Below are 72,089 nucleotides of genomic sequence, written 5' to 3'. Positions count from 1 at the left end.
TTTTCTCATTTTGTTGTAATAACTGTTTACCACACTGAGGAGTAATTCTGAGGAGTAAACATATAGTTCTTATCAAATCAACAATTCAAAGCACTTACAAGCCTCCAAAATGCTGTTAAGGAACCAAAATGTAGTGTATGAGTGTAGAATGCTAATTTGACAAAGAGGAAAACAATTCCTTAAATACTAGAAACATTTATTAAACCCCCAAATGTCAAAGCCCTGCTGTGACTGAGTTACAGAGGATGCATGAATGAAGTCTAGGTTCAGTCAGCGTCTTACTAGAATGCTCTTTAGGATTCAAAACTCATTTATCCCCCTTCTCCCTTGTGAGTCTAACCTGGCTCTGAATCGAAGCTCTAAAAGTCACCATTGCCCCTATCATGTGGTGGTATCAGACTACCCACTCTAAATAGTCCCCTATAAACAAAATGCCTCCTTATCACAGGGCTCTCTCACCTGCAAATAGAGAAAAGCTAATTACCATCTTGCCTGAAGGTGAGAAAAGAAAGGAAACACTGGTGATTTTATGAAGTCTGTTAATGACCTTCTCCAGCAACCTCAGTCAGTAACACAGAATGTGCCTTGGTGCTGCAGTGAAAGCCACAGTCCCCAAATCTGTCAGAGTTTGATGTGAGCTCTGGGAGCTCTGACAGCTTTTAGAGCAATTGCAATGACCTTTAATTGCAATTAATACTGGAAATATTTGGGAGACTGAATGCAGCTTACCATTGCAATATTCAGCAATTTTCAGCAAATTATTTGCCTATCACAAAAGTTTGAAATAGCCCAAGTAGAAACAGAAGAATTAAAAATAGCACAACACAGCACTGACCATATTCCATCAAACCCAGAGGACTTTTAACACATCAGAGTAGAAAGCAAGTGAATAAATGCGACAGGCTCTTGATTCTTTGAAAAAAGACAAAACGACAACAACCCTAACAAAACTGAACAATGCCTGAATGAGCTAGGAAAGTTTTACTAAAAATAAAAGTCATCTGTGGTTGCCTGTGTTACTGACTTCTTCCCAGAAGAAGCGTGAAGTCTGATAATCTTCAAGACAGAAATAATGCTTAAAATCAATTGATGACAGAAGCACAAGGCTCCTCTTAGAAAGAATTATAGACATTGCAGGGGATAAATTGTCTAGCTACCCAAGTACTTCAATTTACTTGTCTGCCTATATTGAATAAAACTTCATAAGAAACATTTTGGGCCATCAAGAGCACTTTTGTATTCAGCTATGTGATCCTGCAAGGCCTCACTTTGCAGAAAATGTTTGTTCAGTGGGAACAAAGATGATGATGAGTGGATCCCTGGTTTGGGGAGCCAGTCAGCCTGAGGAATTTGCAGAAAGCAGGGCCAGCAAGCGAGTTGGAGGAACAGAAGCTCTGCAATGGATTGATGCAAAGTAGAACCCGGCAGCCGGTCTCCCCCTGCTTTGGATACCTCTGTTTAAAGCCTGTTGTACCATCCCACTATTAACAGCACCGACCCAGGAGTGGGAATGCTTGCACAGTGCTCCTCATCTAGAAAAGGCATCATGTGGCAGTTAAATTTTGGAAGAGTGAAGTTTTACTGGACATATATACCTGCCTCTCACAGACTTCTCACATTTTGCAGTCAGTCTCCCAGCATTCTTATGCATCAGCAGTAAAATACTTACTGAACATTAGCAACCTTGCATCTTATGTAGCTAAATAAATCACTATTTTTACAATTACTGAGTGTATCTTGGAACATTAAGACAGGGAGATGTTTAAGTGCAGATTATGTGACCAGGCACCCTGTAAACGCCAGCCATTCATACTATACATGTGTAAGGTGATTTTCTTTATCTCTCTGGGCCATGTGTCCATAGCTAGCCAAATTTTGCTCTAAGTATGCATTTGTTGAATATGTCCTTCTCAACCTCTTATTACTGCTTTTTCCAGCAAAATATTTAGCTATTCTATGCCATTAATCCGAATCTTTTTTAAAACTAAAGAAATTTTTTCTTCTTTTATTGACAAAACTTAATCTTCATATTCTTATACTGTGATAAATTTTCCATCTTTCAAACTATTGAATAATTAACTAAACTAAAAATATTAAGCAAATTATTTTATTCTGGAAGTCAATAAGCTAGTAGGGGTCCAAGACTATATTGATTGTTTTCTCTTAATGTAGCAAATGAGGGCCAAGTCCTTGTAATTAATATAGTACACTGGCATGCAGTAAGCACTGTAAGCAAAAGAAAAAGTTATTAATAAGACTACATGAATGGTCTGGTCTTTCATGGCATCACAGCGTAATACAGAACTCTGCTTTGCAAGATGCCATGCATGTAAATGTGTATATATATCTGTATGTGCTGTGTGTATATAAATATACATAAAGATGATTCTTCCTAGAAAGCATTAAAGACTTCAGTCCTTCTCCTACTTTTCAAACACCAATAAACCACTAACATCATATATATAAATGCCAAAATAATTTCTTTGGCATTAAGATAGATTTTTTTAAGAAAGATAGATTTTTTTTAAGAAATACAACAGAAACTGAGTCAAACTCAGCACTTTCCTTTTCAGTCGTTACAGGAGCAGTAGCAGACAGAGACAGTGACAGAGTTGTGCTAAGAGCCTGACATCCATAGCATATGCACTTCCCAGGATTTTACTTCCTAGCAGCTCTAGCCTGCTTTTGTCAATTGAGAAGCCATCAGCAGATGCAGCACCAAATGCGGCTCCAGACTGCACCTTCCAGTTCAGCCTCAGCTGAAAGGAAACAGTGCAGAGTGAGACAAAGCACAGCCACAGGGATGCTGCAGAGGCCACATCAAAAAAGTGCATTTCTGGTTCCAACTAAAATGGTACAACAGATGCACCTACAACTTCCATCTATGCCAAGCAGGCCGAGCACCTGCTGCTGACTCCAACCCGTTTATAAACTATTAGAGCTTCATCTTAATATGAATTGTTCTTTATCTTTTGATAGAGGGATAATCTGGAACTCAAATTTTATGATTTTTAAACTTCATATTTTTATTCAATGGCAATTTATGCACATTTTACTTGTGCTCTCCTTTTTCTTTCTAACTTTAAATGTGCTTTAGTACTTGTTTCTCAATTCACACAAAAATATTACATTCTTTTTATTCGCTGTTCTGATCTCCTTCTTTAATTGAGATTAAATTCTTTTTTTTTCCAATATGCAAGTGCACAGAATGACACACACAGTGTCCCAGATGAACCAGTGTGATATTCCCTGGCACTGCTAGCTCTCATGAAAATGGCTTGTCTAAAGTTTCTTTTTTTTTGCCTTTTTGATGGCATCATGGTGAGAACAGCTCCTAATTTCTCAGTGAGCAACTACTAGATGCACATCCTTATCCTCCTTAATAATTTCTGACCAAGGAGAGAGTGCCCATGATGAAGGATAAATTCTGCTTATACATTAATTACTTTTTAACCTTCACTTTTATGATTATCACCTAGGTCACCTGGTTATTCCTGAAAAATACCCACTTTCTTCCCTGTACTGATGTCTTTTGGACTGTGCCACCAGCAAACGTCTCACACTACCAGACCTTGCAAAGCCCTAACATTAGTTCTAGCAAATGTTCTATCAACTACATACCAGCATTAAACAGTACAACTCCATGATACATCCTTGAGAAATCAGACTAGATGAAGTCTACTGGCAAGCTTCCTCTCCCCTGTTGAGGGCATTTTAACCATTTTCTTTGTGGATGTATTCAATTTAGATTATTAGTACTAATCTGTATCTCCTCTGTTTAAAGTAATGTTTTCCAGACATTCTGGATTTTGGAAATCAAAATTACTTCCATTATGAAAATAATGACAGCACACCTGCATTTTTTAAATATGTCTGTCTCAACCTCTTATTTCTCATTTTTTCAGTAAAATATTTAGCTGTTCTGTACCATTAATTCAAATCTTTTGAAGCTAAACAACTTATTTTTTCTTCTTTTATTGACAAAATCTTCATGTTCTTATCCAGTGATGATAAATTTTCCACCTTTCAAACTATTGCAACTTACTCTTCAACAGAAGAATCTTGACTTACTGCCATTAAAAGAATAACTGAAATTATTATAGGATACAAAGAATTTGTTATGCTTTTACTGAAACCAATGAAATTTGCATTGCATTGTTATGTCAGTGTGACTTCTTAGATTTATTCCTTTATTACTGCCCACTATACATTTCTTCAGCACAGCAAGAAATGCCTTTGTTTTCCCTGCCACAGCTGACTAAAGCTATCAAGAGACATAACAATTTTCAGCAGAGCTTTATCTTGTACTCCCATGCTCCTGTGTTGTGACACTTCTGGGAACAACCATGACATTTTGCTCAGATTGAAATCATTTTGTTTCTTTAAAGCACTGTTGAACTGTACGGTGATTTTTTTCCCTTTTTCATCTCAGTACAGCTATGCCAGACAGCATCTTGTGTATTACAGAGCAGCATTCCCCTTCTAGGCTACTTCCTGGAGTGATAAGAAAACAGTTCTTCAAGTTAGCCATGGAAATATTGCATGATATTGAGAACAATTCAGATAATTGCTCAGAGACTTAGGATTTGGAATTGTATTTCAGCTTCTCCCGAGGCTGTGTAAAGAAAGGAAGGCCCTTTCACTCCAGGGATGTGAATGAAGCTGCTTGTACCTCAACAGACATCACTACTGTCATCAGCAGCAATAACAAAGGACAGAGAGAGACACACAGAGACAAATATTAGCAGATGCTCTGTTTTCATCAGCTTTGTCTCTGTTTGGCTTTGAACTCCCCATTTCACTCTGCAGAATTATATCTCAACCAAGGACAAAATTCCTACAGAGAGAGACACAGCACTCCAGAAGAATCCCTTGCATTTGAGCTCTTCAATGATCCCCATGTTTCTTTTCTGGCAAAACACATTTCTGGCAGAGATCTGCTGCTGTTGCTCTTTTACTTTACAAACTTTGAGATAAATTAAGTTAAATATATATTTTAGCAGATACAAACCATGACTCAGAGCTCTATTTTTGTTCTCAGTATTTCATGGTGTCTTTAACAACAATAAGAGTGTTTTAAAATGCTCTACAGTCCTGCTGCTGTAGTCACAATGGTCTAAGGATATAAGGAATAAAAGACTCTAGGCATAAGTAGCATATTTTCTCTGAAGAGTTGCTAAGAATTTAAAAATTACTGGAGAAGATTTTGGGCTCTTCATAAGTCTGAAAAATACAGACATAATATAGTGACTAAAAAACCCAATCCAAACCTGTTAAACCCTGATCCTGTAGTAAGTGCTGAAGGATAACAGTGGGAAATGCAAATACTGTTATGACACTAAAGAGCAGCCAACTAAAGTTACTGAAGATATAAGCAAAGAAAGAACAGGTATTTTAGAGGCCAGAAGCAAACAAGGACAAGGAAATAAAAGTAACTTTGATGGGTCAGAACGTGACTTAGCATAACACCAATCTGACACTGTAATACACTGTTACAAGATGTGATGAATCATTTCAAACGCCGTTGCCTGGAGGATTGGATTTTTTCTTTCTTCTTGATGGAAAGCAGCATGTAGACATAATTGGAAGATGTAGAGTGGTGCAGTGTAGAAAGATCAGTGGTTAGAGCAAGTCTATTTCAGTTAAGGCTGTTAATTCTAATTCTATTCTTTTCACACTTCAAGGTTTTGTGTTTTATTTTGGCACTTTTTTCTTAAGCTTCTTATGTTCATTTGTTTTCATGCTTCTTAACTTGCTAGCTATGTAAGCATTTTCTCTTGGGTTTCCAGAGGGATAAATGCAAGTTATTTGCAATATTTGCAAGTCCTCAGGTATCCAACAGGTAATTTAGCACATTGCAAGCAGCACCTGCATGTGAATTACCTCTTTCTCAATTTCTACTCTTCACCCTCCCCCACAACTAAATGTGGCATATATTTCCAAGAGAATCCAAATTATATGACTCAGATCAGTGTAATAATTTCCTCATAGGCTGCTTTCTTTTATAAGCAAATAGCACAGAGATAAAGGCAGTTTATACAAGCATAAGGAATTTGTTCCTTCTCACTAACATCCCATTTACTTCCATCTGCCCCAGATTCAAAATACCAAAGGTGATAAGAGATACCCAAGCTGGCCTCAGAGCTTCTTCTAAAGTTAAACACATGCAGTGTTGTCTGAAATCACACTGGCTTGTTAGGTGAGATCAGGTGAAATGGTGTAATACATCAGAGGGAGAAAGAAGAACTTTGAGACTGACTAACTGCTGGCAATATCAAAGACAACAATCCCATCACAAAACAACAGCACAGATAAAAGTGGAAAGGGCTGCTGTGCACTATACATTGGCTACCAAGCGATCTGTCTGCTCACAAGTTCTTCTGCAAACCTTCTATGAAAGGCTGGGAAATGGTTCAACAATTTCTCCTTCCATAAGCATTTGTTTAATCATTAATGACACAAAAAGTAAAAAGCTGTAAGTTCAGATAAGGAGAGAAATATCTAATGTGGCTATCTGCCAGGGTGACATAGAGATTCCTGGCACATGAAAGAAATATTGAATATTAACTTAAAGAACTCTCTTCTCTCTGAGTGCTGCTTAATAGCCATTTTTTACAGCAGTTCTACTCTCCAACATATTTATTTTTTTTAAATATGTTTTTATTGCTAGGCTTTGGTGATAAATAGGAGAGCTTAACAGGATCAATAATGAATTAGAAAACAGCTGTCTTGCTCTGCCTAAACTGAGCTGCATTATGGTTGTGCTCTTTCTCATTTTGGCTTCGGCTCGACAAGACAGTCAGTCTCAATTAAAGCAGTGGTTTGTGCCACTGGCTTAAGGACTCTGATGGTCAGGCATTTGTCCTGCGGCCCAGGTGCTCAGTTAGACACAGCCTTGCATACTCCAGTGAAAGGGAACATCCATGCAGATGGGAATGTCGTGGTGTATCATATCTGGAAGACACAGAGTGTTCTGGATCCAACTTAATCATTTTGATAGTTTTTAAATGGGTTTATACAGTGCTTAGCTAACAAGCATTTAATCCAGAGGTTAAAAAAGGCAGTAACCCTAGAGACTGGTGTTGTAAAGGGCTATAAAGATTTCTGAGGTAGAAAGTCATCTCTAGCCCTAGGGAGTGGACTCTAAAGGCTGAAGGGGATTTTATTAGCATCTTTAATTAAGCATTTATTTGACTCCTCGATTTGGCATTAAATCAATTTGTCATTAGTTGTTTTGTTATTTAATTAGTACACTTAATTACTGTAAATACTATTAGGGCTAAACCCTGCAAGTTGCTGAGAATTCTCACAACTCCTAGGGATGTCAGTTAAAACTCACATTTCCTAGGTCTAGGAAAGTACAGAGAGTTGCTTTTGAGGTACTTATGATAACCATAATATTACTGTAATTTTATTTTTTTTTTTTTTTTTGTTCCTGGAGTGATTTAAGAGCAAAGTCACAGAGGTTGTTTGATGTACAAGGAGCCATTGTGACTACATGAAGTTATGGAAATTTTAATTTTACTTCATTGGGGTAATCATTGTGTCCTTGGAAATGGAACACACAGAAAAAGTGCACAGAATTTGGCTTTCTTGTTGTGGGAGAATATGACAGAAAATTTAGTGAAATTTATTATGGATGTGACATGCTCCGCAGGAGGTCACACAGTGGTGGTCTCAAGGGCAATGGGGTGCAGGCAGCATTATTTGGAAAATGCAATAACAATTGTTCCAGTCCTGTATTACATTGAAGTACCAAGGGAATAAACACCCTGTATGAAAATAAAACAAAATTCAATGGTACAGCAACAGCAACACTGTCTTTTTTTTCTTTTTAGTTTTCACATCTACAAAAGAAATGGATGATTGGGAAGGATCTTAGCAAGAAAGGGGGTAGCTAGTGTTTTGGAATACAGAGAAAAACCATGAGAGGAAATAGCATCAAATAACTGAGTAATTAATTCACCACAAAAAAAAAAAAAAGTTTTGTGGTTATTAACATAACCAATGATCCAGGAAAAAAAAAATATAGAAAACTGCCTATGTTATTTCCTGAAAGACAAATATTTCACTATGATATTTCTGAAAGAGGGAGGCTTAACTTCAGTTTCGCCACGATTTTTCATTTTAATTAAAAACTAAAACCCAAGTGAAACAAAACATTGCACTTCCATTCCCATAATACTTAATGCAAGATTATATTCCCGTTTTATTTTCTGGCTAAGTGAGGGAAAAACTAGAGAAAATGTTTCAGAGTAATCCAAACCAAAAATTTTCCTTTTGAGCTACTGACCCAAGCAGTATCTGTTCCACACAGCTTTCCCCCATCCCTGCTCTGCTAAGACTCTTGGCAAAGTACAGAAGTGAGACGAGAGATGATGCACAGACAGGATCTGAACTGTTGAGAGATCGGAGCTGGAATTTGAGTCCAGGCATAGCTGAAGAGAGGGGAGATGGCAGGGGGCATGAGGCAAAGCCAAATAAAATCAGTGGGAGATTCTCCATTTACTTCAGCAGGTGTTGAATCCAAACCAAAGCGACAGAGAAGTGCGAAAAATGAACAATGGGGCATAAGGAAGGAAAGGACAGAGAATGATGTGAAGTGGGGGAAAATACCATCTGCTCTACTTGCTGCAGCCCTAGGAAAGCAGGTATTTTTTTTTTGGCTGTCAGCACAAGCTCAACATCCCCCTCTAACTTTTTTGAAGTGTAACACTGAGCACACAGGGGAGATGTAGGATTTTGCAGCGGATGCTACCATCATGCTTGCTCAAGCTGGGGAAGTTGTTCATATATAATACACTGCCATTTCCCCATGCATCTACTATAAAAAATGTAATCTAAAAGCTTTCACTGAGTTAAATAGATGAAGCAGATGGACAGGGAAATTAAAAGAAACTGGCAAGGTAGAAAAGATAAATGGTCAACTGAGATTTGAGATGAAGAAGAGAGTCAATGAGGCAGAGAGCCACAGTGAAGCTATTCCAGATGGTAGAGGCTGCAGAGAAGGTGGTTCTCAAAACACTTGAGAAATTCAGACCTAGAGAGAGGTCCAGTGGCAAGGAAGGCATGGAGATTCAGAACCCACCTAAACCTGTGATGATGTTTGGGCCAGAAAAGAGGTCATAGCCCAGGAGGAGGACTTCAGCAACTCAGCAGAGGCCAAAAGGCTTTAAAGTCTCAGCCTGTACATTACATTGGTCACTCTCTGCCTACTGTTAAGCTGCTTGCTAGAGCACCTTCTCATGAATCAATGGACAGTATGTTCCTATGTGGGAGAATCAGAAAAGGTCAGAAACGGCTGACTAAATGCAAACAACACTGAAAAATGAGAATGTTTAAAACTCAGACCTCTCATCCAGACCCAGCTTTGCAAGCTTTCTTTGCCTGGATCTGAATTCCTTTTCTTCAGAGTGGCTTTTTCTTCTGGCTAAACAGCAACATTTGCTGGCGTTGTTATTTCTTGTGTCCAGTGTGTTATCTAGACTGCTACACAGAACTATACCTAGGGATAACAACTGCTAAGTTACAAAAGATTTATTGAATGTGCATGGGTTTTAACAACTGCAGATTGGTTGTCTAAGAGCAGTCCACAGAAGCCATTGGTGTGAATATTTCAAGATGTTATCCCTGCCCTCTCCTGTGCAAAGGTGCCTGCTAACAACCTTTGAGCCCCTCAAAGCAGGAATTGTCACCTTAGAACTTCTTCAGTGGCCTGCTATATTTTGCAACAAAGTGCAGCACTCTGCTCCAAATCCTCTTCTTTTCATTACCTATACTGAAGTAATGCTGCAGGAATGAGAGACTGAGGTCTACTTCTAATTTTTACTACTGTTTTTGGGATCAATCTTAATAAGGTGAGGGGTTATATTGTCAAAGTCCGTTGCATCAACCGTACAATTTTACAGCTCCATGTTGCAGTAAGATCCACATAATTGAACCTTCAACATCAATTTACTTGATTATAAGTCTGTGCCACTGAGCAAATGGCCATCAAAAGCCTCTCCTCCTACTTCTGATTTCCTGAACTTCAAAATGGAATATTAAGTGCCATTTAGCCACTGACAGTTGCAATACCTCATTTATCAGCCTATTAGGTACAGCAAGTAACACTAATGGGGGTGAATGTAAAATAACAAAAGACTAGCACCCATGTTGCTTTTCCCCTGCTGAAAGGGATAATTCAGTAATTACTGAGCATGGCTCATTTAGTACCCTGGCCAGAGGACAGAAAATGGGTTGTTCTCAAGATTTCAGGTGGCTAAATCAAACAGCTGTTATTATATTTTTAACTTAATTGTATCTTTTTGTATACTCTAATAGCCAGATTTCACCGAAGAAAGATTTTTTTCATGAACTTCACATGGGAATCTCAGGATTTCTCATACACGCTAAAGTAAGAACAACATATCTAAGATACAACCTGTCATTCTCCATACTTTAAGGTGCTGTAAAACCTGTTGTTTCCAGTCAGTTTGATGAATTACTACTTTGCTGAAGTAAATAGTGCAATCCATACCAAAACACAGCTCTGAATAAGAGATCTTCCTTTTATGATTGCTTCCAAAGCAGGAAACCACAATAAATATTATGCACAGCATAACATTTTGAAATTAACAAGCAGATTGTCAGTTAATGTAAATAATTCTGTTTATTTGAGTAGAAAGCCTTTGGTAATTGATACCATAAATATATCTAAATATTTACATAAATATTTGAAAAAATAGATATGGTTTGTGTGTACTACACCCAAATACCAAATAATAAACAAAGTGATGGCAGTAAAGCAACAGAAAGCCAGGACAGAAAGGAGATTCACCATTTTCCAGAAAAATCTGACTGCAACAAATATGAAGGTTATACGATTAAGGGAAAAATTGGGCTTGGGTTAAAGAAAATAAATAAAAATATTTAAAGAATAAAGGAATTTGCTTGTGTAATCAGTATTATCACAGGACAGAAGATGTTGGTCACCAGCCTTTGATGCTGCATAATAGGGCATCAGAGCCTGGAGCTTGGAACTACAGCATAGCTTTCATCTCCAGTTCCCCAGATTAATTATACTGATTTCTAGAATATCAATTTCCTGCAGACAGAGTTTACAGATTCAAATCAACATGGTAATATTTATTTACAAAAACAATTAAGTTGCCTCTTTTTGGCTGAAAAAGGTAGAAATCAATTACAATAAAAAAAGGCCTGACTGAGCCGCATCCAGCCAGTACTATGACCAATAAGAAAACTCAGCTGAACTGTGGATAAGGCTGAATTTTAAACTTTTGACTTCAACATTGCTGGATTTTATAGCAAAAGAAATGTATGTCAGACTAATTTAATTCCCTTCTGTACAAACACACAGATGAGATATTGATGTTTTTGTGAGATTTAGCAATATTCTTATACAAAATTGCACTTTTTCACTTTTTTGTTTGTAGTACCACTGTAAAAAAAGAAAGCAAATGTATGCTTTTTCTCTCTTCTCTTTGAAATCTTTTTTTCAGAGTAAGCACACATAGGATATCATGCATGTCCCATCTTAAAAATTAAAAGGTAATTGAAGAACTATCAATGCAACAAAGCAGAACTGTGGCTGTAATATACTGCAGTGTTCTGCTAATAAACTTTTACCAAGTACGGATATTAAATGCAGAGAAGATCAGGCAGAGACAAGTAACAAGCAAAAAAAATTCTCAAGAACTGCAAAAGAAAGAATCCATCACTGAGATTCTGACTGACCGTTAGAAAACCTTGCCTTTAAAAGCAGTAAAGCTACAGGAGCAATACTTAGAGTAAAGAACATTTTCAACAAATAATTGCTATGAGGGTATGATGAGCATAACAAACCTCAACACTATACTGAAGTGGATAAAAGGAATGTTAGACAGATTGACAGACATTAGTAATCCATAGATAGCAGTTAATCTAAAGGGATTTTTGTAGCTTTGCTTTAGAATCACACAGCTCTCCTTAAGAAACATTAAGTTCTTCTAAGCTTTGCCCTTTCTCATCCAAATTTGGTAATTTTTCAAGGCTTTCTGAGTTTTGAAGAAACTATAATTTTTACTTAAGTCCCACACAGGAAACTCCTGACATGTAGCCATTAAGGCAGTTGGGATGTCATCTGGAGATGTTTACAAAATACAACTCTAGTTTCCCTAATTCCTTGCTTTACTCCTTCCACCCTTACCACCCCTTTCTAGAAAATGCTGAGAACTCCTGATAATTTCAATTTGCCCCAAAAACAATGATGATCCAACAAAATACTGAATGAAACACTGACATGGGTATTGTTCATAGTGTTCATTGTTCCCAGGAGCTGTCTTCTTCAGGAGGCTGTGAGGGCTGGATGACACGGCTGCTGTGCAAGGACTCACATCTGGGATGCTTGCACTAGAGGGTGGTAGGGAAAGTAGGGAGCTCCCTGAAATTATTTTCTTTCCCTAGCTCTTCCATTTCATCACCTGAACATCATAATTCTTCTCTTTTTTTTTTTTTTTCAAGGCCAAGATGAGAGAAAATAATTTTTTGAGAGATCAGACAAGTTAAAGATGTGCGTACAAGTAGGTTATAATGTAGCAAACTAACCTTCTACAACATAAAAATACATGTGTGAATTGGGGGTTCAGAGAGCAACTCCATACTTTTCCTCTTGGGTTGAAGGGAAGTCCACATTTATGGTAAGAGTCAATTTTGCTCTGAGTAACACAGGAAGTCTAAAGACTTAGACATCTGCAGAACTGTGGTTGGGCTATTTGACCTTGAGGATTCGCAGTCCAGTTAGAAAGAAAATTCAGTATTAGTTTCCCTGAGTCACCATGTTTGCAAACATGTTCAGAGACTTCCATGTATCCTTCCTGAAGGAGGTATTGCACAGCTACACACAGTATACAAACATGTACACAATGTAACTATTGTGTATTTATCTCACGTACACACTTTTTATTTTCCCATATTTTCCAGAAGAAATTGGGCAAGAATCTCTCACTTTTATCTTGCAGGCACATATTTTAGCTACTGCAGTCACATTCTTGGCTCCAAGGCATAGAATCTAACTAAGCAGAAGACTGCTTCTCATAAGGAATCACAAAGGAAGTGGCATATTAAACAGAGGTTTGTACATGGAAATTTCATTTTTAGAAAGAAAAGCTTACAAGATTTATGAAATGTTTTGTCTTCAGTTGGAAAAAGGGTTGGTAATTTCCTTTATATTCAATCCTGACGTGCTTAAATTTAATGATTATCATCTATAGAAATTCAAAGACCAGGGTAATCAATCATTCCATATTTTTGCAGAAGAAGCTATTGTAGTTGATGCTACAGTTCAGCTTGATGTAAATCACATTTTTTCCCCCTTTCATTTCTTGCTTCTTTATAGCAAGTTCCTACTGTGTTACATCACAGGCAAGCTTTCATGTTGTTTCTTAACTCCCTGTGGAACAAAGATTTCAGTCCAGATATCAAGAAGGTCAAGTGAATATAGAGTTAATTTTCACCTCTTTTTCTACAGAAATTAGACTTCTATTTTCTCCACTGCTAATTCAAAAATAGATATTTAAGAAATATGGAAGTTCACACTTAAACAGCAGTAAGTTGAGTAGCTGTTGACATTTTAATTAGAATACTTTTAGTGGGAGAAGTTTCAAGAACAAACTGAAATGAAAAAGAATCTACTTTTAATTAACTAAACCCAAATGAATAAAGCCATATTTCTTATTTGAGAACTGTCATTAGTTTGTTTATTTGGGGCCTTTATCCCCATTCTGAAAAAAGGTCAACACAGTTTATTAAATTTGATATTATCATACAATTATAAAAAGCTTCTCATAACATTTAATGAAAATGACTACACAAACACTAATTTATTTGCTCTTCCAGAGCAACTCCCAAGTCCCAGTTTCAAAACACTTAGCAAATATTACACTATAAACCTCACACCAATGCTGTTATCACACTGCATCCTATTAGCTCTTGCAACTGCCAGCAAAAGTGCCTGAGGCCGAGAGATGCAACAACTTAGCAGTGACAGGGCTCATCAGTACTTCTAAACTCTAAGCAGTATCGAATCTTCATTTGAAAAATAAACCGAGTTAATAAGTGGACTAAATTTATTTGGTCTCAGATGCCACAAACAGTATTCACAGTAAGGAGTCCGTCAAGATCTTAGCTGGGAGAGTGCAAGAAGGGGAAGCCTCACATATCAATGCATGAATACATCTCATTCCAGCTCATTCACAACATTACGCCTTATTCCAGGAATTCAAATATTGTTCTTCTTCCAGCAGCAGGTACAACAACTGCAATGAATGGGATCATTCACCCACATCAGAAAGAGAGCAGAATTTGCCTTGCAATAATGAAAGGAATTCTTTTCTTCCAGCCTATCACCACATGGTTCACTTGCAGCAAAGGGACAATTTAATGGTACCAGCTCTTCCCACATTCACTGGCAGAAACCCACTCATCTCAGGGGGACTGCGACTTGAAGGACTGACCTCTATTATCTGGAATGTCAAACTGTCATAAATTTGCCTGCTTGATTCTCTCCCTCCATAGCTGTGGCAGCTCCTGACCCAGCAGAGCTCTCGGGCATTTCCACATAATTTCTACAAAACAAAGTTCTGAAAAAAGATCAGTGAGAGATGGGGATAAACGTCTGGAAATGCACACAGTCTGTAGGGTCCAGAAGGAGACTTATTTTCAGACTTGAAAATTGAAAATAACATTTTGTATTTTACCTTTTAGCTGTTGAAAAAAAGAACAACAAAACCTCTGCTCTATTTCCTCCCCCCCCCACCCCAGTCTACATTTCCTGGGGATAAAACTGGATTTCAGCCAAAATACAAAGGAAGTACCTTTATCTTTCTGCCTCTCATATCCAGGCATGTGGGAACATGCTTATGTGCTGTCATCTGAGAAGAGGTAGAGGCAGCAGAAGAGCTTGACAATGTTTTAGCCAAACATACCTTAGTGTTTTTTTTAAGTAACACATGCCTGGTTAACTCCAGTTAAGTGACTTAAACAGCTAGTGAAATTTTATGCAGCTCTCTATGAAAATGGCACCCTAAATTGTAAAAACTGTTGTGTAACTTCAAATTCTTCAATCACAAAACAAAACTGTTTTGACAAACATTTACAAGAATGCACCTGAACATGAGGAAGCTGATAGAGTGCAAGTAAATGTTTTCTTAAGTAAATCCAGGAATACATAGGTGGTGCCATAAGGGACACCAACCTAGCTCATTCCATGACCTTATCAGCATGGATAAAGTCAATACCTCTGTTTTGTAGACCCATATCTTTACAGTCTCAGAAGTATTTTTGGTGTCAAATTCCCTTTCTTCCATCAGCAATCTCAAATGTTGTCCCATCCCCAATGACTGAGAAGATCCCCTATGCATAAAGTGCTGCAACATTGTGTTGTGATTTAGGAATGCCATTCCTCAATTTAGTATTCCTGCCAAAAACCTCCAAATCTCATGCCAGCCCCTGACTCCCCCACTCCCCTCCCCTGCACAAAAGGTAAAGATCATGGGTTAAAGAACGATTTACTGGAAACAGCAACAGAGCAATGAAATGAACAGTAGCAGCTGTGGTATCAGTAACAAAGGGTACGAGAGAGGCAAACAATTCACATGCAATTGCTCCTCCTGGAACTGGCACTACCCTGTTATGTGACTGGAATGGACCCCTTCCCCCACTACCCCCTGGCAAGGAGGAGAGATAGTACAGAATAACCTCTGTGTCCTAGCCATGCCCTTTCTGGCTACTGCAAAAATTAACCCTGTCCTGGCTGGAACCGAGACATTATGACATTCCTGGACATTATTACATTCTAGTTCCAGGCTGGAACATTATGACATTTCATATGCCAGTAACAGTAACCAGTACCAGGCAATGTGTGTGAGACATGCAGTGCATATGCAGGAAGAAACATGTATTGACACTGCTTAAAAGATAGAGAGGGAAATATTCCAGAGGGTCAGCCCAAACCCAACATGCTGAAAATAGGTTACACAAGTACAGAGGCTTGAGTTTGCCTTTTAGGAAAGAATAAATTTCAGTCCAAATGAATGACTCTTATAAAATAGCACTTCTGCCACTCTGCTGGCCTGGGGGTGGTATTGTTAACTCTGACAAAGGGAATACTCTTGGTAAGGAAATATTTTGCCATGGGTATGACTGTGGTAGTTCAAGAACAGTGAAGTGCAGCATATCATAACAGCATGCATAGAAAAGAAAGAGCAGAGATTTAAGTAAGTCAGGCTTCCTTAGATTGATCAAGATATGTCTGAGAATGGGAAGGGATATATAAAAGCTGCATAACTGAATCTAGGCTGAAATTACATCCCTAAAGACAAAATTAAGTTGAAACAGGCACTGTGTTCAAAAGCTCTCTTTAAGTCTACAAACTCTACTGTTAGATAATGCTTTGAAATCAGATATTGGTTTCAAGGAAGATTTCAAGAAGGTTGGTTATGTTTCATATTGATGCTCTTGAAGTATAATCCAGGAGATGTTAAATAAAAGGCATTTTACATAACCCACAGGCTTTGCTCCTTTTCAGTTAAAAGAAAAAATATCAGCTGATGAAAGAAAACTCAATTGAAAGCCCAGGTAGTAAAGTACTACATAGAACCAAATCCAAAGAGGAAGGCTGGAAGAAAGGGAATGCTTTATTTTGTAATTCTATGTGTTTCTGTCCCAGTTCTAGAATGAAGACTGTGTAGGTTTCTCATGAACTGGATGGTGTCAACTTCTGCAGTTTTGCTTTTGATTTAGTAGTGTTAATTTCCTAATCCATCCCTGCATTCATGTGCTACAACATTCTCATTAATCATTCTCATAGATTTCCTAGGCAACTGGTTCACTTAGTTTTGGAGTCATAGCAAACTTTACCTCTAGTCATTACCTCTTCTTTTCCACACAGGTGTCTTTCACTGCCTGTTTTAATTTCCTCCACAAGTTAGACCTAGAGCAGATCTCATTAGATGTGTGCTCTTCAAAAAACCATAGATTTCTTTCCCATTATTTTCTTTTTGTAAGCTTTCTGTTTTCATTTAATATCTCTCTAGGTTGTCACGTAGACTAGAGCCTCTTTATTTGCAACAGACTTTACAGGCTCCAGGAAATATCAACTCTTCTCCAAGTCATGCTAAATTTAGTTGATTTGTCTTTGTCACCTACATCATTTATGTCTCTAGAATTGTTAGAGTCAAACTTCTGTAATGCTCTCATCTCCTCCTTTCTACAAGCGATTTTGACCCAGATGGGTGGTATTGCTGACGATCTACTCCTGTATTAAGACACACCAGGATCTCCGCCTTTATTTTTCTCTTTCCTTTATATAATGTACCCAACAGTACATGTACTGTGAATCCATATTTCTGCTACCCTGTGACACTCAATTTCACATTTTCCACAAGCAAATATCTTTCTTCCACCTTTTTTCCCATTTGTCTTGCATCATTACAAAAACATTTCACTTGGTTTTGAAACCCAGTAAAGGAACAGCTCTTAATTTTCCTTCACTGTATCTACCTCATCGTGACACACAAGAACTACTGTTTTTTCCCTGATCTTCCTCCTACTCACCAGTATCTTTTGCCCTTTGTTATATACTTTTTATTTTGCCACCTCTGCTTGTTTAAGTATGTTTACCAGCCATACCTAGCTCACCCCCAGAAAGGTACTAGCCCAGCTACTCCAGTGCAGTCCATCATTCCAGAGGAACTCCTGTTCCATGAATGCTTCCTAATGGTCAGACACCCTCAGAGCATTTATCCTTGAGCCATCTGTCCATCTTTGCTGTCTTGCCATGCCTTTGCCTTCCTTTTCTGAGGACTGGAAAGATTCCACTGAATGTTATACACATGGAAATATCATTGACACCTGGCAGGATGAAAATGTCTTCCATGTTGTGGATATTGCACTGTTTTAAAATTAAACCATGTTTACAATGAAGACTATAGGCTTCCTACATTCAAATCTTCATTCCTCCAGTGGCTACTGGGACAGATAAGTGGGGCCACTTTCCCAGCTGCTTTTTACAATTCTATTAGACAGCAAGTCAGAGAAACAAAAAATGAAGAAAGATGCTGGCAGCAACACTACCAGAGGAGGAAAAGGCAGATATTCTAGAACAAGATGCAAATTTCCTGTAATAATTTACAGGTAATATGTATTAGGGGTTGGAAAAAGATACTTCTTACAGCTACTGTGACCCTGTTGGGCAGCATAGTGCTGTTCTTTTATAGCAGATCTTATAAATGGAAATATGGAAAAAGGTAATAAATATCCTCAGGTAAACCCCAGCCAAAGTCAAGTCAGTAAATACTTTTTCTTTTATTTAAACATGGGTGAGGTTTCATATCCGTTATTTAGGTATAGTGCCTTTACAACAGTAAAGAGAGAAACAGAGGGAGACAAAAAAGCCCCACTGCTTGGAATATTTTCCTATTAGATTCAACAGTCCTGTTTCAGGGGCCTAATAGTTTTCTGAGTTTAAGGACTTCTATCTCACTGCATTGAAACCACTTTCACATAGGAAAATGCCCCAGCATTATGTTGGCACCGTTTATCTGATGGCAGGTAACCTCAGTCTACAGCAACAAAAGGTGCTGCAGGCAGCTACAAGGGGAGAGCAGCTCTGTCCACATCCCACCCTGTCACTACAACGCAGTCTAACCTCAAGGGCTGGGTGATGACAGTAGCAGGGTGCTAAGGCTCAACAGCTTTGCTATCCTCAGCTAAGCTCAGCTCAGCACCCTGGCTGCTTGACTTCTGCTCACCTTGGACACCAGGCAAAGTACAGGCAGTTTAGACCAGAGATTGCTGCTCTAAACCAATATGGCAGCTCTTGAATTATGCAATTTCACACCTCCTTTATGCTTTTATACGTAAATGATACCAGTTCAGACTTCTTACACACTACTATTCTGGACATATTTAAGCTTTTAGAATATTTTCCACTGTTTTTACAAGGACAAAAATTAACACTGTGTTTTTGCAATGGGTGGCTTCCCCATCTAGCAGCACCATGCAGACAATAGGTTTCTATTTAGCTGAGCCATTTGTTTCTGAAAATGGGGCGCACATAAACACAGCCTGGTAATTTTCCTATCCCTCTCTATTTCAGTACTCAATAAACAATAACCATTTAACATGAAGTCTGCATTGCCCTTAAGAGCCACACAGCACAACTCAGGTGCAAGGGCCGCCTTTGTGATACAGTTCCATCACAGCACTAAAGCAAGCTGACCAACCTGACAACAGAGCAATCCCTGAGAAGCTGGACAGGGGTTTAAGAGCACAGAGCTAATCTCTGACTTAATAAATGAGCTGCAGTTTAATGTGCTGCATGGCCACACTTGTTTCAGTATTAGGAGATACAGACAGTGTTTGGATCTATGGAATTATGCCAGCTTAGATGAATGAGAACCTAAAGAAGTTTGTAATTTCATAAGTTCATGAAGAGTATATGGGAAGAAGCTACCCCAAACAGGAAAAAATAAAAGACTTTGCTCTAGCTAGTATTTCAAATGGCAAGCAGTTTTCTTTGTATTTACTTCTATCCCTGCAGCTATAATGAATTATTTAGGCAATGTCTATAGAGTACAAGATTTGTGCTTTTATTTTATTTATTTACCTATTTTATCACAGGCTACTTACAAGGGCAAGTGTACTGAGTCAACACAGGTGCAAATCACTGCACTTTTCCTTTAATCAGTGGAACTAGGCAAATTGACATGCATCACAAAGCTGACTCAATATATTTAGTGCAGAACAGTTTTTTACTGAGTTATTAATAATGAACTTATTTGTTACTATATCTCAAAAAACAGGGTTGGCAAGGTATACTTCTTCCCTCTCTCCCTTTTTTATTTTTACCCTCTCGTTTCTTTTTAATACCATTAAAAACCTGGAAACATCCAATGTATCTAACCAATCCCTAGTTTTAATCACAGTACACACCTTTGGGAAGGACTCTCCGGGTAAACCCATCACTGTGAAATGTGCTGCAACACAGAGATCTTCAATCTACTTCTGAATGACCTGGTAGTGTCACTTGGCAGAGCACTTCACTACAGAGAAGTGTCAGGCTGGTTTCTAAAAGCAGTGAAATTACATCAGTGCTGCCTTCTGCCAGGACTAACGGGGTCAGCAAAGCACCCCATGTGGTTTGTAGCTCTAGAGGTTGTTTCAGAGCTAGGTCATACCTCTGCACAGTCCTCACCCTCCCACCTTAAGGTCTAGATCCTCAGCTGATTACTCCATGCATAGTTGAACATTGAGTCCCACTCACAAGTTAACTCCATTTATATAAAAAGACCTCCTCACTCTGTATTTTTTATAGGATAATAAGAAGGTAGAGTAAGTTAAATGCTGCCAAACCCCATAATAGGAATGTGATAACTTTAGAAATTAGCTCCACGAGAGAACAAAAAATATAAATCCACACTTCCCACTGGCAAACCTGCCCTGCACAGGAACAAACCAGGGGAAAGGGTAAACAAATTATTTAAGTGGCTTGTTCCCAAGGCCTAAGGTAATCTGTGAAAGGCAATTCTGGCTCCTATCAATAGTTTCTTGGCACTAGGAGGCAAAAACTGTAGACAGGAGACAGGGCATAAGTCCAAAGAGTCACTCTGTTCCAGGTAATGTTGGCATGAAAACCCCTTGAAACTGTAACTGGCTATTATTGTTTATAGCAGCACTAAGAATAGAGAAGCCACAGACATACAAATCACAGCTGATAGTCTGGGCCCTTAAATTGTTCTGTGTTGTTTATAGAAATGTATTAAAGACTATTTGTATAAGCTACACAGTTATACAAGTGTTTTAAAATTTAAACTGCAATAAAACTGCTCTCTGTTACATTCTTTACTTGAATTAGTAATTCAAGGATCTGACCCTAGACCAGTGTGATATAAAATGCATAGAGCTCCAGGTATTGTCACTGAATGAGAGCACATTGTGTGACACTAGTTTATTAAATTGCCATAGCTGCCCTTCACTCCCTTGCTGTAACACATCCAGGGGGTCAATAGCCTGATTTTGGACATTGCACATGAAATGAATTGTAACTGTCTTGCTGATATTTCCAGGTATGTTGAGACATATTTCCTCATGAGTTTCTGGAGCTGGGAACCATACTGTCACTACTGTTGTCTGAGGTCCAAAAAGACCGTGATTCTTGTGTAAGTCCTGCAGAGTTTATCCTAAAATAAATCAGTTCAAGGATCCTTTGAGATATGAACTGTAAGGTATCTGCCTGTCTGTGCATACCTTTCGTAACAATGTGATACCCAAACTGATTAATGCAGGACTGCTAACAGATCCAGGATTGTTGGCCAGTAATATCAGCAACATATTGTAAGTTTGCAGGAGGTTTTAGCTTTGAGACGATGGAGCATGAATATGGAGGCAGTCAGAAAGGGAGACCTACCTTCATCCAGGTAAATAATCCTAATCTGAACAATCCTGGCTTAGATTTTTCCCTAATGTGAAGGTGGGATCCATTAAATTGCTGTTCATCAAAACAAACAAATGAAACTCAAACAGAAACATCCCCAAAAACCCTACACCAACAAACCTGCACATTTCAATTTAACATAGTCCAGGTTTTAAGGAAAGTTCCGGACAGCTGCCTAGTCATTTAACTGTAACAAGCAAAAGAAAGTACAAGTGAAAGGGCAGAAAAGCCAGTGTGCTTATTAATTCCACACTTTCAATTTGATGACATTTTGTAAAATGTAGAAAAAAGCTTTAATTCTAGTCATTCAGGACTCTGAGATCAGAAGCAGCTTTTGCCACCTGAAAAGCAAGTTCAGGTCATGTGCACTGTAAGACTCAAAGACAGAAAAGCAGAAAGATTAAAAAAACCTTGTTCCAGTCAACATCTTTCCAAACATTTTGAACTCAAATAAAGTAGCAGGGTTTTAGGCTACTGATATTAAGCCTATATCATATAGACTCCGAGTTTATACATAGATACACAGGTATCTAGTTGTTGCACAATATTGTTTTGACTAAGAAGTTGAGTGCTTCAAACTAAAATGCAAATTAATTCAAATTCAGTTATTCTGCAGCTCATGCAGCATTAGATTAAAACTAGATTTAGAACAAGATCCCAAAGGCTAAAAAAAAAAAAGACTTGTATGCTGCTGCTAAGACTAATATAGTCATAGTTTATTAATGTAGGCGGTAATGCATAATGAAATGTCATTATTGCTCACATGTAATATTGGTTTATAATTTAAGGAATTGTGTCCATTTATCTGTAGTTTGGTTATTTAAATTTATAACTTGGCAACTCTGAACAGGAAAGTGCTGAATTCTCTGTTACCTGGGAAGCCCAAAAACTAAATTACCTGCTTCTTATAAAGACAATCTGTATATTTCCCAAGTCTTTTTATTCTGGATTTATGATTCAGTTCTTCAAGAGGGTCAATGAAAAGCCCTTTGGTAACATTCACAGAATGCCTCATCCTAGATCTTTTCTCTCTATTAAGGCTTTTATCTGTAAAAGGGCATTTTATTTCAGCGCCATTTTTAGGGCTGACTGTTGTTTTGGTGCTCAAAGGAATCTCCATGAAAAATTTGTCAGGCTTTCTATCAGTTATGAAGGTCATCAAGATGATGTTCAGCATCTCAGGCCATGCCTTTATCAGGCAACTAAGGATGTATTAACATCAGCCAAGATAGTACTTCTAATAACCAAGGGTCATTTTTTAAAAAAAATGCCCACTGGCACTTCATTTATTCTGCTCCCTACCAGAATCCAGGGACACGCTGAAGTTCTTTGCTGAAATAGCTCAAGAATTGTATCCTTTCAACAAAAAAAATCTCACTCATTCCCCATAGAAAACACTGCTGATCTCTGCTGCAAGGCTTGCTCAGCCTGCTCAGCAGGGAAGCATGAAGATGTCAGGTAAACATAATCATGCTATTTGTGGAAAGTGTGAGATGAGAAAGAGGGAGGGTAATGAAGCATAGACAGAGCAATTCAGTTTCCCAGCCTATTTAGGTAGATTGTCTTTCTCTAATTGTTTTTCTCCCTGGAGGTACAAACACAGCAAATTTCAATACCATAAAGTTAAGCTTTATTATTGCAGCTTTCATTTCTTTCACAAAGAAATATGTACTGTATTATAGCAGCACCCTAGTAGCATACTATAGTTAAGGATGTCAGCAATTGTGCTACAAACCTCTATTTTTCCATGAGAAGTAAAAAGTAGTGTTAGGCTAAAATGATGCATGTAAGGTGGGTGTCTAGTTTCATATCAGTTCATAGGGAAAAAAAAAATCCTAGGCACATTCTCTGATAATTGCAGATGATAATCTTTCAAAAAGCCCCAAGTAAATAATCTCCCACACAAAAAAAATGAACCAACATTGACACAATATCTCCTATGTTACAAAAGGTTGGATAGATACAAGTTAAATGTATCATTTTGCAAATGTTTAAATACTGCCGCCAGTGACTTCAGTCATTATCTTCAGGATGAAAGAAATTTCATCTCACTGTGGCAAAAGACTGAAATTTTAATGTGTTTTGTCCAGCAGAAGCCAAGCAACAAAGCACATATTTATCTCATTAACACTCAAATACCTGAACAGTTCACTTGAAACTATTAGGACAAGATTGCTCATCACCTTGTAGGGCAAGTTCAGAAGAAAACAAAATGAAGACATGCTTTAAAATTCATGCAGACACTCAACATAATATTTCTGTGCTCAGTTTAATATTGAAAATTAGCATCTTTAGGAACTAAAGAGTTTATAGAAGTCATTAGACAGACAACAAATACTCGAAGAAAGATTATCCTAAAAAGGGCAGTAGGCATGTGTTTCCATTTAGACACTGGGTACTGATCTTAGACACTAAGATCCAAAGATATAGCTACAAAAATGCAAGACACCAGTAAAGTAATCAACTTCAGAGAAACAGAGAAAGTGAACCCCAAAGACACACGTAGTGACTGACAGGAAAGCAAATTCATGATGAATTAGGAAAACCTAACTCTTATATTGTCTACTTCTGACTAGATCTTAAGAGAGCTTTCCAAGCAATTTGATAGCATTACCCAGATATCACAGAGAGAGAAAGGAACATATATGGAGATTAAGAGATTTAGCCAAGGTCACCTGTTGGGCCCACGACAGGAGGAAGGAGCAGAAGCTACAAAGTGCAGAAACCTGCCCTGGGTTGGTTACTACGTGAGAGGGGATGCAGAGCAACTTGCTGTCCCTCAGCATGAATTCGTCTCAGCTGCATGCTCCCCTCACATGTGCCCAGACTGTCACAGCCCCACTGTCACAGTACTGGTGGGACCAGTACTTGTTGGACACCTGAGTTAGAGGCAGGGCTTGTATACCTGCCTGCAGACACAGGGCAGAAATGGAGTAGAGGGGAGGGGAGCTAGGAGAACACAGAAGGAAGGAAGCAGGCATTTGACAGACAAGTTCCTAGGGTGACAAATGTGGAAAAAAAACCCATAAAAGATCAAAGCATGGGTCTAGGGGCAACAAAATGAAAGCTGGAGGACAAAAGATACCATGAGGTGCTGAAGACATGACTACAGGCTGTGCTGGTGTGCAGAGGTACACAACAGCAGGGGGTGTGAAGGCACACGATTTCATAGTATCTGGAGACATGTACAAGGAAATAGCAGTAGGGAGCCTAGAGGCTCAGGCCAAATGCTAATAGATGCCAGTATTTAGAGGACTATGTTAGAGGATGTAGAAACCTGGGCTCTTGCCTGTGCAGCAGATGGAGTCCCCTGAGTGAGTTGACCCCTAGATCTCATGGAAAGAGAGTAACAAGTCTTTCATTAGCAGCAGGTCTTTAATGGTCTATGTATTTGAATTGCATAATGATAGATCAGAGAATAATTTTGACTACTCTATCCAAAGCTATTAGCTTAAGAGAGAAAATTTCTTTTTTCTACTTTCTAAAAAATACTCCAGCAGAAAGGTTTGAGAAAAAGAAACAAAGGCGACAGTAGAAGCACACAGAAAGGAGAGAAGATGAAAAGAAATTATATCACTTTCTCAGAGACCCTGTCACAAGGATTACACCGTTGCTCAAATCTGAGGTCCCCACTAGAGCAAAGTGTCAAACACTAAACACGTTAATGAAGACCCTGGAATTTTACTCCACCGGTTGAGGGTATGATGCATTGCCTTAACACATTGCACACAACATTTTGCCATTGCTGTATTTCTCTTGCAAATTCACCATGTGACGTTTTAACACAATGACCTTTCAGCTCTTTGAGGTGTAAAGCACCTGAAAGCATAAGCACAATCCACAAACAGATTGTAAAAATAAAAAATATCCAACTACCCTTTTTTTGACCAAATTTTCTCATTAATCATATCATGACCTGTGAACTACAGCAAAATAGCTTTTTAATAGAATAATTGCATTCAACAGAAGTGTTTTCAGCTGCCAACAACAGAGTCAAGATTTCTGCTGGTCCTGATTTTTTATTTTAGCTTTTGCCTTTCACATTCCCTTTCTCTTCCAGATTCTCATTTACAATCAAGAACAAACAAGTATTTTAGAACACACTTTGAAGCACTCGCATTGGAAAAAATGCCAGGTTGAAAAGAAACAAAACCATTCAAATTGGAGGTCGGTGGACTAAAATTCTGCAGGATGATCTCCTGCAAATAGTATCGTCCAAAACCATAAAATTATGAAGTTCTCTGATGTTTCTTTTTTTTTTTTAAACAAGAAACATTGGACCCTTGCAATAATGATAGGTATTTCAGTTGGTATGAACATATATGTATGTGTAAATATATGTACACACATTCTATATCTGAGAAGAAAATAATTGAGTCAAACCAATACATTTTAAATAGTTAAGAGATAAAGCCTCAACAAAACATAATCACAGTGATATCATGAGATACATACACTAAAGAATTAATGAGAATGTCATGAGTTAAAGGCAGTATTTTGAGACTATCATACTTGTATGTACACTAACATGGATTTAAAAAAAAGAATATACCTAGCTGACAAGACCAAAAAAATCAGATTAAAGTGGCACTTTGCTTCGACTCCACTGAATCCTAAATCAATGTCAATATAACGGCAAACAATGAATAGTTTATGAAAACAACATGCCAGCCACATAGAAGCAAGATTGTCTTCTCTACCTGGCAGACAGTGCTTTTATAATTAAGAAGAATAATTGCAACTTTTCTCTTAAGTGCACAGTCATTTGCGAATGTTAAAAGGCAATTCCTGTCAAGCTGCACAGCGCCCATCACGTGCATACTTTTGGCAGTGAGGCATTTAGACTTGTGATAAAGAACATACAGTTCACTACACTTGAATCCAGCAGCAATAAGTATTGATTTTGAACTGATGTGATTTCTTTCTGTATTAAAAAAAATACCCAAACTATGTTTTTTGTAGCATATGTTTTATGGCTATGTTTGCTTGTAAGCATTCATCTTCCATTCCTATTGACATATACTTCCCCTCACACTGGCTGGAAGTTTTAAATATGTATGTATGGATGTCTTGTCCTACATTTTAGTGGTTGTTTCACTTCAAATTACAGTACTGTTTGTGCTGAGAAGTCAGTTTTACATCATACTGGAAGCAACTTTCCTAAACAAAAATTTAAAGTAGGAGCAGGTAGAAACTCCACAGGGATCCTATTTCTTGTGGAGCTGTTTTCAAGCTATTCCTACTATTTAATTATTGAAGGGGAGGGTTTGCATTTGCACAGATTTTTGTCTACCACCAGCTTTGCTCCTCTGATAAGACAACAGAAAGTTCCCTTCCAACTTCTATACTTGCTGCTATTAGAAAACACAGACTTCATAAAAAGCCAAGGGTAAGATAGCTCCATTTATAATTCTATACATAGAGATGTCAGGAAGGGTCACCTTCAATAATTCAGGACTTTTCATCCTAAATTCATATATTTAAAAAATGCTGATTTATTATATTTTCAGGATTTTAAGCAACAGAAAAAAGCACAAACTTTTCTCTGCACCTTAATTTAGGAGACGAAACCAATATTTCTGACCTACTTAATATTCACTGAACTTCTTGGAAGAAAAGTAAGTCTTACACAGGATGCAATATAGAGTATTGCAGACAGATTAATTAAAACACTTCAAATCTGAAAATCAGGAAATATTTGGAAAACTCAGAAGCAAGAAGAAATAATACCAGCTAATCTGACCTCTTATGCAGTATTAATTACTGTGTAGTGTTACTGTAATTGCTGAGGTGCTTGCACAATTGCTCCTCCAGGAAATTACTGAAGGAGATTTTGATGGAAAATAAAGAATTAATGTATTAAATGCTTTTAAAAATACATCATTGATTAATAGATAGAACAGTAGTGCTATAAAAGCTATATGCTATATCTGAATGGCAGTACACAAAGGCTGAGATGTAGCCTAAGACTTATATTTCATTTCAAATATGAACAATAAACATTTTAAAAATTAATGTAGTGAAACTGGGTTTATAGTAATTTATCCTGCAGAGAAGTTCATATTACCATGCACACAGTAGGTAGTGCAAAGGGGAAAAAAAGCAGCTTTTCCCCAAGAGTGGTTCAGAAATGGCACATTCTGTCAGCACCATCATTCAGTGTATGGCAGGCCAACTGCATGTTACCCCATATTTTATTCCTACAACTTGGAATTGCTATTTTGCTTCTTGTACTGTGCAATGCTGTCTAGTTGATGCCCATTAGGAAAAGTCAACCTGTGGACACTGAGAATTTGTTAGAAAGCTATCAATATTGACAGCAAGCAGTATCCAAAGAAATAATGCATTTTTTGTTACTAAAACACATGAATAAATTTCTGTTTTGCCTTAAAGAACAGTTTGTTTTCACATATGATGTAGCATGAAATAGAAACTGGTATTGCGACTGCAGTTTAGCCCACTAAGTATTTGCAGAAATCATAAAAGAACATAAATCAGGCTGGAACAGCTTAGAAATTCTGTATAGAAGAGAAACATTTCCAGAAGAGAGAAAGTTGTTATATTTGTGGCACTGGACAGTGGTGCACAGCTTTTTATTGACTCAGTAGGGTTTAAGATGTTAAAATGAGTGGTGATTTTACTGAAGAACAGAGTGTATTGTGAAAGACATGAGACACTTCAGCATCCATCTCTGGGTACTATGGCTGGATATCTAAAATCACAAACTGAGATTTTGAAATCTGAAGCCAAGCTATTTAAATTTACACCACCTCTCCTAGAAGCAGGGCACTTTTCCTTGTGCCAGCATTGATCAAATCGTGGTTCATAATTAACTCTATTTTCATATTCTTACCCTCACATAGAACAGCAGTAGCTTTCAAAGTATTTTAAAAAGCAACAAGAAGAGTAAGTGATTCTACCTAACATTTAGGAGAATGACAAGGCGCATTTCTGAGTTCCCGGGTGAGATACTAGGTTTCCTTGTAAAGGCTCCAACATTTTCCTTTTATCTATTTTCAAAAGTACATGCAGTTTGCTCATTATATGAAAACATCTTTCAAATAGTGCTGAGTGGGTAAAGTCTCCTCCATAAAATGACTTTATTAATAATTTTCCATTAGTTTTAATCTTTAAATCCTAAGGTCAATTTTTATTTATTCACATCCAGTAAACCTTTGTAAAAGTGTTCCCAGTGACTTCTAGACAAAAAATACACATGGACCAAAAATCAGACAGCCTCAGAAGACTGGCACCACTTGAAATTTTAGATGAAGCTTAGATAATTTTTCCATCACAGTTTTAGGGCTGCTCTACAATTGCCCATCAGATGTTGAAAGGCAATGAAAACACTACAGTGCAGATGACTATAGATTGAGTATAGGGCGATCTTACACCAAGGTCAGTGCCAAAATAAAGCAATATCATATTAGTAGTGCTTCTTATTTCACATGTGGGCTGTATTTAAAAAGGAGAGTGGTAATGTATATCTGCAATACAGATAAAAATCAGCAATATACTCCCTTTACATTTTTTTTTCTCATATGGTGTGTTGCACATGCATAGCCAACAGAAGAAACAGTTTAGGATTTCATAATACAACCAAATAAAACAATATCATGATTTTGTGGTTTCAAAGAAAAAAAAAAAAAAAAGCCAACATGAAATTTGGCTTAACCAAGGTATGAAAAACCCCATTTCATCAGTTACTTAGGTAGAACAGTTCAGTAATAATCAAGCTCTGTATTGCGGGTGCTACCTGAACATGATAGTCACTGTGAACAAGGATCTCAATAGATCCAAGTCCTTTCAGACAAAAGAATCTTGCAAAATAGTGGTAAAAAGTGTTTGTATGCTAAATGTGTCATGTTTGGTTGTTCTGTTTATTCACCAAACAGAATATGTTTCCCCAAGACTGACACACTGAGAGCATTATTTTTTAGATCAAGGATTTTCATGCCAGCTCATTTATAAAGTCTTAGTTTTGAGGATAGCCTTGTGCATTTTTGCTGTTTCATAGCAGCAACTGCAGCACAGCAAGAAGACAATCCACAGACTGAACTGTCCCAACCATCTCAAGTGGTTGACTTGCAGAGTTGCATTTGCAAGCCTACAGTTCACAATGTCGAACAGAATAATCTGTTAGAAGCAGGTTTTTTCCTACTGGTGCAGTTTATTGCACGTTCTTATGTAAATGTAACAAGCAGTTCTTCTGAAGTTACACTCATGTCTAGCAAATCTAAAGTTTGGACTGAAGATTTTGTAAGATTATGACTTTTTCTGCAACTGCAAGAGTACCTAGAGCATAATGAATACCTTTGGTTGGTCACCCCTTTCAGTGCATTTCATTGCTACCACTCTCTCCTCTAAGCATGAGGTTTCATGAACATACCAGTATCTCAGTTGATAGTCCTGCTACTGTTTCAAGTACCACACTTTTTCCTTTCTCTCTGTAGCTGAATAGATGGAAAGTGAATATCCCTTTATGCTTTAAAGGGATTCAAAATTACAAAGGAATCTTCCAGTCTCTGAGGAAAGAATTGAGAGTCAATAATGGTGGACCATAAGCCACATAAGTGCTGTTCTTGTTTTCTAGTGGTAAGAGTTTTAACTGTTTAATTTGTTGTATATTTAAAATCATTACCTAGATGCTGTGAATAAGCCTAGTACTGTATCACAATATAGACAGCTATCAAGCTATCAGCCTTTTGATTTCTGTTCCCGCATCTTTGTTTCAAACTCTGCAAAAAACTGAAACCCTTCTGTGTCATAGTAAGAAGGAATAGCTCAAAGTCAACCAAAGAGAACTGAAGTCCATGACTTCTATTTGCACTGAGCACAAAGAACTTTATCCACTTTTTGGAGTGAAACTATGATTTAGCTTTGCTGAACATGATACAAATTACTGTTTGTCCATATATTCACTTTTTTACTTACTTGATTGTCTTGTAAAGCACTTTAGCACTCCATGGGTAGGAAAATATATCATACAAGACTGAAATTAAATTGTCTGTTCTGCTGAAGATGAAACATTCTCTTAAATGTTCATCCTACTACAGACTTAGAGCTGTGTAGAGATAAGAGAGTGTTTAATAATTACTGACCTTGAATTCTACTGTCAGTTTTACATGTTTAATAATATATCAAAATGTTTAGATCCGTGGGGTGCCTTATAAAGACAGAAATAAAATGCAGACTTCATTAAGCAGTGTTTTGTTCTTTACAGGATCACACTACTACCAAATACTGAAACATGCCTGAAGAGTTCAAATGGCACTTTGTCAGAGAAATAAGTATCTGAAAATGTGTCCATCCTGCTTCAAGCTCTGCTTTTGAAAACCCTTATTTGCCTCTATAAACATTATTGGAGATTCAGAAGTTTAGAACAAGTAATGTAATTTCAGGTACCTACAGAATTTGAGGAAAGCTATTAAAAATATATGCAAGTATCTTTTTTTTCTTTCCATTAGTGGTGACACTGCTTTTGAAGTCAGTGGCTCTTGCAAATGACCTTTTTGCATCAGCAGCAGGAAAATAATGTACTTTGTTTACCTTAATGGACAGTAGGAATACCAATTAGAACTTCAGCAACCTCCTTTGCAGTTATTGCTGTTTACTAATTTAGGGGCATGGAGGGCATATAAAACTTTCTTCAGACTTGCACAGTCATAATTTAATTCCTAATCTTTCTTGTTTCTGTCCTGTATCAACAAAAAGATGGAGAATGCACCTACAAAGGGAGGGCTCACGGCCTGCTTTCTCTGCTCTGATAACAGACCAACAGGTAAGTGAATTAACCACAGGAATTGAACTATGTGAGCTATGAATGCAAGAGCAGAAGGACCTTATCTCTCTGAATTTAAGTTTACAGGACGGCTCAAAAGAGTCACTCTTCTTAACATGCCTGGAGCATACAAACTAATTAAGAGGCAAAGAGAAAAGACACAAATGGAGAATACATTATAAGAAAATGCCAAGTTAGTTCCTTTCCATAGAAGAAAACAGCTACTAGCTAAGTAGCTAATGCATCCATACAACTGGTGTATTCCAGCTGATGCTGGGCAATATGGTTCCCTTGTTTTCCATGGGATTTGCTCATCACCAAGAGTCCCTACAAATCACTGAAGAGATTTGACTCCTGCAGAGCTGCCACACTAAGTTCCTTACTGGTTTCAGTTTTCCCCACATACTTTCAGGATACAAAACTGTCCGCTCTAAACCTTTAATTTTCTCAAGGATTCAACTACATTTGAGGTCCATTCTAATAGTTATTCTTCTGTCAGAAATTTGAATGGTCATACCCTTGAACCGTTCTCACTATGAAGAAAAGAAAATGCCATGACAAAACCCCAGTATGGGCAAATAAAAAACAAAACAAGGGAATGCTTCACTGGAGTCAGACTACTGAACATAAATACGGATAGCTGCAGGACAGTCATTAATTCAAACAAGGAGAAGAGAAGAGATGCAATATTTGTCTGATTCTGTGAAACAGTTCTAAAACTCAGTGAACATTCAAAATAAAAAGTAATGCACTACAGAAATGTATAGCTATCGTGGGGTTCAGAGGCAGTAAAAGAACCTGGATAAGAGATACTACTGAACAATCTCATGTTTTAATTTTGCTATCAGAAAAAAGAGGAATACAACATGAACTGAATAACATTTTCAGAAGTTATGAAGTTATCAGCCATGCAACTCTGATTCTGACTGAAGGTTAGTTCAGAAAATTTGGTTATTGACTGAGCAATGAAAGAGGGAGGCTATAACTGACACAAGAAATAAGGATAAGACTTGTGAAAAAAAAACACACCAAAAACCTCAACAAACTAAAAGCCAAGAAAACAACAAATAAATAAACAAAAACCCCACAGGAATAACAAATCAAACCAAACAACCAAAACCAAAAACTTAAGCAGCAAAGACAGTATTCTCCAAAGGCACGAGTGAAGCACCATAAATAATGTCTTTTACAAGCATTGAGTTTGCTGGTAGAAAGGTGCAAGTCACAAGAGAGATCTATTATAAACATATTTTTCTCAAATCAGAGGTGTTAGAAAAAGCATCCTGGGATCACACAGCCAACTGAATAAGGAGAGTATCTCCAAGCAAAGATGGAGAGCAAACTACCTAAGCTCTTTTTCCAGAAATATTTCCTTAAGTAGCCTTGAACCATTAACATTCATAATACATCTATCAAAAAGGTTTCAGGCAGATGAAAACAGAATTTCTGATGTGCCCAGAATTTCTGATAGCAGTACCACCTCTAAGTGAGGCAGACCTAAGGTGGCATTTATTGACTCAGGGAATGAAAACATCATCTGTTTCACTTCCATAATACCTAGGGCAGTAAGAATGAGATTTTTGGTTGATGAGGCAAATTACAGGTAGTACAAATGTGACCATGAAATAGCCTATTGAAAAAAGCCACTAAAACTAATAAAGCATGTCCTTTTTCTTTTAACTTGTGGACAGTACACCAGGAAACCTGGACAAAGTTTTGTGAAGAGTTTCAAACCAAAAACTGTTCAAGAACAAACATTCAGATATTTTATGGTAGAGAAGTACAGTGCAACCAACTCCGAAGCATTTTTATTTAGGGGGCAAAAAGTGTTACTCCTTATTTATCACTCTCAGAAGAAAAGAGTGCAGTATGGTTTGGTCCCTAAGAAACTGTTCTGCTTTGTGCAAGACTTGAGTTAAAACTTCAACCTTATCCAGCAATTCTATTGTTTCCTTTATAAAAAAGCAACTTGTGATCAAGACTTCCATAAGATTGTAAACACTTATGTCACTCTGAAACCTTATGCATACATAAGTTTTGGAATTTTTTTTACAAGAAAATTTCAGTGACTTAAAAAATTGGGCAGCGTGCAGATGACAGGGAGACCTTTATAAAAACCAAACCAAGACAATTTACCAATATATCAGCAATGCTCTGAATGGAGCATGACTGAGATTAGTAGAAGATAATTTGCCTTAATTAAGAACAGAGAAAAATCATTACCACCAAGACTGAAGAGTACTGTATAATGTGTTACATCTATAACATCTATGAAAGTAAAACTTCCTAATTTTTCAGTGGAGTGCCTTGCACAGCTAAGCCGTGACTTTCTTCACTGTAGTGCATTTCCAGAAGACACTAAATTTTCTTGTACAGAGAGCAGCACAGGATAATTTCATTTAGCTACGTGACTTTAAATTCGTGTAAACTACATTCAACTGATGGGATAATATATGCAAGCCAACTAAAAATCCAGACACTCTGAGCCAATCTATCCCTCATTAAAGCTGTCTGACTGTCAACTGGCTGGCAAAACCCTCAAAATCCATGCCCCAGTTTACCTACCTATAAATTGCATTTTAATGACACTGAGACCTGGCGAAGCAGTGTGTGGAATGTGGAAGAAAATAAATCATAAATCATTACATAAGTGCTACTATTCTGAATTTGTATAGCAATAATAACTTGCTTTTATAGATTAGTAAAATCATGAGATCATAGGAATAAATCTAAGTTAACACATGTCAAAGGGTCACAAGACTAGATAAGGTGACATTCTGGCTTAATCTTGTAAAAAGCATTTTGCATAGCAAAATATGTTTTGACAGGGTTATATTAAAAAATATAATGTAGTTCATTTCAGATTATAGAAATTCTGAGTAGAAGCAACTTTTTCTGAGAAATAGTAATAATTTCAAATATCAATTATTAATATTTTTTATATATCTCAAAAAATTCAATAAACTTTGAAATATAGAACTAAGCACTCACAATAAGGCTATGAAAGTGGAGATGTTACATTGCTTTAAATTATGTAAGGAATTGGTTGAGCTGTCTGCCTTTAACTTACTACTAGTTCTTCAGAAGAATATAAATTCGATGATCTTTCCCCTCATTCATGACTGCATGGAATGCTTTCCATCAAAAACTATGTTGACATGATGGGTCACAGCGATATGATCACAACCAGGACTTTCCTCCAGGTATGGAGAGAAAAGGAATAACCTCATAAGGAGGTATCCTAGATTGCAAGGCAATGTGTGTATTCTATTTGCCATCTGTTAGAGGTGTGGCAGTTATCTTCTGCCAATTGGGCAGTTTTCTTTATCTCTTCCACAAACCAATCCTCCCTCCAGGGAGATATCCGCTGTTAATGAGCTATTGAGTGTCACTGCATGGCTGATAAAACTACATCATCCCATTGTGAGATGCTCCACGCAGAAGGAGGAGACAAGCATTCCTAACTGGATATAATCTGAGATTTTGGGACAGCAGAACAGCCTTTTCCGTTGGATTCCCAGAGGAGCAGCTGCCTTTTCTACTAGATTCCCAGAGGAAGACCAGGCTCATCTACACCACCACTGGATCTTCAGAGGAAGACTACACCCTTCTACAGGATCACTGCTTCAACAGAACCACATCTGTCACTGCAGGAGGACTGCAGCTACCATTTCAACTGGACTACTACCAACACTCTGACCAACAGGGTGTCAGGTCATATTCTGACTCTGTCAGTGTTGTTTTGTATTATTGCATTATTTCTTTTATTTTTATTTTCTTCCCTAATAAAGAACTGTTATTCCTGCTCCCATATCTTTCCCTGAGGGCTCTCCTTAATTTCAAAATTATAACAATTCGGAGGGAGGGGGTTTATATTTTCCCATTTTAGGGGGGGGCTCCTGCTTTCCTTAGCAGACATCTGTCTTTTCAAACCAAGGCAGGAGGGAAGGTACCTTTCAGCAAGGCAGCATTTTGGCCAGACATTCTTATGCAAAACCAGCTGCAGATGTGATGCTAAGCACATATATTGGATTAAAGAAATTATTGGGATTTCAGCAAAGGAACACAGGCCTATGAAAGTGGCTGTAAGAGTGGTCAAACTCTCAAAGAAAATGCTGGTGAAGATGCTCTGCCTCTCAGTGGGGAAGATAAGAAGAGTCCCTTTTCCTGCTCATTGGGGAGGTGGACATGGACCAGTGACCAGCCCACTGCATCAAAACCAAAGTGTGTTTTGCCAAGAAGGGGCCTAGAAATCCCTGTTTGAGCCCTGAGTCTGTCATAGCAATGAAGCACTGCTCCAATAAAATATTTGCATATATTTTTGACATACATAATATTTTATATATTTATATCCTCACTTACATGCCCGTAAGCCTGTCCCCATTTGCAATCACAAGGCAGATTGCGGCGTGGGTTTTCGCTCTCCCCGGCTGCACGCGGCTCTTGGGAGCCCAGCTGTGGCGTAGCTTCCACGTGCTGCCGGGGTTTGCTGCCGCAGGTTCCCGGACATGGCTCCGTGTCTCGGGCACGTGGGCTGGCCAGCCTCTGTTACCGTGCGCTAGGGATCCGGCAAAGAGGTAAGGAATTTGTCCATTTACTCCGCGCTTGGCAGGAACGGTTTATTGGTCACACATGGCGCGGTTCGATGGAAAGACGCAACCGCTCCTGTCACTCGCATGGGAGAAAATGGCGCCTGGGTGCCGGCAGGATAGGGCTTTATGGAGGGGCGGGGCGAGAGGATCCACGGCCTGCCGGCCAATAGGGGCGGCTGCCGTGGCAGTGATGCCCGCAACCGCGACCAACCAGAGAACCCCGCAGGGGCGGGCACCGAGCCAGAGCGGGCTGAGCGGGATCGTGTGGCTCGGGGCGGCCAGCACGGGGTTTCCCGGGGCCGGACGGCAGGGTGGTTACAGGACCGGCACAGGGGTAAGATCCGGCAGCAGGCAGCATGGGACCAGAAACCGCGGGGGGGAACAACACGGGGGAAACGCGGGATTACAGAACTTGACTTATTTTAACATAAATTAAAAACCCTAATCTAAACACAAACTCCGGGATGCAACAGCAGATGTTAAAGGGAGTTAAACTGGGTACTCTGAATGAGGTTTTGGGTAGTTCTAAGACACAGGAAAGTAGCTGTCACTGCCCTCTGTTCTTCCCAGTTCCACGCATTTAAGAGACATACCACTATTTTATATGATCAAGTCCATCATGGGACATACTGCACTGGCAAAGTCAGATTTTTGCTCAAGATCCAGGTGAGCCAAGAACAGTTTCAAACACTAACAAAACCTCTCTTCCCCTGAAGACTTGCAATTTCATTAAATGCATGTTTCTCATTACATTTGTGCTTGATATTTTGATTTCATTTTCGAGTTAAGTAACAAATCTATGCTTGCATCTGTTTAATTAATGAGAAACCAAATAATCTTCTTTAAGAACTACTACTTTTATGGAATAAGCACTGTATACCTTCTCTGATTTCCCCCCATCTATCACAATTATAAAATACCCATTCAACAAGCAAGAAGGAAACTAAGAATGTATTGCTTTTCTTTTTGCCTTTTTTGCACCCCCCCCCCCCAAAACGTCAGTAGATAACTAGTAACATGTTCCACAACAGAGGAAACAGTATTTTTTCAGGTCTACAGGATATAGACAAACTCCTACATTAAATCCTATGATGAAATGATAGTGTGAAGTTTATTTCCATTTTGGCAAGAAGTCTTGCTCTGACTTGAGCCTAGAAGTTCTGTTGCAGCAGGTTTTTTGTGTATATTAGAGAGATTTATTGGGCTAGGGAGAGTAGATTTAGTTATCGTCCTTGCCATATCGCAGAAGTTATACTACAGTATAACAATGCTATACAGGTATTTTTCTTTTTTTTTTTTTTCAATAGGATAAAAGGTGCCTCAAAGGAAGAGGGAATATGCAAGCTGAAAAAAATACATTGTGCAGTACAAAACAAATGGAGGCAATACCTCACAGAGCAGATAAGAGAGAAAAAAAGACAATTTCAAGGCAAATACAAACAGCCCACATAAAAGGGTTATAAAAGCAAAAAAGTACAAGTAACCAAACAGTGAAAACAATCACACTCTATTGGAAAAGTCACTGAAGAAAAGAAAGCTGGTGTGGATTACGGTTAAAAACTGATCTTAATAGTTTTTTTCTGCTTTGAAATGAGTGGGTTTGTATCTACAGAAATACAAAATGACAGAAGAAATGTATAAGAATCAAAAATATATGGATTGTGGATAGGTTTGATATAAAAAATATTTTCAGCAAATGAATGGCTTGCTTGAACAGTAGTTTGTTGACAAGTGCTTAAATAATGCCAAATTCTCTGGGGGCCTTGGGGAAGGTAATCTGAATAACGTTGGATATTAATTCTAATAATTTGCCAGCAAGATGTAGAATACTTCAAACTACAACTGAAATATGCTGATTGGAAACTATTAAAAGAATGGGTCTTTATCCTGCATAAAAACCATCAGGGAGAAAACTGTCAAGAGTTTCTTATTTTGTTTCAACTTCTTCGCCAAGTCAATTCTGAAGAAAGGATAAAATTAAAGTATGCAAATGGACTTTTGATCACTGATATAAACATAATTTTGTTTTACCAAGCAAATCAAGGCTATTAAAAAAAAAAAAAAAAAAGAAAAAAAAAAAGAAAAAAACCAAACCAAACCAAACAATAGTGCCAACTGTATTTGCAAAAAAAAAGTTATTTCTCTAGGATGGGCCTATATGCAGCTAATATTTATAGCTAATAAAAGTGTGTTCTATTGTGATTAAATTGTAGTTCATATTAAGCACACAACACCAGATGTAAATTATTTACAGAGTAGAATTACACCAAAATAGGTTGCTGAAAAACATTCTGGACAAACCCCTGACACAGTTACAAATTGGATGTCTCCTGCTATGCTAAAGGCCCCTAATACTCCAGATATACAATATACAACACATGGTCATTAAATTTCACAAATATTTTTACCAAGGAATTCCCTCACTTCAACAGATGTGTTCAGAGATAAGAAAAACATATTTTACATATGTTTAGGCAAAATTACACTACAGTATATTGCTAAAAAGATGTAATTTAAAAAAAAATGTATTTCACTGCTCAAAATTACAAATATATAAATCTGCCAGAAGTGCACTGAGCATTCCCAGAAAAAATAAAAACCTGTATGTATTATTCTTTTGTTAAGGCTTTAAAGCACACACATGACTACCTACAGCAAGTTGTCTTAAAGAGTTTCCCATTATCATTCTCATTTTTCTGACTAAATTCTTTCCCCTAGACGCTTTGTTTCATAGTTGCTTCCACCCTTCTAAAACTGGCTACTCTAAAATGACAAAAAATATATATTTGCATTCCAAGTGGTGTGCAACACAGCATACCTACTGCCCTGATGTCACAAGAGCCCCAGGTTGCAAGAATAACTGAAGGCAGAATGTACCTGTGGCAAGTAAGTGAGAGAGCAGGTGTCCATCCACAGGCACGCCTCAAAAAGTGGGAAACACCAAATAAACACTCAGATTAAAGATCCCTCTGAGTCTGAACCGGCAGGAACCTGCTGAAATGCTTTCAAAAGCACAAATTTTTCATTCTTTAGAAATACAACTGAAATGAAAGGTTTGCAGTAACAGCCAGCAATGATCAAAGTCGAAGGGGAAGGCACTCAGTACCTAAACTACCAATTCCACAAAAGTAAACTCATAGTTCTGGTCCACAGAAAAGCTCACAAAGAAATTATGAGGGCAAATATGAGATGCCCATGCCCACACACATGGAAAACCAGCAATCAGTGGGAGAAATTCCTGATCCATGTATTAACCCCTTTTGACTATTTTGATCATGAGAAACTGCCACAAACTCCAGAAATGGAGAAGCATTGTACTGAAATTTTGTGCATGCACGCAGCAGATTTGTAACAATTAAAAGAAAAAACACTTTAGTAAAACAACAATAATGAAAAAAGGAAGGGAAGAGATCAATATCCTCACCAAAAAAAAAAAAAAAAAGCTTGATCATTTAAGGATTCAGAGAGTAAATTAAGATTTATTCATCATAAAATGTCAGTGAATTAGATGGAACTCATCTCACCAATTCTTTTGTTAAAGGAGCTGAAAACTGTCACCTATGACCAGTGCTTCCAGAACATGGCAGGAGGGTAGAGGGGAAGAGAAGAAAAGCATAAGCACACATTTAATCCCCATCTCCTGCTAGAGAGGGAGAATTATAAATTCAAGCCATCACAGAGATGCAGTGGGAAACATTAGAGTTTTAAAAAGATGCTAAAGGTCAATCCATTCAAGAAATTTATGGAAAATTTGATAATACTGAGCTACCCCAACCAATCCCTCACATTCAGGTCAAATTTCAATTATTGAGAGACCTTTATGTCAGGGAAAAGTAATTCCCAGCATTGATAGCATATGCCCTGTCAACATAAATCACAAAACCTGGATATATATGCATCCATGTGTAGTTCTCAAGTCTGCAGATAGAAATCTTTACAAGTACAATACTCTACTTCCAGAGCTTAAGAAATGTCCTTGATTCTCTTGCTTGACTGCATTAGCTTTACTTGCTCTCTGAACATTTGACAAAAGGTTGCACAATTTTGTTACTCTGCAAAATCTCTTACATCTTTCTAATGGAATTATGAACGCTTTTCTTCAGGTCCACAAGTAAACTACTTTTCAAATCAGAGACATTTAGCCCCCCCCCCCCCCCCTTTATAATATAATATGCAAAAAGCTTAACAACAAAAAACTTTCTTGTTTTCTCTTTCCATTTGTCCACACGTCCTGCACAGTTTTACTCCATGAAGGAACAGGAGAAGATGGAAATTAATGCAGAGGTTTGCTATGTATAACATTTAAACAACATGTAATAAAATAAAACTTCTAGAAGTATTATAGATACAAGTTTTTTTCCTGATTTATGTTTATTGTTTAATATGCTTTAACTGAAAGCATTTGAAACACACCCCAAGAAATACAAAGTGTCAGTATGTGACAATACCTTAATTATTACACCTAGCTAAAATATACACGTTGCACATTGCAGAGATTTTAGAGAGAGGCAGGTACATTTTCTGCACAAAGAAAAGCATCCTGGGGATCTCCTCATATGCCAAAAAAGCCTGCATTAAGTCCCATCCCCTCTCTCTTAAAGGGCTTTTTAGTGCTGAAGTGGAAGTCTCCTGGCTGCAGTACTGCCTTCTCTGTAATGTCACCTGGTGATGGAATGTGCAGCAGCCAGGGACAACAAGAGCTATGGCCTAAATAACTGACCTTTTGGGGAAGTGTTTGACAAGAGCCATCGTGTTACTTAAGGGAAATGCTGGTGGTGGTGTTAGGAAAATGTGCAAAGAGCTTCTACCACAAATGTCAATTTAGAAAGTCACATCTGTCACATTTGTGTCCATTTTTGCTCCCATTTACAGTTAGATTTAATAATTAGCATCAAAGAAAGGAAGTACACTCATCACAAGTTTTCTAGCAGAGAGAGGCTGCATTAGACAAAAAAAGCACATTCCCACTAGAACAGCAATTACAACATAGGAAGTACTGAGGACATCACCTATCAAAATCTGAACATCTTTGATGAATAGCAAACAGCACTTGTGCTTCACAACACACTGTGTCTCAGCAATGTTTGGAATTTTTGCCTAATACCCGTAGAAATTCCAACAGTGATGCCCCAAATCATGTGATATTGTAAGGTTTCTCTTTAAAACTATTAGCTGAAATAATAGATGCAAAAACCGCAGAAATTTTTCAGAGTTGTATAGTCCAAACTTTAACACTAAATAACAGACAGCTAAACATATACAATTACTGCAGACATTGCTTAGCACCCCTTACAGGCCAAGGTGCAAAATTAACACTTAACATTGACTGCTTGGGATAGTCCAAAGCTAAAATCCAGTGCAACTGCATTCTGCAGCCCAGCTTTGGCTGCATACAACAAAAAGATACTGAAGAACATCAGTAAGGCTTGAACACCACAGTGCAGAAACAGATCTTTAACTGTGTAAAAATGAAGATGCAGCAAACTTTCATATGTGCCAAGAAACTCAAACATCAGTGTTTGTCAAGGAAAGCTTATCTTTGATGGGATTTTCCTACTTCATTACATAGTCTTAGTTATGTATGTTTTATCAAAACAAGCAAATCCCTACAAATCTGGCCCTGAGGAGCAGCGCTGGAGGTGTCAGTCCTGTTCAGCAGTGAGTGCTACAGTCTGCAGGAGAGCAGAGCTCCAGGCCAGCTCCTGTTTGCCTGCATTTTCTCAGACTGAAGGCTTCTAAAGTTTATCCTCAAAATCCTTGTTGCTAGCCAAAGGTGAATGCCAATGTCTGAAACATTATGTTTCCTTACTGTAATAAGGAATAACATTATTGATTTTTATTTGTCAAATATATATTCAAATTGGGAAACACCAGATAATCCAGGTGGTGTTGGTCAAAAGTCTGGTCTTTGGGCTAGGAGTTCTTTACTTCTGATACAGATACTGGTTATTCTTTTATTACTACTCTGTGACAAAGCACAGAACATGCATTAAAAATTCTTTATCCAGGTGAACAAAAATAAAATTCTATTTCAGCTTGACATGGATAGAAAACTTCAGAGAAACTGGTTTTTCCACCAGAATGATCTGCTGTAGGAGTTGGCCACATGCTTTAAATGTGATTGACATGTCTCTGAATTTAAAGTGTCATCTGCTGAGTTCAGGATCTGCTGTCTATCTCTCAATGTGTAAAAAATGAATTGCTTCAAAATGATTTATTGCCAGCAAAATAGAATGTGAAAACAACAATAGAAACATCATTGTAAAGGTATCCTACATTTAATAGCACTGTTTGATGAGTAAATTATTTCAGAAATATAATCAAACATTCTTATTGTGAAACTCTCAGGCTTAATAAAACTATTGCACAATCTGGTATCTGCTTCCTGACTCAAAGAGCTAATGCCATTAAGAACGTGGAGAAATGCAGCATTAAATCCCAGGTTTCCACTGCTGCTTGTAAATCTGTGCAGAAAATACAGGGCTGTGTTTTCAGTAACAATCTGTGGAATTAATCTCTCTGCTTTTATCTTTTGCCCTTTTTCCCCCTCTCCTGTGAAGTATCTACAGAGACATCTTTAAGAAAGAATTTTAATTTCTATTTTTTCTACAAATGGGTGGCTTGCTTTATAAATTTCATCTGTGTACAAGCTAGCAAAAGCTTCATATATAGAACTATTTTCAAAATATCATGGGTGATCCCACAAAAAAACAAGTTAGTCTCCAAAAACGTTAACAATTAAATACATTGGTATTAATGTTTAATACTTTTACCTTAGAAGGATTAACATAAATGTTAAAAGTCAGTGATGACTGGAGGTAAAAGCTCCAATTATTTGAGAAATTAAAGCATAAATATAACTGAACATGAGGACTATTATGCTTACAAGCAGCTTAAAATTAAATACATTGCATTACATATTGAATCACACTCAGCTTCCAAAAGCACCAATTCAGTAAAGTTCCATAAAGAATATTTTACATCCTTTAAAAGCAGAGTGTAAATGCCTATCTCCTTTTTCAGAATGTATCCGTGCCATCCACACCATTATTATTCACCAGAACCATTCCTAGGGCACAAACAGAAGACACTCAAATAAAACTACTGGCCTTTTTTCTTGTCACATATGCCACCAAAAATACCATCAGTAAGAAAAACGAAGGCTACACATTATTAGGTGTCCTTGGCTGTTAATATAATCCAGTTTGGTTTTCCTTTAATCTGGAGTAAAGTAACTCTTTGCTGATTAGTGCTTAAAGGAGTCAAGCTTATAGCCAGCATTGCTACTAGACCTTCCACATTCCCCTTAAAGTGTCTTCTGTCCAATATTTGGGATTATAAACTCTAAGATGAGTGAAATGTGGCTGTGCAAGCAATGCTTTATTCTCATTTCTCTTTGCTTTCTTGGTTTTTTTTTCCTCTTATAGTAATTATCAGTGCTTACTTTCCACTTTCTTCTACTAATTACTAGTGGTGGGGAACATAAGCAGTTCCTTTGTTTAAAGCTCATTTTGCCTGAAATGGTTTGTTGCTGTTTGGTTTTACAAGGAGCTGAAGTAGTGAATACAAAATGGCAGTGGTAGCTTGCCAAGTCATGGCAGGTTATTTTAAATATTGACAACATCCAGCTTCTTGACAGGACTAAAGTTTATCCACTGCCTTTCAAAAATATATTTTCCCCTGTTTTATGAACATTATCACACTATTCTACCTGCAGAGGAAATCTGTCATTTTAATTACTATTAGTCACAGAAAGAAGACTGGAAGCAGGGAGAGAAGATAATCTTTCTGAAATCCTTATCTCTTTTTTTAAATGTATGCAGAATTTTCGAGGGAGACACCTGTTTGTTTCTGATAGTCATTAAACTAATAGCACCTGGAGATAAATAGATATTGCCTAGGCCCCCAGTGTAATTAAAGCTTCAAAGGGCAACTGGAATCACCTGTGATGCATGGCACTTAATTATCGTCAAGCTTTTCTCTAGACAGACAATCTTGGAAAAGAAAATATAAACAAACACAGAGTAACACACCAGTGACTTGCCAAGAGTTATGCGTAAGGTTAATTACAGACTTGACCATTCAATGTTGAACTGAAAGTTGGAATGGTTTTGCTGGACCTTAGGTACTACCTGGAGTAGTCTGCCCAGTCATAGATTATTTGTAACCACCAGGAGTACATTCCACACCAAAGCAAATCAAAGGTACTGTCATGGTTTGACATGGAAGTGAAGTTTCTCAGGAAGCTGGGGTCAAACCAATCAGTGGTCAGGTTTGGATATTGGCACTTGGAAAGTGACCACTGAAGACATGGACATGCCTCTGAGAACACAGGGGGTTAAAAGCAAGAACTCCCAGGGGGACTCTCTCTTTGGTTCCAGTCAGAGTGCTGTGCAGAGCTCCCCCGCCCAGCCATGGGCTGGGTGGGGGAGGGGAAGCCATGTGGCCTGGTCGAGGTAGGCCAGGGGCTGAAGGACTGGAACTGGGCTGGCCCCCTGCAGACAGAAGGGTGGAGAAAAACGGAGGTGCCTTTGTTCCCCCACCACAGAGGGAAAGAGACAGAGAGCCTGACGGCACCTGGAATTTGTTGGCAGAGGAGAAGGAGAAGCGGGGGAAGGTGCAGCCATGGGAGTTGGAGTTCTGGGCAGAGATTTCAGCTGTCCCTGGAGTCTGAGACTTTTAACCCTTTCCTGGGTAATGAAGGCTTTGTAAAATATTACTCCTCCTCAATGTGAAGTCAAAGAGAGACAGTCTGGGATTTGAGATGTTAGAAGGAGGAATTATTTTTGGGTGGGAGGTGATGATGGAGTGGCTTATGGCTGGACTTGTTAGCCACAGAAGGAACCAAAGGAACCAAATTCTCCTGCAACAGAGACTGCATTTTTAGGGGGACGCAATGGTGAGCCAAGAGACCTGCTTCAGTGACTACCAACACAGGAGTGGAATGAACAGAGAAGAGTTGAGGAGGGTGTGGTGATGCCCTCTGTCTTCAGGAAGAAGATGATCTCTGTTCTTGGACCCTCATCCCCAGGGGAGGAAGAAAATGGGGGGGACTGTGGTCCCAAGATGAGAAGTTGAACGGCTGTCTCTTTTGGTCCTTGGCAAAGCATCCTTAAAGGAGCCCTATGGGCACTCTGTCCATGCACAGTGGTGAGAGCACTGTGACATGGAGAGTGTTACACTGGCAAATTTTCTCCAGGCGGTTGCCATGTGTGACATGGAAACACAGAAGGGTGGCAACTGTGTTTCCTGGAGGGGTCTATGGTGCAAGAGAGACTCCTCTCTCCCTTGATGGACTGAGTATTGATTATCTGAATGGTGGCAACTTGATCAGGAATCCCAGGTGGTGTCTTACTGTGGTTTGTTGGAAATTGGTAGGGGGGAGGAGGAGTGTTTTGGAGGGTCTTCATCCTGGATTTAGTGTGTGTGTGTCTTTTATAGTAGTAGTAGTTTAATTAAATTTTTCCCTTTGTTATTAAGCTTGGGCCTGCTCTGCTCCTGATAACATCTCACAGCATTTATTTGGGAAGGTGCATTTTCATGGGGGCGCTGGCATTGTGCCAGTGTCAAACCATGACAGGTACAGACGACTGACAGCCACATTTCTACATGGCACAGAAAGGAAGTACTCAGCAAAAACAAGGCCAAATATTGGACAACATGCATCCAACTTGCATGTGATTTCAAAGTTAATTTTTAGAATAAGCTGTTTATAACTGTACTGGTGGTGACTTTCACTTTTATACCTTGAAGGACAAGGACTGTTCACAGCCTCTCCCAGTCTGAGGTTGTGAAGGAATTCCTTATCAGAATGAGAATATAACATTTGTGATGGTGAATGTATTCTCTTAAGGGGCAAAGAAGCCTACTGAAATGTTTGATAAAACGTGAAATGAACTCATTTGACTCAAGAATCTAAATCTTTTCTTTTTATTATGTACAGGTCACCTTGTTGCTGAGAATACAGTGCACAGATCACTGAAATCCTGTTTAAATTTGTGACCTCTTATTGCTCACTCCTTTTCCCCCACCTGCCTCAGAACTACAAAGATGAAAGGCCACAATTTGGAATCCGAGCTTTCTGTTTCCTGCACACAGTTTCAGCTGTTGGCAATGTAACCACAACGCACAGTGTAAAAGCCTAAGCTTAATATTCAGAGGTAAATTTAACATAAAACCCAGGAAAAGTGAAGTTTGGGAGTGAATTTCACATTCGTTCATTAAAAAGGAGAGGGACTGGATAAAGCACAGAGGATTTATTTCCAAACACCAAGTTGTAACAGTATTGCACTTCTCTTAAAACTAAACAAAACCCACATGGGCTAGTGGCAGTGTCTGCACATGTGCTAGGTGACATGAAGTACACACAGACAGCTGTCTGGGGTACTGCTGGGTTAGAACAACACTCTTATAGCTGAGCTATTTCCTCAAGTACAGGAAGCAGATTAAACACAGAATTTGAAAATAAGTTTTTACCTTGAAAAGTAAATTTTTTCTTTTCCGGTTCCCTTTTCCTTACCCTCCTCTATGAGTAAGGCTCCAGAGCCCATGATGATAATTAAGTTCATCACAGTAATGGCAGTTGGCCATTTCCCTTCTTTGCTGCACATATATGGCTCTGAAGTAAAAACCTTTCATTTCGCTCTATTATTTTTTAACTATGTCAAGAAAAAGCAAATTAAAAGAATTAAAATTGTATTCATTGCCCTCAGAGGAGACTTTGATGGTCTGGACAGATAAGTCTTTTGCTCACGAGCAAGACTGGACAGAATGCAATATCATGAGTATAAACACACTGAAGTCTTAAAGCTCTGCAATAATTTCAGTGTTTGTATTTAACTTCTGTCACTAACCAGATTGTATTTTTGCAGCACTTTAAGCTCATAGAAAGCTTGAAAACCAATTGACTGTCACAAGAAATTGCCAATAATAGATTTTATGGGTTTCAGTAATTAGCAGTAGAGAGAAGTCTCAAATAAATGTAGTATTGTATGTGTGTTCACCAGCATTAAATTTCTAAAAACCTCTAATTTCCAAGTCAGATGCAATTTCCTTACAAGGTCTTTAACATAATACTAACAATAAAGAAGTTTATTCTGTACAGTTACTTAAGAACAGGCTTTGTTAGATGTAAAAATGCTGAGATATTCAGAAATAGGGGGACAGGTAGAAATGCATCTACCTATCCTTCTATGAAGATAGGTAAGTGTACTCCAAAGTAAAATAACAGTCTTTAGAACAGAACAGACAAATTCTGTGATTCAGATTGGAAAAATGGTGAGGGGCAGAAAATTTTGCCTCCTAATACACAAAAAAGAGCTAGAATAATTAGAGTTAAGTATTTTCAAGACACACAGGTAAATAAATGGGCTTCCCAACCAGCTTAATTATTAATGCATCTTTGACAACAGGAAGATTAAAAGAGCATAAAATTACCTCTTGCATCTCCGTGCCAGCATGCTCAAGCCCAGCACCTGTCCCCCCTTCCACATCAGAGGAGGTCACTGCTGGTCAGTGTGCCAGGGAGCAGCCAGGGCAGCAGTGCTCCCTGAGCAGAGGGGAGCCTGGAGTGGAGGGAATTCCATGCCAGCTCAAGCCAGTGGGAATGCCCTGGGGATGGCAGCCGAGTCCACCCAAGAGCCCAGCTCATAAGGTGGGTCTGCAATCAAACAGAAACCCATCCCTCTAGATGAGCCCTGGTCTCAGGCTGAGCTTAAGTAGAGCTCAGGGTGGGGGAAGAGGAGGTGACTGTGTGGTGGCACAGGTGTGGCTGATCAGGGCAATTAAAGCTCATTAGCACACTCAGGGTAGAAAGTTTATTTGCCTTTAGAGCCTTGCTTTTTCCCGGTATTACTGTGAGACCAAGCAGGAGAAAATGTGATTTGATATGTTATTTTACTGTGCAGGAGGCCATACATAATCTACAGAATATGTTCACTCCTTTTCTAAAAACGACTTGTTTTTCTGCAGAAGGGGAATGAGAAAAACTGCACAGACTTGATTTTTGTCGTGGTGGCTGCAGATAACTTGTAGGTATTATTTTGGCAGAGGAAAACCTGTTTTGTTAGAGACACAAAATATGGCATGCTATTACATCTACTCACCCAACAATGAAGGCTAGAGATGCAAAAATATATTAACAATATTATTCTACATTTGGATATAAAATCCTGGAGATGGTAAGTCATAAGTTACCTTGCTAATATATTTCATACAGATCCATAGGGTGATTTTCTATATTATTATATGATTATATGGAGAAGCCCTAAAATTTAAATAAAAAATAATTTTTCTTTCAGCTTTAGCAATGTTAACTATTCACATTAACCCAGTTATTTTCAACTATTTTTTCAAGAAGGACCAGTACATGCCTGTGTTTCTCTACAGAAGTATGCTGCCTAAATGTTGTATATCTTAAATGCTCTCACAAATTAATATGAGATTAAACACATTAAACCAACAAATGAAAACATTTGTGAGACATTGACCGATTAATGTGAATAACAGTAATACTTCAAGATGATATGGTTTTATATATAATTTAATAGGCATAAGATTTCTAATAAATGTTATGAAGTTTAATCATTATAACTGTCCTGGATGCTGGATTGTACAGGCAAAGGCTGGTTTGAATGTGCTGCCATGTTAGACATACTTGCCAGTATTAAACAGACTGTGACTATTATCTGTACATTTGTCTCTCTCCAGGGCATTTTTAAGAATTTTTGTAATTAGCTTTTGTTTCGGAGCAGTGCTTTCATTTTTCTTGATAAAGCTTTTGTTTTTCCAGGGTTCTATTGAACTCAGATTAGGTTCTACATTTTCTATAGCCATTACAATAAGAATAGGAAGCTTTTAATAATATATGAAAACTAGCAATGACAACTATTTTACAGTGCTTTCAAATCCAGTTAAGAATAAAATAGTTTAATGGTTACTTTCTTTTATTGTTTTAATTTTGGCTCTATCTTGTAGAAACAGTGTTTCTCATTAGAAAATTCAAATAATAGAAGTCTATGAAAAATGAATGAGAGGTTGAGCCACCATGACAGAAATTGTTCTCTGTAACATAGGTGCTAATCTTAGCCCAGTTATTCTACTTTTCATGGTCAAGGAGGAAGGCCCTTGTCTGAGATTTGTGTTCATTTAACCTCTGCTATGTTTGTCTCTGTTTGGGAGGAAATAGAAATATGCTAACTTAAGAGGAGCCAGATTCCATGTGCTGCCAAGAAGATATAAAGGTGTGGCCTGAATATAGTTTAGGATGATTTCTATCTTCTCTATACCCTGAGAGCCTGTTGCGATGCTCTGAGGTTTTGTGCAAGCTGTGACAGTCTGGACACCCTTGAGACTCAATTTGCCAGTCTGCACCTCTTTCTTTTGTTCCTTATTGTCAATTTTTCAATCTGACTCCAAATAAAGCAACTAATGTGGTAACAAAAGTTTTACCTTATTGCTTTGTACCAGCAGTCAGGTTTAAGTTAGTGGTTATGAACCAACACCATTCACAACAAATTAAAGTAACCAAGCAAGAGTCATTTACCCTTACAGATATTAACAGTGGGTTTACCAAGCAACAATATTCACTATTATCTTATAAAAAATTATGTTTTCATCACCTCTCACAGCAGGGTTCCACATCCTAATTTGCTATAATTATTAAGTCAGCATCAGATTTTACGAACAAATGTTATCATTATTCACTACAGCACTCCAGCAAGGCTTCGCTAGGAAGCAATAAAGAACAAAATACGTTCTTTTTTATGCATTATTTATATTTCAAAGACCCTTATTTCCCCCTAAATACTTGAATTAAGTTGCAGACTGTGGTGTTCTGAGAACTGAGTTATGTCCTAAAGCAATGCTTCTGAAGAAGTGCATCCTGCCTGGAAATTGGGTTCTGCAGCTGTAGCTACTGCTGGATTTTGCATCCTGGCATGGGGATTCTTTCTGTTGCCAGAGAGAATGATGAATAGTTGTCTGAGTAGCTCAGAGCACATACTTATTTCCTCATCAATAAAGAACAACAGTCAATATCATTTAGGCACAGGAAAACATCATTGCAACACAACAAATCCAAGGAATGCTTTCTTTTTGACTGCTAATTCTACCTACTGAATTGTAGCTTTTTCAGAACTTATTTTGTATTGCTGCTGTGCTCCATTGAACAGGTATGGCTAGAATAAGTATGGGCCTTCAAATGCCCTAACATAATAAACTGCAACAGTTCTAAAGACATAGAATTCTTTCACTCCAATTTGAATCTCATTTTAGTGACAATAACACAGAATTCACACCAACAGAATTTGGAGCATGGAAGGAACATTATGTGTCTTGGTTAAAAGCTGTTTAAAGTTGTTTACATGAAAAAATTCAATTTTTTGTAACTGAGAAATTTTCAGATCTCAGCTCTTTTGATAAATTTCATTATTTTAAATTTCTGTTCATCTGGGAAAGGAGTTGTAAACAGGTAAAACAGCCTGTTTTTACATTTTCAAGATGAAAACCTGGAAGAATAATTAATTAGACATGAGCCTTCTTGAGAGAGACTGAACTGAGAAGGAAAAAGCTTGAGTTTAAAATGAAATCATTTGCAATGGCCTAAATGAAACTTTTATATTTTCAGCTTACAGAAATCTATGACACATTTAATGTCTTCTTTTGGTGATATCCCACAGTGAACTACAGGAAAAAAACCCAAACTTTAACATTTCTTGACATATCTGTATCACTAAATGGGTGTTACTTGGAAATGTGTTTACAGACTTGCATCCCATTGGTTCACTATGTTTTTAACCACAGCACATTAAATAAAGATTTGTGATTTCTAGGAAAGATCCCATGGCTGAAGGGATTAATGAAGCCCAGAACATTGTATGGAGCCTGAGGTTATGGTGTAGATTTGTATAATACATCAGTAAGCATGTGTCTGCTCTTAAATTACCTATTGCGCGAACCAGAAATTCTAAATATTGTCGCAATTATACTCAAGTAAATTTTATTCTGTGACTATGAAGCATTAATAAAGCTCAGCAACCAGCTTCAAGCTCTGTATTTTCCTACCATTCTGTGGTGGTAGTCACTAGTCAACAGCTCAGAAGATTTAAGAGTTCATGATCAGGCATATTTTTGATAAATTGTTAAGAAAAAATACTTTTCATCACTGCAACCAACAAAGTGTAGGGTATGACATGTAGTGCAATTGTTTAAAGCTATATGCTGCATGGTACACAAACATTTCATCACCTCTGTCCACCAAAGAGTGGAGATGAGAATTTGTTGCTTTCACTCAGTGCAATATTTATATTTATTTTTTTGACAGACAAAAGAATAAGTTTTAAAATGATGCTACATCCAGGTTCAGGCCATAGAATGGAATAGTGAGCAGAATGAAATCAGACACAAAAAACCCTGTGCATGGGAGCACCCCCCCACAGCCCTCACAAGGATCACACCTACCCTGGTCTCTGCAGTCCATGTCCCAGACAGCCTTGGATTTAGTGTTCTCTACCCACAACCCCTCCACCTAATTTTAGAGCCAGGGCTGGGCTGTGCCTGTATGGCACAGCAGCATCCTTTTGTGTACTCAGTAAACAGATAAACATGAGAAAATCCAAGATTTACAAAGCTGGCAAAACCTGCTTTCAGGTCTCTGCCTCCTGTGCAGAACTGAGTAATAACTAGGGCCAAGTGAATAATCTATACATTTTCTTTTAATTTGAATTTTTAAATGAACCCACTCTGTTGTTGCACCTGTGCAGAAGCCACTGGAGCCAGTGCACTCTCAACCAAAGAGAAAACAAAAAAAGATTATTAACTTTCTCTAGTCCTCCTTTTATTAAGATGAGACAGTCTGAAAACTAAGGTGCTTTTCACAACTGTGCACTAAAAATTTCCTATATTGTTTCTGGTCACTGATACTCCATTTTCAGATTGTTGTTACACCACTGCCATTTCTATCTGGTATTTAACAGTTTGTAACAATATCAGACACTGAGTATCTGATTAGCAGCTAAACATGCATTCTCACACAGGTGCTTTTAAAACAATAACAAAAGAAAGAAAAATAAATGGAAGAAAGGATCACATGCCTGATTTACAGTCACATTTTAAAAAACTTTTATTGGTGAGTTAATTAGCGTGAGCTCAAATTTGAGAGCATTCCTACAATTTGGGATCTAAGGGAAGATGCCACTCTGTAGCTATAAGTCATTACAGAGCAGCTGAGAAACAGAGCCCTTCAGCAGGGGTGCAGGAAGTGACTTCTGAGCATCTGGGAGCCTACAGGCTGCACACTGCCAAAATAACACTCCTTTGTCAGGACACATTCATCTTCTCCTCTCCCATTCCCCTGCACAGCCAAGCAGTTTCCCGCATGCTGTAGCAAGAGATGCGAGCAGCACAATCGAAGCACTGTGTCTCCCATACTCCTTGTTTTCTCCCACCAGAGCCCTGTGGACACTGAGAGGGTGATGAACCCCATCTCCAGCTCTTCAGGCATCAGGCACCCCTGCCTCCCCTTAGGAAAGACCCCATTTCTTCAGCAGTGTGCTGCACTGCTGGCTGAAGGCCAGGCAGATCTCAGCAGGGCAGGTGTTTCTTTTTCAGGTCAAATCTTCTCGGGCATTTTTTGTTTTCAGTTGGAAAGCTCTCCTGCATGCATATCTAGTGCAGCATTTCAAAAGGAGTCTGTTGAAGAAGAAAATATGCTCTTGACATGAAGCAAAGTTTACAGTACCCTTTGATATGTCAAAATATATCAGTAAATATCAATGATATTCTCCAAAACAGCATGCTTTAATACTTGAAGCTCTTGGCAGAAGTGTGCCAAAGTTGCTATGAACAACTTCCTAAAAAATAAAAAATAAAAAAATTAAAAGAAGGAGTTTTGCAGATATTTTTCCAGGCCTGTCAAGTTTCCTGGCAAATTATCTGTGTTTGTGAATTTTTAGGTTACTGAAAATAAAATGTACTCAGAAAACCTAAATCAGTAAGTCATATAAAATACAAAACATTTATGTCCTTTTAGGACAGAGGGGAAAAAAAGTCTTATTTAAGTTCTTCTCCCAGTGGGACCTGGATCTATTGGGAAGGTGAGCTAGTGCAGAGATGCTGAATTATCTCACCATTGAGTTCAGGCAGATTGCCATGATTTGATGAGTCTCTCTTGAGAGTCTATCTCTAAAAACTGATGTCATGTTATCCACTCTTCAGTGCCAGAATTTGTATTAACATTGATTTACCCTTGAGGCTGAACAAAGTCCTCACAGATAGTCAGTTCCTCATGATGACTTCCTGGAGGGTTTATTGCTTGTTGCTTGACTGTTTGTCACCAAAGGATCCCTCATTTGACCATTTTATTTTTTGTGAAACTGTTGACGAGGCCAACTGCAGAAAAATGTCACCCTTTTCTCCTACTTCCTCTTCAACCACAATGGTCAATATGCCCTGTCAAAAGTCACTGGTGGAACTGACAAATCAGTTAAACTATTTTAGAAATTTTAGACAGCACCTACTTAGTTGAAGATGAAAAGGAGTCTATGCTCCTCAGATTTCTGATGGTTTTTTTTCCTTACTAATTAATACATTTGCACTGGAAAGATTAATGGGTTATGTTTTGATACATAATAAAAATAACTTTCACGGTACAAATCTATGGAGCTCATCAAGAAACAGTACAATTTAGTTGGTACCTGAGATGTCTAAAATGTAAAATTTTAAAATTTTAATAATAAAAAAAAAATACACAAAACCCCCAGCACCTAACAAGCCCTTTCAAAAGTGTTTATGGCTTAGCTGGTTTTCAGTGTAGTGAATTAAAGGGCTGTTCCAAACTCATGTGTTGAATGGGTTCCCATGCAATGTTCATTAACTATAGACCACTGTAAGTTGGAGAAAACAACTCTGAAACAGCACTGTGAGGATAAGCCAGGTTGAAACAGAGTGACACACTGCTACAGCTCAACTGAGAACATAGGAATTGTGCTTGTTCACTCCCCTTGAGAAATTGGTCTACACAATATACAAACATATTGCTGTTTCAAGCCCTTGTTGAAAAAGTCCAGCTCATTCTGCAGTTTTTCTTCTGCTCTCTATTACATGGAAGTCTTGCTATCCTTTGGTGAACCCAGGGTTGTCAGTTTCTCTCATATTGCTACTTTAGTTTGTTATCTTACTTTCTGGGGTTTTTTTCATCAGGAAATGTGAGTTCAAAAAGACCTCAAGATAGGCTATTGCATCAATAGTTCTGGCCTAAATAGAATTAGGAAGTGGTAGGATCTTGCCACAAATTCAATTTCAGCTCTCTCCAGTTGCTAGCTCAGTACTGGAGACATCTCGGTTTTGTTGTGTTTTTCTGCCTGCCACAGAGGAAAGAAAAGAGGCCCAAGAGAGAGTAAATGTCATAAGGGAACACAGTAAATTATATCTGCACAACTGTGCTGGCCTTCACCAATGGACAGCCAAGATCAATGCAGAAGAATCCAAGACTGAATCTAGTGAGCCAAAGGTTTTCTGAGCTCTTTATCTGATTTGTAACTTCAGATTTTGCCTCTGTTTTGCTTCTTTCTTGACCTCTATGCCTGGAAGTTAAATATATGACTCCTTGTGAAATGGGTTCAGAATTATAATCTTAAAAAGGCTACAATAGAACAGGGGAAAAAAATGTAAGTCAGAACCAATAATAGCATTTCCACCACTGTAAGCCCTGTTACTCACCCTTACGTATTACAAGACCTGTGTCCAAGTGAAACATTTAAATTTTAGATTTTTATCTTTAAATTTTATAATCAATGCTGAAATCATGCATTACGCTTTCACATAGTTTTCATGTTTTTATGGTTGGATGTTTCTAATAATTGCACTTCTACATGATGCTAAGTATGGCACCACATCCCAATTAACATTCACAGAACAGTGCTTTAGAAAATAGTACACAAAATGTATCTGTGTCTCTGCTACAGGGACTTATTTGAGCTGGAATATCTCCCTAACAGTGCCTGTTGGAAAGAACATTTTTTGGAGCCGTTTCAGCAAGTGTTGTGTTAGTGGTTCAACAGGTAGCTAAATGAATGCTTTCATTCCACCTCTAGCTAGATTTGTAAAATTAATTAATTACTATCAACCTTTCTCTTCTAGGCAACAACATCCTTACTCACAGCTCACACATAGGACAAAAGTGAAGACTGATGCTTTCTGTTCCTTTTCTGTAATTAGCTTTTTGTACTAATGGTACAGAATAAATGCAATAAAGTAATTTCAGATATTACTGATCTGAAGGAATCTGACATATCTGGCTGATATGTCACGAACACGTGCAGAAACACTGCTCTGGTGTCCAGAGACTTGTTAAACATCTGTATGGCACACAAATTCAGTCAAAGAAGTACCTTGCTTAAAGCAACACCTGAAATCTGCCTCTGAAGTGCTGAGCGGGCTTAGGGCTGCTTTTTGTAGGAGAGTCAATTTTTTTATATATATGATGTAGACACAGGGGAAGCAGCTGCTTATAAAAGTGTTAGCAGGGAACTACATTGTTTGAATTGACATGCATTAATAGTTCAATTTAACTACAATAAAATATTTTGTAGTCACTATTTAATGCATGGAAAGGTCAGAAATCCTTTCCATGTAAAACCCATAGTAGCCTACATCATAAGTCAGCAAGAAAGATCAAGGGTCTGATAAAAGCCTGAAAAGCTGTTAGCTGAGGCTTCAATACACGACTGCCTCCTGATCTTATTGTCCTGTAAATAGTGTTCATCACAGTGTGGCCTTTTACTTGGCAGGATAAGCAATGAGTTTCCACATTACTTGCAAGGGCTTTTTATTTATAGACATCTCTGACTATTAGCATCTAAAACCATCATGCGCTCTGTCATATTCCTCCACATAATGAGTGTATAAAGCAAATAGGCCTTCTGTTCAGAGAAAAGCCAGTGTGTGGTATCTGCACAAGGGTTTCCAAAGATAAGTGGCATTACTAAAATGAATTAAAAATGTAATTGGTGTCTCTAGAGACATATTTGGCAACGTCTGTACACATGGAGAAAAATTGTAACTAGTCACAGCAGTCTTAAGTTAAATACAAAGGAGACAAAATGGGAGACTGGATGCTGTATAATGGGCAAAAGAACAACCCAAGGGATGATTTATTTTAACAGCCGTATTTTAGTGAGTGCTGTTGAGCAAGTTGTACGTCCTGCAAATAGCCCTGAAGGACCCTAGGCATTGAGGCCTGTCACTTCTTGTCTGTCTCTTCTCTTTTATTGGAAAGGCTGGGTTTCATTTTAAAACTCATACTCAAATAGGCTTCTCCCAAATATCAGGTAGCAACTGCACCACTGCATAAAAACAGCAACAACAGCAGTAACAAACACAGGCAAGAAGCAAGCTGACAACATTACTATACAAAAAAACCCAAACATCAAAAATAAATCCAGTCGGCTAAAAAGTCTATAGCTGTACTGTTTGAATTCTGACTGCTCGCTGTGAATGAAGTGTGTGTTTCTCAAATTTAAGAATCAGTTTTGTTCATTTGGGTTCATGTATGACAGCCAGGGTAAGAAACACATGGGTGTTTCACAGGCAAAGACAAATACAGCAAACTCAGCAGGTAGTCAGTCAGTTAGTCCAGATGTTTCTCTGCTTCCCCTCCGTACATCCCGGATTGTACTGGCATGTACTCTGTTAGAAGAGTGCAGATTATATTGCCCAAAACAGATTTAGTCAGCTTTAATTAGCAATTTTGGAGAGGTTCTGAGCCCTGACTTGCAGAAGATTTGTTCCAGGGGCCTTTTGCAGCACGGAGTTTGCATAAAGCCACTCAGTATTGCAGGCTAAGATACTTTATTTGACATGAACTACTCCCCCTGCCCAGTTTCCTTCAATGACTAAAAACATTCTGAAGAATGTTAAGTTTACATTAATGTGTAGCCCCAGGGCTTGTTTTGAGGAGCTGGGAAATCTCCATACATGCAAGCAAGTAGAAAAAAATGAACCATGAAAAAATCAGACTGATATTTATTTGATTGTAAATGAAAATCACCATGGTGACACTGCAGTAGGATGATGCACTAGGTCTGTCATTGTGTCTTCTAAATTCTGGACACTTTGTATGAAGCAACAAGGGGAAGGGGTACAAGGAGCTTTTTGTGACCCACTGCAAGGTCACAGGGCTGAACAAGGCTTCAGTAACCATCCCAGCCCACTGGGCTTCCCCATCCCTGCTTCAGCACAGGTGCCTAATACTCCATAGAACATTCTGATTACAACTCACCAGCAGGCATAACATGATGTGATCTGCCAGTTATTTTGATAGAAAAGTTTTGTTTTGTCATTCCCAAATTTCTTGCATGGAATTTCTGGCCTATATGTGAAACCTTTCATAGACCAAACATCAGCAATGAAAATTGGGCAGGAACATGAAAATTAAATCCATGGCTATGTAAATCAATAGTTCTGTTTGGCAATCCCATGTTTCATCCTCCTGCACTCTTACCTGAAGAGCAGTCCCTTCAGAAATTGAACACTTTGCTCGTTACCCTATCTGTACAACAGCCAGGGCATTAAAAGCCTACTGAGGCAATACTTGACTTCATCCCAGAACAGGTAAAACACACAGAGCACATGAAGGATGTTCTCATTACTAAAGAGCTATAGGTTGTGGCATTTTCCTCACCCCATTTTAGTGCTGCTCGTTTAAGCAGAAATGTGCTCACTCTCCTTGCTTCCTTTAATCTCCTCTTTCTTTCATAGGAGACTGCCTGATCGGGTTTTTTCCCTTTTTTTTAGGATGACTTCAAAACTCCTGCCAAGCAGGTTCCTACACCTCAATTAATACAGGTTCAGTTGGTAACTGCATTGGAGCTCAACTAGTCTGAAAATACTACTTAGTCACGCATATACATTGTTTCTGATCTCTGATTGGGATTGAAGTCTTGCTCTTCAGACCAGTCCATAGACTTAGACCAGTGATTTGAGTAGGTCTGGGTTGGTGCCCAGATGAATGCAAAGAGTAGTGAACTCCCTAAACAAAGGGAGACAGTGGAGAGTAATTATAAATATGTGAATATTCTACTAGAAATGGCATACGTGTGTTACTTCTATCACTTTTCCATGTCTCGCACTCCTTGGATCCCATAGCTCAGTTCACAATTGCTTTGCTTGCACGGTACTTCCATGCACAGAGTGGATCACCAGTCGGACACCTACTGCGGTCATGACACAAAATACAATGCAGTAGAGAAGGCTATAATAAATGTAATAATGAAGAAAAAAGAAAAGAAGACATTGAATTGCCTACACATAATTTAAATTGACATTTCTGTAAAAACTTATCCATCCAACTTGTTATTACCAGATTGGGAAAAATTCTGGACAGAAGATAAAGCTTAATCTCTTCATGTGTTCCTTAATAGGAATGGAAGCAGCAATATATGTTGTTTTAGGTATTAATTAAGTAGAATGAAAGAGTTAAAAGCAGATGAAAATCACAGAACCACTGATAAGTTGCAATGTAACTTCTATCTATTTACTTACCGAATCTTAGAATTTTGAGTAGAGATCCACATGTGGATTTGAATAAACTTGTAGGAAAAAACTGTTCACGCTATAACACAGCATTTATTAATCTCTCATCAATTCCTTGTTCCAACAGATAAAGGTTTTGGATAATCTTATTTTGAAGAAAAGTGACCTATCAGTGAATAAATCCTTCATTCTACTTTTATTGGTTTCAGTCACAGCTGTTATCACATCTGACCCCTGGAACCCTTTCTGTACCCGCAACAGAACTCTATCCTAAATTGGATAGCAAGCAAATATGGAATTACAGCTTTTGTGTATCAAATTTGAATTGTTTTATTTTTTTTTCCCAGAGCTAAACAAATCTAAGGCAAAGAAAACCCCAAATCCCAGGAATTCACAACATTAAGAAACAACAACCCTGAAAACAGCAGGAGATATTTCATTTAAAGAGTGCTATAGCCCCTGTTTCCAGTAACTTTAGCCTTGAGATGACAGCAAAAAAATTTTGCATATAGCCAACAGTGATATTATATTACTAGACTCCAAAGAATTTGGCAAGTATGGAGAAGACCAGTCAGGGTAACGCTAGCAACTTCTGCCAAAGCTCACAGGCAGCCCAGGAAGAGTCCCTAAGGCTAAAGAAGGTGGAAAAGGCTTTTGATGATTTCCTGTGTCTTTGATGTTAAGCCACACAGAACTGGATGTGTGTGTTCTCTTTAATGTTACCCAGGAGGAGTGTTTTTTCCTACTAACATTCAGGGCAGTTCCTGAGACCGTCTTGTGTGGCACTTTCCCAAATGAAACATGAAAATTAAAGCAATTATGTCAGTTATAAGAGAGCACTGAAGACAAAATTCAGAAATCTGTGCCCATGCTGGGGAACATGCTGTTCAGAGAGCAATTTCATTGGAAAAAGAAAAGCCATGTAAGCTTCTGCCAAGTGAGGCACAATCACACTGGGGATCAGAAGGGAGATATCACTGTAGTAGGTGGTCAGACTGCCCAGGAGAGAGAGAGTGGGTAAAAACACAGTAACCTCATACTGAGCCAGACTGAAACACATTTAGACTCTCTACAGTCCGACAGCTAAAAAAAGATAAGGATTGCAGTTAGCCCAGAAATTTTCAGCTAGAATCTTTTCTCTGCCCTTCCTGTCCACTTCCATTAGCCATTTTTGACTTCAGCAGGCTGACATGGTCATGTGTGTTGTGTGTGTGCATGTCCATGCCTGTCCACATTTAGATGTGTGTGTTTTTAACTCACAGACCAATTTCAGCATAACCTTTGCAAACATGAAAGGTTTCAAGGAAAAATGAAGACACACAAGTTTAAATACCATAGGCAGCTGGGTGGACATGATGGTCAATGCCCTGTCAGGGGAAAGAACAATGGTGTGACCTTGAGTCCACTGGCAATTAAGGATCTCAGAACAGGAGAAAAATTTGGTACACACTAAAGCACCTACACTAAGTCTACTTTTTTATAAACCATACCCACAAAATAAAACCAGGTGGTTTTGTTCCAGTCTCCTCAAAGCATCTTGTTCATGCTGTGTTCTTTTACTCCATGAAGTAATCCTGAAAAAGGCCTGGTGTGTACAGCTGCTTAGCATGAGGGACAGCATCTCAGGCTCTGAAGTGCAAACCGTTAACACAAGTACAAGGTTTTCGGCTCCAGGGAACCATTAAAGTTTGACAAATCTCAGCCAAGGTAAGAAAGGAGCTGAATAATTTGGTCATAATTTAATTTCTTTTGTACCTGGTTGTTGCCTTGAAATACTTGCTTAGAGCAAAACCAATTTGGCTTTCATTAAGGATTGAGAAGTCTTAAACCCATTGAAAATTTTTTGTGGTTGCAATTTCATCCAATGAATCCAAAGGATACAAGCTATGTGCAAAATATATGTCCATTTTCTTACAGATGTAACTGTTCTCGTTTCAAAAGAAAATGACAAAGTTATAGGGTAAAAAAATTTAACCAAAAAACCCCAAAAAACAAACAGAAAATCAACAACAACAAAACGAAAAACCAAACAAAAAACCCCACACCTGATTAAGATCTTTAATTCTGAACTGTAGATTATTTGATGTCAAAGACAAATTATGGTTCTTCAGGTTTAGATGTCAACTATAATGCTGCCAGATAATAATGAGTGCCTTTCTGTTTGAACCAGATTCAATGTGAAATAAAAGCTAGCTTCAAAACAGTCAGTGCAGAAAGGAGATGATCTAGCAAAAAAAAAAAAAAAAAACAAACAAAAAACCCTTGTTTTTCAGATCAGTTGTTTTTTTTCTGCTGATGAAAGGTTATTACTTAAAAAGTAAAATCTTGTTTTCAGAGAGATGGAATACTTTCTAGACCTACTTATAGCACTGGGAGTTGCACTTGTCACTTCTGAAAACCCAGCTTTGACAAAAGGAAAAATACAGGCAAGTAAGGAAATCAGACTCTGTGCAATCCATGCTTTCAGAGGGAAGAAGGCAAGATTAAATATAGTAGACAATTTTTAGTGTCAGAATCTGTGATGCTAAGTCCCTTCCTGCACTGTGACAGCTTTCCTTGCTCACCTGTTGCCCAAGTGTTCATGTTCTCACACAGTGCAGACGGGGAACTTTCTCATGGCAGCATGCATGATAATGTAACAACTGCCATTAGCTGAGTATTAATTTAGGATGTAACCTCTTTTCTAGGCTACTCACAAGTCTGTTGGCCACATTTCAAGGTGATATGCAAAGGTGCAAAGGTTATGGAAAAAGCAGTTACAGGACTATATATCCAAATGAGTAAGACTGTGTATCCCCATGACAGACTGAAAGGACGAGACCATGTGATAGCTCTCCCAAACGATATCCTTCTAAAGCACAGTGTTACCCTAAATAAATATATATATAAATTCCCAGACAAGTAGGTCAGCAGGGAAAATGTCTAGGATTTTTCAGACCTAGCAATAAGTTTGATCATCAAATATATTCTTACTCCCTCCCTCAGCGCACTGTAACTATTTCAGTGAACAATACAGACAGGGTACAATGCTCTTCACTGGAGTGGCAGCTCTGGTAAAGAGAAGATATTTGATTTCCAAACCCACACGTAGTTCTTAATATCAAGCATATGGTATGGCTAGGCCAGGTGGCAGACTAGATCTTTGGAAATTTATGTCACTTCCTCACCCACAGACAGCAAGAGTTTAATGCAGCTGTCCCCTAACAGTGACCCACTCATTTGTCTCCTCTGTTGTGGCCAAGAGGTTTCTTCCAAGAGCAAGAACATAGTTCATACTCAACTCACAATTGTCAGTGGCCCTCTCAGATGCTCTGATGAACAAGAGCACTTGTAATCATGGCCCTTGATTAGAAGCATTTCAGCCATAAGTGTGGTATCCACATATCCTCTGAACAGAGAGAGACTTGGCTTTCTCAGGATTTTTTTCTGAGAGAAGCTGTGAGAGAAGCAGAGAAAAGAATGATCAAAACAATTCTTATCTCACTTGCTGCTGCTCGTTGTTGTGCACATGTGGAATGTGTTATGGAGATTCTTTACCCAAGGTGATTGCTTGATTGGATTCTGCTGATGGTGTTTTGGATTGCTTGATCAATTAGGTCACAGCAGTGTCGGGACTCTTGTGGGAAAGAGTCATGGGTTTTCTAGTTAGTGATCGTTCTTGTTAGTTAGTAATATAGTGTAATATAGTTTTATTATAATATATTATAATAAAGTAATTAATTAGCCTTCTGATATCATGGAGTTCTGCACATCATCATTCCTGGTCAGGCATCATAGCACCAATACATAAGGACAAAGCCAACAACACTAATTTGTTTCATACAAACCAGCCCAAAGCTTATCTTCAGTTGCTGCCACACTGGGCCAGATCTAGACTTGCAAAACTAAATTAATGTCTACAATTTAAAATGCTTAAGCCACCCAACTTTATACTGAAGAACACATTTTTATTTGTCTGTATTTATTTTTTAAAAAGGGAAACTAGAGGTTCTGAAATGCTGTTCTTCTCCTTGATATTTTATCTACTTTGTGTCAGCACAATATCTCTAAGGCTTAGATAGGAAAAGAATAAAGTAGATGGCTTAGGCATTACTATTTTTAAAATTTTTTAATCTTGTCATCAAGTCAGGATTTCTAATAATCATATACCAGATGCAAAATAATTAGGTCTATTAGGCCTATACCTCTTTGTAAGCTGGGGGATAATTGAGGTGATAATAACCTAAAGCTCTTCTGCTACAAAAAAAGTGGAAATATAAACTCCTGGAGAGTTGGATCTATTGCTAGACTGGATATTATTCTTGCATATTCATGTAACCTAAAGAATTCACCTATCAGCACAGGATCTAGATGTTTAGAAGAGGTTTAGTCAGGGGAACTAAAAATTCCTATATGTGTACTGTGTAACACTTACAAAATCAATTGGGACTAGCGAAATCAGTCAAGATCTCCTCTAACATTTGTCTTCATTCTCCCACTTGCACATGTAGTACCTACAAAACAGCCTGAAGTTTCAAGAAAATTAACACATTTTGATTGATTCGAGAAAGCTGTATTCTCTAAGGCTCTACCGAATCCTTTCACTCTCCCTTCCCTTTGCTCCCTCCTCCAGAGACTTACCAGTTCCCTGGCTTATTCTCTGCTGTGCAATGAGATCCCCTACTCTTAGTCCAAAACTAATCACCAACAGTTCCTCCTAACAATCTCCCTGTCCATTAAGGTCACTCCTGATGTCATTAAGATAGTGCTTCTTTATTACTGCCCTTAAAGCATCAGTGTTGATAAAGACAGAGCCAAGGGAGGCAGAAAGTGATTCCTCCCATTCATATTAGGGGGGATTGGCAGGGGAACAGAATTAGACTCAGGGCAAAGCTGCCTGGCCTGGAAAGCTACAAGCAGGAAAAGAGGCTATTTCTCCCTCCTAGCTGCAGCATTCCATGAACCTAAATGATGTAATTGATATAGAAAAAAACCCAAAACCCAGCTCAAAATGCAAAAAGAAAACCCACCAATGCTAAAAATGCTCCTCTTCAAACCAAAGCAAATTAGCAGGAAGCATTTGTAACTTTATCTGTGAAAATAAATTAAGTCTGATCACTCAATCAGAAATAAATCAGATAACACACTCCAAAATTATTCCAGTGAATTAGTACTCAGGAGTTTCTGACTAATTGCTGTCAGCCAGCCAGAAAACATATCTTCTGTAGTGTTAATTTTTGTTCAAAAAGAAAATTACACTTCCAAAGGAAACATTTCTGTGTCTTTAGCACTGTTATTGGAAGTGTCTTATTACACAAGGTTAAAACAACTGGCATTTTGCACTGCAGATACATCAGATGGGTGAGAAGAGTTGTGGGAGAAGAAGGAAGTGAAAAAGCTGTCTTCTTATCTTGGTATTAAACCATAAAAGCCAATAAATCTTTAATCATCTTTTTTCCAAGAAAAACAAAAAAAAGCAGGGGGATGGATCTTTAAGAAATGTTAATGAGTTTTTCTCATAATAGAGATTAGATGATCATAATAGAGAAATCATCTCATAATAGAGATTAGATGATCTACTGGGATGGACACAAGAACAATACAGAATTTCACCAGACTTTGAAATACATCTATATTTCAGAACCACCATTATATGTGTCTCTGGCATCATTTTCTCAAGGCAGTAACGTTGACGCTACTCCCTTGCAGAAGAAATCTAACACAGCCATAGAGGGGATAAATGGTCTGTGGTGGTTGAAAGTATATCTAGAGCTAGAATTAGCCCACAGCACAGTTAAGTTGTCAGTGTACAGCCAATTCTGGTGCCTCATTGCTGAGGTTCACCCAGCAAATACTCAGCAAGGACCCTTCCTAGGCAGAAGAAAAGGCCTAATCAAAGGTAGAGGCACAAACCAGGGAGGAAAAATCTTAATCATGCTGTAATAGCCATGAAACCAGTAACTGAAAACAACAGCCTGCCTTTATGGCAACACAGTCTGGAATACTCAGCTCCACCTTGTATTGACTGTCCAACCCAGAAAATAATTCCTCTGGAAGAGATAAGCAAAATAATTTCTACTCTTTATTTAATGACAGCAATGCGAATGTTTTGGTGCTTTATTCTGTCCATAAAATGACTTGCAATTATAGCTAATTCAAAAGCTTGTCCATTGTTGTACAGGAAACTCCTACAACACAGCTGGATAGTGTTAAAAGAGATCATCTCTAAGCAGTGTCAGTACTTGTATCCCCAAGTGTATCATTGAGGTACAATTAAAATATGCATTCAATCCTAATATAAAATATTTATATACGTAAACACACTCTAGAATGTGTATATTATATAATAGCTATCTTTTTGTAATCACAATGCTTTATTCCAGCCCAGCCTTTTCCATAGAATCTTAGGATATTCTGAGTTGCAAGGGACCCACAAGGATCATCAAGTCCAGTTCTTAAGTGAATGGTGCACACAGAGATCAAACTCCCAAGCCTGGCATTATTAGCACCATGTTCTAACCAAATGAGCTAAACATCTCATTGTTCTTAATCCACAAATGTGGAATAGGCAAGTTGCTTCTACAAGACTTGTTCCTGAACTTGCAATCATATTTATTTCATAAAAAGATACACTGATATTTGTGATAAACTCTGTGTGCATCTGCATGCCATCCTGCACTGCACATGTGTGCAAACAATATTTTCATCAAATATCTCTTTGCACAAAGGAACCCTGTGGAAAGGTGCATACACAGCACATCTTGATTTAAGCTCAGCCTGCACCTTATGCTTCAAAAATAAAGGCAAATATTCCCTGAGTGAACAAGAGTAACACTGTAACTGCAAAATTATTCTGAGACTTGGTGGAAAGGTTCTATACTGCCCCCTCTAAATTTCCTTTTCCATCATCACCACCCAGAGGAACCAGCCACAGGTTCAATAGGTGGCCAGGGGTATTAGAATGATCCTGTAGAGTTGCCATGGCTGGTTCTCAAGTCAGGAGATAGGTTCTCAAGAAAGTGAGAGAGAAAGGGAAAAAAACACCACAGTGAAAGTTTTATTTATAATTCTGTATCACTGACAATCACTGTCAGAAGGAATAATATTTGTTAAAAAGAATGCAGAAGTAGGCACTTCCCTCTCTTTTTCTCCCCCTTTCCTCTCTGTTTCCCTTAATTATAATTTTTAGGAAGGAGAAAAGTAATTTTGGATGAAAACTGGCAGTGGTCTTCCTGATCAAAATGAAGGAAGAAGGATGTAGAGCTCCTGCATTACTAATGGATGCTGAATTCCTGACCTCAGTTCTCCCACTCTGGTCAATAATATTTATTTTGATGTAGTTGCTGCAAATTTACCTTGGAGCATGAGACAAGAAGTGTGTGCAAAGGATAAACATAGAGAAAGAGGGCAAGTTTGTTACTCTTTCAGCTTTTTACCTTAACTGCTACTCCAAAAGTGAAGTCCCAGCCACTTGCACTACATCCCAGTCTCTGCAGACATCCAAATTTACCGGTCTGGATGCAAAACATCTTCCACTATTTCCCCTTCTCCTCAAATACTCAGTCTTCAACTGAAGTCACACAATTCTGTTCAAGGTAGAGTTTCTCCATATTGAACAACAATGTTTAGGCACATCCAGGACTGTGCATATCTACACTTCATCAGCAAGCACAAAAACAGAGAAAAGAAATCCCATTGCCAAGGAATAATTATTGGAAATAAATTAAAATAATTTAAAACTTGTAAAATACAAGCATTTATGAAAAAATCTGGAAGTATTTAAAAATACATGGTGCTGGAAGAAAATTGCTTTATATATTTCAGTTTCTTGCTTTATTCAGTGAAATATTTAATCCAATTAAAGAGAGGCCTAAGAATTCTCACCTATGTCATAAAAAATCACAGATTATAAAAAGCTTTGAAGAAAATCTCTTATTACTTCTTCATCATTCTCACATGCAGCAAGTTGCAGTCACTGGAATACAATACTAAAGGGTTTTTTTTCCTGTCTCCTGGGGTGATTATTCTTGATCATGTTGGAAAAGGATACTCATATTTTAGTTATGAAATTTCAGATTTTAAATAAAGCATTTGATAGGCAGTTTTAAACATGAAGTCATTGTAAACTTGCAAGTTGTTACCTGAGAATTAAACATGTGAGAAATGTTTCCTTATGCAGTTGGACAAGTCTCCTTTCTTAAAGGTTTTGAATGCATTTTCTCAGTTCTCATGTTGAAATCAAGCATACCAGGTTTTACTTTTGTTATCTCCAGGCCTACAGCACTCAAGGCATCATATAACATCCAGTGAATCATTTTAGCTCTGGCCAGACTATTTTGTCTATACCCATACTTTACAAGACTCTAAAGTGGACCTTATCAGTTAGCAAAGCAAGAACCCTGGAGGCCTAATATTACTGGGAATGGATTTACAAATGTTTAAGGATGCAGGGCTCAAAGTGGGATCCTAATGAATCAAAGACAGATGTTCTCCTACCTAAAAGCCATCAGAGAGACCAAATTGCTGACAGATGATACCCTTGAAAGCCATAGCAAATAAGTGACAATTATTCACCAGGAGTGCAGCAACCAGAGGAAATAGGTTAACCAGTTTGCCTTGAAAATATTAGTCCTTGTGGCTCAGTTCAGATACTTCTCAGTGAATATGACACTACTGGACACCTATATTCTACACTAAGAAAGAACACTGAAAATTTACTAAAATGCTTTTGAAAATCTTTGTATTTTGTTTGCAAAGGCCAATCTGTAAAGCAGAGCAGTGAGGCAAACGTGCCTGAGGTTTTGGAAAAGCAGCTGAACAAGAAGGGCTTCTTCACACACACGGGTGCTTCCCATAATGGAGTTTCTGAAGAAGAAAATTCAAATGGAACTGTAGTTGAATTTTGCATAAACATAACATTTGTAGTGTTTTGCTTTGTATAAGAAGTGTTTTCCAGAGAGAAAAAGACAAAAAAGTGTTCTCACTTATCTACTTATTAGTTGTGAGGAAATCTGAAAAGGCCAGAACCTCAGCCACGGTTATTGGCTGGCTGGCTGGGTGTGTTGATGCTGCAGGCTGCATTGTGGTCCCAAATAAAGATAAAGCCAGTTACTGAGATAGCTCAGACATCAAAAACAATCCAGCCAGAGCAACAAAGGCCTCAGCATGATCTCATTTACTCAGTCTGCTTTTGTTTCTAAGTATGTGTTTGATGTTTTTTACAGTATTCAAAGGAACACCGCAATAAGGAGAAAATAATAGCCTATAGCCTTTTTTTCTCCTCTTGTTGACATTTTAAAGAACATGGTGATAATATGACATTATAATTATAGAACCATTAGGCCTAGTTCTGAAGTTCTTACTCAGTTTCTGGTTCAGGAAAACAGTAATTTCTGAGGTCTGACGGGTAATGAGCTCAATTCAGCACTTTTTTTTTCCTAATAAAATATGCTGAACAGAAAAACAAGAACAACAAAAGATTGTGTTGCAAAACCCTGGCACAAAACTTGATTCCTCTCTTCAGCAATATACATTAAGGCATATGCAAAAGCACATAAAAGTCACTTAGTTATTCCAGAATATTTTCTGTTTATTTGACTCATCTGGAAACAATAACATGAGGGGAAAGTAAGCAGAAAATAATGCTTTCTTTCTGCTCATTCTCTCCATATATCCCTTTTGCCAAAAGAACAGGTGCTGCTGCTCTCAGGGGCGCCACTGAAAACCTGGGCTCTGCAGAGATAGTGCTTCCCAGAGAGGACCTTCTGAGCAGTCCTTTTACTCGAGTAAAGAAATGGCTGACATAAAGCCCTGCAAAACCAGGGATAGGAATGTGGATATTTTTAAAGGACAAAAAAGGTAAAAATACATATGCTGGTGCACACTGCATTTAACTGCTATAACTTAGTTTTAACAGTAATGCAGATGGGTGTAAGAGCTGTACTTACACACACACACATGCATACACACACACAAAAACACACTCTCTCTCTCTCCTTGGTAGGGCAGTAACAATTGCTCCCCAGCCTATTTCTGCCCAGGTCAGATTTGTTATAAATAGAAAAAGGACACCAACCAGCTAGGCTGTCCTGGCCTCACACAGACATCAGCATCAGCTGGCTGACAGAAACTCCCTGATGTAGAAGTCTATCTGCAGATCTGTATCATGCTCAGACGCAGTTTTGTAGATGCTTGTTATATATTCACAACATAATATGTTTCCATAAGGTAAGTTTGGTATGTGGCTTGAGGTAGCCAATAGACCACAGAGTGGCCATGCTGGCCGTGGTTACCTGAATTACAATAGTTCATGGGCCAGCATTTCAGGGAGTCTCAGCTGACACAGGTAAAGAAGATGTCACAAAATGTTGGTTATAGAAATACTCATGACCATCTAGACAGTCAGTGGCCAACTTGTTAATGGCATTCCCTATGTGAGAATTAACCTTTGCAGATGATCCCAATAAATCAGTTTCCTTAGCTGTGCACACGTATCTGAGCAGAATGCCAGGAGAGAAAAGAAACAAGCTTAGCTGGATATGACCCAGATTGTGTGATATGGAGGAGCAGGAGTTTTCCAGGGAGAAAGAGGAAGGTTTTTCAGCAGTTTCAGCTTTAGCTCAAGGCTTAGGAGACAGGTTTAATTCCCTGCTATGGCTATTTCCTTCCTATATAGTTTTTGGAAAATTTCAAGATAATAAACGTCTAAGTACCTTTAGTACTGCACCCTTAGTTTTTCTGTAATTCAATTCTTCATTTTTACAGTGAGTATTATAATAATTCCTCATCTCATGGGGCTGTTTTAAGTGCACTGAAGGTGGTCAGGTGCTCAGGTACTGCATTGGTGAGGGCCATGGAAACAGCTGGCTCATAATCTGTTGATGTCATGCCTGGCTGTGTGACTAGAACAAATCCTTCACCTCTTAGTACCTCATTTCATCTTCAGAACTAGGAGAATATTTTTCTACTCCCTTTCCAAAGTGTATTAAAGCAGCACTCATTAATGCCAAAATGACATGAGAAAAATAACGATGAGCAGCTTTTGAAAGCTTATAAATAAACAAAACATACTCTTGTAATCAGGATCCGTGATAGCTTTACTATGAAAGGAGACTGTAAACAACCAGAGGAAATGCAGCCTGAAATAAAACCCAAGGGAATGAATGGATTTATGTTTTAGGTTCCTTGATATTGTGCAGATAAAGAAATAAGACTGCTTAAGAAAAAGATAAGATCTTAACTGCTGAGTATAAGATTGAGATCATCTGTGCATTTGGAACATTAGGAACTTGGGGAAATCCTGGCCCTAACATTTTTGGGGTTTTAGATATCTCAATTATTTTAACCATAAATCCTGGTCCCTCAATTCCACTTGAATCAAACTGTATACTCTTCAATAGTGCAGATCTTTACATTTCTTTACCCTTTGACTTTTACAGTCCACGACTTTTGAAAATATTTAAATGTTTAAAAATTGCAGAGAAAGAATCCGAGAATTTTCAGATGCTTTTAAGAAGATAAAGTTCTAAATCCTGCTGGAATCTGCGCTTACATTCTAGTCAATGTCTGACTGCATAGCTGCATAGCTCCAAGCCCCCAAAATTAGATCTTCTACCATTTAGGTGCATTAGAAAATTTATCCCAAATCATATTGCTGTGATTTATTTTGTGCCTCCCTTATCAGTAACAGATGAGCAACTACTGAGACAATTTCATACAGTATGAGTCATCTGAAAATACTTTGGTAAGGGTTTTACAAAAGCTTAAATAATTGAAGCTTATTACTTGTGACTTACCATTTATTTGTGTTACAGGGGTAATGCAAGGCTATACGTTATCCAAAATTAAACACTTATATGAAAAGGAAAATGAAAACCTACAGCTTTTTTATATCAATTCATGTTTATAGAGAAATGAAGATTATATATGCTACATCAGGTAGAACTTCCACCAATCCATCACAATCTTCACTCGAAAATCACCTGACTGCTGTGCCAAAATATAAAAGTGCTTTAAAGCAAAAGTTGTGAAGTAATAGCTATTAGTCTTGTTACTTCTGATGCATCACTGTGCCAGCCACTTTCCATTAATAAATGATCCTAAAGAAACTATATAAAGTGTTATGTAGATGAGAAAACCTTGGTAATTCTGTCCAAAAGAAATTGCTGATTTGGGAACTTAATTCCCTCAGCACTGGAAGGACAGTAGAGAGAGTATCGATGCCACTAAATGAAACTCTATGTTAATGAGCTACATGAGACCAAGGTGAGGGTCGAGCCTACCATTTCTGCAAATTTTAGTTTCCTTTTCCCTGATCTGCATTTACAGAAAGTGACGCTTCCATTCCATTATTAAGCTGCTGTAAGATGTTTCTGATTGACGCGTTTGGCAAGCAAAATGATTTGTAACAGGAAAAAAAGGACATGAAACTAAAGAGAAAATGCGGAGCTGAGAGATTCAATCACAGATTGTTTTTGTGACGACTATTTTACATTCATTTTACTTAATCAATATAAGTATGAATTACTGAGAATCAACTCTGTTCTGCATGGCTGGAAGAATGACCTATTAAGTCTTCTGTTGAATGATATTCTAGGTCAAAATAAGAAAACCATGAGGTGTCATTGAAATGTTACAGTTCAGATATACTTATTGTCAAACTGAGATAAGGAAGCAAAACTAAAAATTCTTGTTATTTAAATGTGCAAATCTTTCATTTAAGTGCACAGATCACTGTGTGGTTAGACACTGCTATTTTTATGTTTTACAGATAACTATGTAAATGAGTTCCCTTTCTCATGGACAAATCTTTGCATCTTGGAGAGAGAGATCATTATCTGTTTTCTCAGTAGTGATTCATAAAAGCCAGTAGCTGAGAAGTATCACATTTTCTATTATCATGGTTTAGTTTTCTTCTTTATATAATCTATGAATGGGTTCAAAGTTACATTTTTAGCATTATCTCAGAACTGAGAATACACTTAAACCAATATTTTTTCCAGAATGTTCCCAAATGTGTAGTTATTAATACCCTTTATATGCATATTTGACTTTGTGAAGTGCAATCACATTTTCCCAGAATCTATCCAGGATGTTTGCCAAGGACTACATGTACATCGAGGACAGCACATTCACTTCAGGAGAAATGAATTTTTTGGTAGCTAAGAAGCCTCAGAAACAATGTTTAGATTCTAAGTGAATTAAAGCTTGTTGTAAGACAAAAATCTGCTCAGAAGCTTAACTGACCAATTACTGACACAAAGTTAAAAAGAGGAAAATATTGGTTTTTTTTAAATTTATATTTATTTTTACACAATATATTTTCTGCCATACCAATAGTATTTTCTGCTATACAAAACATCAAAATTGAGTAACACATATGCCATAAATCAAGAGAAATAATCAGTGATCTCCAAAATGGCTTTGAACTCACCAGAATGGAAAGAGGGCTATTTTCTTGCCTTCAACATTGCTATACTTCAGGAATTTCAATTTGGTTAAAAATTGTCCAGCAATATTCATGCCCTATTCTCTTCTTTCTTTTTCTCTTTAAAAGAGAAGACAAGCAGAGAAATCAAAGAACATGAGGACAGAAAATCCCAACCAGTTTATGCATTCATGCCCATCTCAGTCATCTTAGAAGACAGAATGTTCTTTTGTGTACTCATCCAGTGTGGTTTTAGAACTCAAACATGAAATTGTAAATTTTGTAAATTTAAAACTCAGCTGAAACTTT

The sequence above is a fragment of the Vidua macroura genome, chromosome 4 (genome assembly GCF_024509145.1).
Source record: "Vidua macroura isolate BioBank_ID:100142 chromosome 4, ASM2450914v1, whole genome shotgun sequence".
NCBI lineage: Eukaryota > Metazoa > Chordata > Aves > Passeriformes > Viduidae > Vidua > Vidua macroura.
The sequence above is the reverse complement of the archived record's forward strand: the minus strand, read 5'-3'. Positions refer to the sequence as shown.